The 60,948-nt window shown below is 48.6% G+C and overlaps 1 protein-coding gene across 1 annotated transcript; it reads right to left on the bottom strand.

The window, feature by feature from the left end:
• Positions 1-9,204: 9,204 nt before the first annotated feature.
• On the bottom strand, positions 9,205-13,575 carry LOC137380880 (uncharacterized). The gene is made up of 4 exons (XM_068053288.1): positions 12,679-13,575; positions 12,106-12,401; positions 10,792-11,570; positions 9,205-9,911 (listed from the first exon to the last, which is right to left on the bottom strand). Exons 1-4 carry the CDS (start codon positions 13,573-13,575, stop codon positions 9,205-9,207), a joined length of 2,679 nt encoding a protein of 892 aa, XP_067909389.1.
• Positions 13,576-60,948: the final 47,373 nt, after the last annotated feature.

Here is a 60,948-nt window from a genome sequence, read left to right as displayed (position 1 = left end):
CTCCACTGACACTGCCAGATTATTTTGTTGAACAGGCGGCCGTCCCATTCACGATCTGAAAAGCTGGCACTCTGCATTTCGGAAGGGAGGAGGGAGGGGGGATACACAGGGGTCTAACTCTGCATTCTGGAAGGGAGGAGGGAGGGGGGATACACAGGGGTCTAACTCTGCATTCTGGAAGGGAGGAGGGAGGGGGGTATATACAGGGGTCTCACTCTGCATTCTGGAAGGGAGGAGGGAGGGGGGATACACAGGGGTCTCACTCTGCATTCTGGAAGGGAGGAGGGAGGGGGGATACACAGGGGTCTCACTCTGCATTCTGGAAGGGAGGGGGTCTGGGATTACTGGAGGGAAAGCTGTGCTGGAATGAAGGGAAGTACCATGTATCATCCCTCTGTTAACAGTGTACACTCTGTGTTTGTGAGGGGGCAATGGCACACTAGGCACCCTGTGTGTGGGGAGGGTGCCAGAAAAGGTAGGAGCATTAAGGTTATATGGATGGTGGGGGCAATCGATTCAGCTGGTAGGATCTTGATGTGGTCATGCTGTGCCACTCTGAGTGTTGGCCAAGATGGGCAATGCCATGGCATGTCACATAGTTGATCCAGGAAAGCAGCTGATCTACCCATCAACACCAATACATGCCCTGTTAGGAACCTTTGAATACATGAAGAGTTCAACTTTATCGCATGGAATTAGATATGGCTAATCCTACATTGTGTGATCCTCTGCACGTGAGGATCCGTATGCGCCAGAGGCAATACCAACAGGCAGGTGTGATCCACGTAGAGGCCCCCGGTCGTGAGCAGCAGCCCCCAAAGGGAGCTCGCCATTACAGTTGCCGTGCATCTACAGGCCCCACAGGACATGCCATCGAACGTCACAGCACCAGTGTCAGAGGAGATAGTGCATATAGAAAGGGTGGTGACACGTCTCTGTGCCCTGCTCAAGGATGACCTGCAGCCCATGGGCTCCAGTGGACATCTCATGCCTTTGTTCCTCATAGTGGCAGCGGTTCTCAAGCCTGACGCCTCTGCAGCCTTTTAGGGGCCCAACAGAGATCTTTGTGGGGTCACACAGTCAGCAGTGCACCGTTGCATCAGGGAGCTCACCGATGCCCAGCACCGGAGGGCCAGTTAGTTTGTCCGCTTCGGGACAGACTCTCACAGCCAGGTCCAGAGGGCCATTGGTTCTGGCACCATTGCCGGAGAATCATAGGGTTTAATATTCATCGACTGCACTCATGTGGCCATCAGACCTACTGCCAGGCTATCACCTGCAGACGTCACCATTAAATGAGCCCTCTCAATCTAGGTGAAGCTGGTATGTGATCACAGCAGATGCTTGCTGCGAATGTGTGACCGCTTCTCAGGCAGCTGCCATAACACCTGGGTCTTGTGCCAGTCCCGGCTGCCACCGCTGTTCACTGAAGTGGCTCAGATGGAGGGGTGGCTTCTTGGAGATAAGGGCTATCCTTTGCAGACATGGCTCCCGACACTGGTAAGAGACTCCACCACTGCTGCAGAGGAGAGATACAACGCCAGCCACTGAGCTACATGAGCCACTAATGAGCAGGAGATCAGCATGCTGAAAGGGCGCTTCCAATGCCTGGATGGATAGGGTGATGCCCTGTACTACCGGCCGAAAAGGCCAGCTCCTTTCTTTGCTGCTCTGCACAACTACGCACCCAATAGGGGCCAGGCCTGGCATGATGAGGAGAGACATCAACAGGATTCCTCCTCGGATTAGAAGGACACTGAGGACCTACAACATGAAAGACGCAAGGGAAGACAGATGGCACCCAGGCTCTGCACGCAGGACTAACAGTAAGGTAGGGATGCACGGGAGTGGTTTATCAGACAAAGGCTCTCTTCTCCATAGGAACCGACATGAGCTCTGCAAGCCACACATCACCCTCGCTCACCTGCTGTGCACCAGTCCACATCTGCAGCATCCCTGTGTAAACCATTAGCGGCAGCAGCTGACTGAGCCAATGTCCATGTCACTGCATCCGTGGAGATGCTCATGAGTAATGGTGGCAGGGCAATGATGTTATTGCATATGTTGGCTCTTCTGAAGGGCCAACGGTGCAAAGGGATGTGACATTGGCGTCACATGCTGGCACACATCATTCACACAGAGAAAAGGACACACACGTTGGTGAGGAACATTTAGTGAAAGACGTATTTACATTTCTGTCACACCCGTGCATTCCCATTTGTGTCAGTGTGTTCTCTATAAACCTCCGTAATACCTTATATGGTCTATTTAAGTCTCATGTCCTGGAATGTGCAAATTTAAGATTATTCATCCAGGTGCAGCATGCCTTCAAGAAGGAATGTTACACTTGAGTGGGAGAACAGGAACACAACTTCACAGGACACTGGGACACAGCAGGGTAAGTATCTGGCAGCAAAGCAGAAAGTGCTGGGGTAACTCAGCAGGTCAGGCAGCATCTGTGGAGAGAGAAGCAGAGTTTGCTTCTGCAGCACTTTCTGCTTTGCTGCCAGATTGACAGCAGCCCCACTCTTCAGTCGTCAGATAAGTATTCTTTGAGAGCTGTTAGGAAGCAGGTGCTGGGGCACTTAAAATAGGGTCCCAGCACCTGCTGCACAACTGTCAAAGGGTTCCTCACTGTGTCGAATGTTCCGCCTCTCCCCACGTAATATCGGGGGGAAGGCTTGGCACAGTGACGCTAATGAGCTCCCGCACGTAATATTGTAGGGGCTCTGCGGGGCGGCCGCTAAATGCGGCCGCCGCGCTGAGCTGAAAGGGCGTCGCCACGCCTAATTCAGCCCAATAAGTGAAAACAAAGCACTATAAATGCATCCTAACTTTTCATGATGCTGAAAGACAGCCTTGAACTTCCAGGACATGAATTTGAAACAAACCTGGATTCACTCTCTTGTGTTACAAAAGTGCAGAGAGATCATTTTCTGATTTGCACTCATAGAGTGAAGGTCCCACCAGTGCATACTTTGGAAAATTATCTCCTGTATGTAGACACAAAAAGAAAGATTATGAATGTTCTAAATAAGCCGGGTCTGGCAGCTATGTCTTTCAGGATTCAGCCACCTCAATCAGTGGTGGTACCACTCAGCCACTTTTGGTGATCAACATTGAAGTTCCACACCCAGAATATGGTCTTGCCTTTGCTACCCTCAGAGCTTCCTCTAAGTGGTGTGCAACATGGAAGAGTACTGATTCATCAGCTGAAAGAGAAGTACCAATTTAATGGCTGCTATTTTCTTGTTCATGTTTGACTTGAACCCATGAGGCTTCATGAGATATTATAGTACAAACAGAAAATGCTAGAAATACTCAGCAGGTCAGGCAGCATCTGTGTAGAGAGAGGTTGCCTGGCCTACTGAGTATTTCCAGCATTTTCTGTTTATTTTTCAGATATTTAGCTTCTGCAGTATTTTGCCCTATGGGATAGTATAATAACTTTTATAGATGTTTTCCTTTCTCTAGCTTTATTCAAAGAAAATGCCTGCTTAGAAGCTCTTAAACTCATCAGTTGCTCCTTTATAATAGTAGTTTAGTATTTCTGTACTTATGACCTTCATTTGATTTTCTCCCTTTCTCTTTTTGTTTTGGTACCTGAATGAATAATCTCTCATTGCCCTACATTATGCATCATCTGCTGCCTTCTTGCCCACTTACTTAACCTATCTATTTCCCTTTGCAGACTCTTTAGGCATGAAATTCGAATCCATGGTGCCGCTGGAGATGGCGCCTCTTCCTTCAATTTGATATTATTCTTACCCTCTTTAGTTGGCCACGGATGGATCACTTTTCCCATGGGTTTATTTTTCAATGGAATTTATAATCATTGAGAATTATGAAGTATTTCTTTAAATGCCCACCATTGCTTTTCTAATGTCATACCTTTTAATCTGATTTCCCAATCTGCCTTACCCAACTCATCCCTCATACCTATGAAATAGGCTTTTATTTATGTTTAAGATTCTAGTTTTGGACTTAAGTAATCACTCTCAAACTCAATTGTGAAATTCTACCATATTATGATCACTCTTCCCAGAATAACTCTTACTATAAAATTACTAATTAATCATGTTCCATTATATAAGACAAGATCTAAAATGACCTTTTCCCTGGTTGCTTCCTTATGTATTATTCTAATAAATTGTCTCATATGCATTCCATGAACTCATTCTCGAAATTGCTATTGCCAATTTGATTTTTCTCAACTAAAGAAGATTAAAGATCATCTCAATTATTGCATTGTTACAAGCTCCTCTTAATTTCTTGACTAATACTCTGTCCAGCAGTATAGCTACTATTAAGGGACCTATAAACTACACCCGCCTACTCTGTCCCTTGTTATTTCTTATCTCCACCCATGCTGATTCTACTTCCATATCTTCCGAGCTAAGCTCCTTTCTTACTACTGTCCTTATGTCATTCTTTGTTATCAGGGCTAAACCTCCTCCATTTTAGCTATCATTTCGAAATATCAAGTACCCTGGAATATTTGGTTCCCAACTTTTGTCACCATCCAACAGTGCCTCCGTAATGGCTAATAGATCAAACCCCTTTTTCTCTATTTGTGCTACTAATTTGTCTATCTATGCTCTCTCCCTCTCCGCTGTTCTCCTAGGCCTCTGCTGCTCTCACCTTCTCCACTGCTCTTGCCGTGCTCTCTCCCTCTCCACTGCTCTCACAGGCCTCTACCACTCTCACTGTATTCTCACACCTTTGCTGCTCTCGCTGTTCCTTTCATTTAGCTTTTAGGCCTCTGGTGCTCTCACTGTGCCCTCTCTCTGTCCCTCACCACTGTTCTTATTGTGCTCTATCCCTCCATTGCTCTCACTGTGCCCTCTCTCCACTGCTCTCTCCGTGCTTATTTATTTAGAGATACAGCACTGAAACAGGCCCTTTGGCCCACCGAGTCTGTGCTGACCATCAACCACCCATTTATACTAATCCTACACTCCTACCACATCCCCACCTGTTCCTATATTCCCCTACCTACACTAGGAGCAATTTATAATGGCCAATTTACCTATCAACCTGCAAGTCTTTGGCTGTGGAAGGAAACCAGAGCACCTGGTGAAAACCCACACAGACACAGGGAGAACTTGCAAACTCTATACAGGCAGTACCCAGAATTGAACCCGGGTCGCTGGAGCTGTGAGGCTGCGGTGCTAACCACTGCGCCACTGTGCCGCCCTGTGCTCTCAGGTCTCTGCTATTCTCACTGCAATTTTAAATTACCGAAAATGACTTTTAAGACAAATGCAAAACTATTTGCTAGTTCTACTGAGGTAGAGTAATCAATTTCTTAGTAAATAAAAAGAAAATTCAGAATCTTTTAGAATAAGCCTTGTAAGGTCCATGAACCCAAAAGAGCCTCAAAGGCCTGAAAAGGAGTGTAATTAGTGTAAACTCCCTATGATGATTTGTCCTGGGGCACATGACTAGTTTTGTCGGCAGGGCTAGGTTCAACCAGATGTTTTAAACTAGCGCAAAAATAGTGGAAACTCAAGGTAACTTTCACTTAAAATCCGTGATATTTCGTGCTGTTATTGCCAATTGCACTGAAGAAAACAGCACAACTAAGTGGAAACTCCAGGCCACGAAATATAAATTAATTTTTTCTTTATCAGATGCCAACTGATGTACTATGCACTTGCTATTTTTGTTCTGTTGTATTCATGAAAGCCTTGTGTTGTTTATTCACTTATTTGTTTTTGGATATTGGCAAGGCCACATTTATTTCCTTTTCCTAGTTGCACTAAGAAGGTAGTTATGGGCCTTCCCCTTGAACTACTGCAGTCGTTGTGATCATGGTGCTCCCACAATGGTAAGTAGGCCAATAATAGTAACCTATCAAATCCCAACTCCTTAGAGCAGATGCCTCTCGGACAAATAATTTTGTTATTATTCAGTAACTTGCTGGACAAAAATAAAACAAAGTGTTAACACTCAACTTTAATTTGCTTTGTGAATAATCTTGCTGTCTCACATATTCTCATGCAATTCCTCATCCTTTTAATATCTGTAAATGCTATTAGGAGCTATAGTTTGATAGATTTGTGGTTTACTAGTGCTCTGTTTTTGCCCATTGCACTAATCTGGTGTCTTAAGTGAAATTTAGTGTCTTCAAATGCAGCTTTATGCAGTGCTTTTAAGTCTGATGAGCTGTTTTATTTGGTCACAGGCTCCAAGGCTAAGTGACCAGCACACCAGTGAGTTTATGTATCAGCTAACATTTAGCAGATGCCAAAGCCTATTAAAACAGCTATGCCCCATTGCTTCCAACAATTCTACCACCTCTGCCTCAGCACAATATACTCACACAACGCTTTTCATTTCTACTCGAGCCTGTTTGTTAAAGAATTCCTTAGGTAAAATAATCTAGTAAGAAATTATTTATAGCTGTAATAAACCTTAGGCTGAATGAAGTCACCTTGTTGAATACTCCCATAAGGACATAAGAACATAAGAAACAGGAGTAGACCATTCAGCCCATCAAGCCTGCTCTGCCATTCAATGTGATCATGGCTGATCTTCTGTCTCAACTCCACTTTCCTGCCTGCATTCCTATATCCACTGTTTCCCTGAAAGACCAAAATGCTCTTTATCTCAGACTTAAATATACTCGATGATGGAGCACCCACAACCACAAGGGGAGGCAGTGGCATAGTGGTAATGTCACTAAACCAGTAATCCTAGGCTAATGCTCTGGGGACATGGGTTTGAATCCCACCATAGCAGATGGTGAGAACTGAATTAATATCTGGAATTAAAAGCTAGTCTAATGGTGACTATGAAACCAATATTGATTGTTGTAAAAATCCATCTGATTCACTAATGCCCTTCAGGGAAGGAAATCTGCTGCCCTTACCAGGTCTGGCCTACATATGACTCCAAACCCACAGCAATGTGGTTGACTCTTAAAATGTTCTCGGAAATGACCTAACAAGCCACACAGTTCAAGGGCAATTAGGGATGCTAGCTTAGCCAGCAGCACCCACATACAAACTTTTAAAAAATCCTCAGTGTTACAGAATTCCAAAGATCCACAACCTTGGAGTGAAAAACATTCTCCTCATTTCAGCCTTAAATGTTCCACCTCTTATCCTGAGATTGTGGCCCTGTGTTCTCCATTCAGCAGTCAGGGGAAACAGGTCTATCCTGCCAAGCCCCTTCAGAATACTCTATGTTCCAATGAGATCACCTCACATTTTTCTAAACTACAGAAAGTATAGGCCCAATTTACTCAGCCTCTCATCCCAGGTACCAATCCAGTGAACCATTGCTGTATATCACCTCCAATACAGTATATCCTTCCTTAAATATGGAGGCCAAAACTGCACACAATACTCCAATTCTGGTCTCATCAACACCCTGTACAATTGTAGCAAGACTTCCTTCTTCTTGTACTCCAATCCCCTTGTAATAAAAGACAACATGCCATTTGCCTTGCTAATTGCTTGCTGTACCTACATGCTACCTTTCTGCATTCATTGTACCAGTTCACCCAAGTCTCTCTGAACATCAACATTTAGAAATTTCATGCCTTTTAAAAATATTCTGCTTTTCTGTTCTCATTACCAAGGTGATTAGCTTCAAACATCCCCACAATATACTCCATCTGCCACCTTGTTACCCATTCATTTAACCTGTCTATATGTCTTTGCAACCTCGTTATGTCCTCCTCACAGCTTACATTCCCACCTAGCAGCACCAGAAGCAGATACTCTTTCCATTTTTGAATTAGGTAGCCGGAAGCAAGCAATGCTGCAACAGCTAGAGTATTAACCAGTGTGCAGCACAAGGGGTCATGCAATTAAGCAGCACAAAAAGCAGGGGCGGTCCAATCCGAGGCAGCAATGCAGGTGGTGAATTCAGTATCTGTTCACGCTCTGCAACTATTGCTGCATATTGTATGGTGTCCCCGTGCAACTGCTGTCTGCTGTTATCCTGTTGCTGCTGCCTGGTGTTCTCCTGTTGCTGCTGCCACATGGTGTTCTCCTGTTGCCACATTGTGTTCCCCTGTTGCTGCTACCTGGTGTTCTCCTGTTGCTGTCGCCTGGTGTTCTCCTGTTACTGCTGCCTGGTGTACTCCTGTTGCCACATGGTGTTCTCCTGTTGCTGCTGCCTGGAGTTCTCCTGTTGCTGCCACCTGGTGTTCTCCTGTTGCTGCATGGAGTTCTCCTGTTACTGCTGCCTGGTGTTCTCCTGTTGCCACTTGGTGTTCTCCTGTTGCTGCTGCCTGGAGTTCTCCTGTTGCTGCCACCTGGTGTTCTCCTGTTGCTGTCGCCTGGTGTTCTCCTGTTGCCACATGGTGTTCTCCTGTTGCTGCTGCCTGGAGTTCTCCTGTTGCTGCTACCTGGTGTTCTCCTGTTGCTGCTGTCTGGTGTTCTCCTGTTGCTGTCGCCTGGTGTTCTCCTGTTACTGCTGCCTGGTGTTCTCCTGTTGCCACATGGTGTTCTCCTGTTGCTGCTGCCTGGTGTTCTCCTGTTGCTGCATGGAGTTCTCCTGTTGCTGCCGCCTGCTTTTCTCTTGTTGCTGCCACCTGGTATTCTCCTGTGGCTGCCTAATGTTCTCTTTCTGCAGCTACCTGGTGTTCTCCTGCGGCCGTCGCCAGGTGTTCTCCTGTTGCTGCCTGGTGTTCTCCTTTTGCTGCTGCCTGGTGTTCTCCTGTCGCTGCCACCTGGTGTTCTCCTGTGGTTGCTGCCTGGTGTTCTCTGTTGCTGCCGCCTGGTGTTCGCCTGTCGCTGCCGCCTGGTGTTCTCCTGTTGCTGCTGCCTGGTGTTCTCCTGTTGCCACATGGAGTTCTCCTGTTACTGCTGCCTGGTGTTCTCCTGTTGCCACATGGTGTTCTCCTGTTGCTGCTGCCTGGTGTTAGTTTAGTTTAGAGATACAGCACTGAAACAGGCCCTTCGGCCCACCGAGTCTGTGCCGACCATCAACCACCCATTTATACTAATCCTACACTAATCCCATATTCCTATCACATCCCCACCTGTCCCTATATATTTCCCTACCACCTACCTATACTAGGGGCAATTTATAATGGCCAATTAACCTATCAACCTGCAAGTCTTTGGCATGTGGGAGGAAACCGGAGCACCCGGAGGAAACCCACGCAGACACAGGGAGAACTTGCAAACTCCGCACAGGCAGTACCCAGAATCGAACCCGGGTCCCTGGAGCTGTGAGGCTGCGGTGCTAACCACTGCGCCACTGTGCCACCCCTGTTCTCCTGTTGCTGCATGGAGTTCTCCTGTTGCTGCCGCCTGCTTTTCTCTTGTTGCTGCCACCTGGTATTCTCCTGTTGCTGCCTAATGTTCTCTTTCTGCAGCTACCTGGTGTTCTCCTGCGGCCGTCGCCAGGTGTTCTCCTGTTGCTGCCTGGTGTTCTCCTTTTGCTGCTGCCTGGTGTTCTCCTGTCACTGCCACCTGGTGTTCTCCTGTGGTTGCTGCCTGGTGTTCTCTGTTGCTGCCGCCTGGTGTTCGCCTGTCGCTGCCGCCTGGTGTTCTCCTGTTGCTGCTGCCTGGTGTTCTCCTGTTGCTGCCACCTGGTGTTCTCCTGTTGCTGCATGGAGTTCTCCAGTTGCTGCTGCCTGGTGTTCTCCTGTTGCTGCCGCCTGCTTTTCTCTTGTTGCTGCCACCTGGTGTTCTCCTGTTGCTTCCAAGTGTTCTCCTGTTGCTGCTCCCTGGTATTCTCCTGCTGCTGCCCAGTGTTCTCTTTCTGCTGCTGCCCGGTGTTCTCTTTCTGCGGCTGCCTGGTGTTCTCCTGCGGCCGTCGCCAGGTGTTCTCCAGTTGCTGCCTGGTGTTCTGTTTCTGCGGCTGCCTGGTGTTCTTCTGTTGCGGCCTAATGTTCTCTTGCTGCTGCCTGCTGCTCTCCTGCTCTCCTGTTACTGCCTGGTGTTCTCCTGTTGCCACATGGTGTTCTCCAGTTCTGGCTGCCAGGTGTTCTCCTGTTTCTGCTCCATGGTGTTCTCTTGTTGCTGCTGCCTAGTGTTCTCTTGTTGCTATCGCCTGGTGTGCTCCTGTTGCTGCCTAGTGTTCTCCTGTTGCTCCCTGGTGTTCCCCTTTTGCTGCCGCCTGCTGTTCTCCTGTTGCTGCCTGGTGTTCTCCTGTTGCTGCTACCTGGTGTTCTCCTGCTGCTGCTACCTGGTGTTCTCCTGCTGCTGCCTGGTGTTCTCCTGTTGCTGCCTAGTGTTCTCCTGTTGCCTGGTGTTCTCCTGTTGCTGCTGCCTGGTATTCTCCTGCTGCTGCCTGGTGTTCTCCTGTCGCTGCTGCCTGGTGTTCTCCTGTTGCTGCTGCCTGGTATTCTCCTACTGCTGCCTGGTGTTCTCCTGTTGCTGCCAAGTGTTCTCCTGTTGCTGCTGCCTGGTGTTCTCCTGTTGCTGCCTGGTGTTCTCCTGTCACTGCTGCCTGGTGTTCTCCTATCGCTGCTGCCTGGTGTTCTCCTGTCGCTGCTGCCTGGTGTTCTCCTGTCGCTGCTGCCTGGTATTCTCCTGCTGCTGCCTGATGTTCTCCTGTCGCTGCTGCCTGGTGTTCTCCTGTTGCTGCTGCCTGGTATTCTCCTGTTGCTGCTGCCTGGTGTTCTCCTGTTGCTGCCTAGTGTTCTCCTGCTGCTGCCTGGTGTTCTCCTGTTGCTGCTGCCTGGTGTTCTCCTGTTGCTGCTGCCTGGTGTTCTCTTGTTGCTGCTGCCTGGTGTTCTCCTGTTGCTGCTGCCTGGTGTTCTCCTGTTGCTGCTGCCTGGTGTTCTCTTGTTGCTGCTGCCTGGTGTTCTCCTGTTGCTGTTGCCTGGTGTTCTCTTGTTGTTGCTGCCTGGTGGTCTCTTGTTGTCGCTGCCTGGTGTTCTCCTCTTGCTGCCACCTGGTATTCTCCTGTTGCTCCCTGGTGTTCTCCTGTTGCTGCCACCTGGTGTTCTCCTGTTGTTGCTGCCTAGTGTTCTTCTGTTGCTGCCACCTAGTGTTCTCCTGCTGCCACCTGGTGTTCTCCTGTTGTTGCTGCCTCGTGTTCTTCTGTTGCTGCCACCTAGTGTTCTCCTGCTGCTGCCTGGTGTTCTCCTGTTGTTGCTGCCTCGTGTTCTTCTGTTGCTGCCACCTAGTGTTCTCCTGCTGCTGCCTGGTGTTCTCCTGTTGCTCCCCGGTGTTCTCCTGTTGCTGCCACCTGGTGTTCTCCTGTTGCTCCCTGGTGTTCTCCTGTTGCTGCCACCTGGTGTTCTCCTGTTGTTGCTGCCTAGTGTTCTTCTGTTGCTGCCACCTCGTGTTCTCCTGTTGCTGCCACCTGGTGTTCTCCTGATGTTGCTGCCTAGTGTTCTTCTGTTGCTGCCACCTAGTGTTCTCCTGCTGCGGCCTGGTGTTCTCCTGTTGCTCCCTGGTGTTCTCCTGTTCCTGCCACGTGGTGTTCTCCTGTTGCTGCTACCTGGTGTTCTCCTGTTGCTGCTGCCTAGTGTTCTCCTGCTGCTGCCTGGTGTTCTCTTGTTGGTGCTGCCTGGTGTCTTCCTGTTGCTGCTACCTGGTGTTCTCCTGTTGCTGCCTAGTGTTCTCCTGCTGCTGCCTGGTGTTCTCTTGTTGCTGCTGCCTGGTGTTCTCCTGTTGCTGATGCCTGGTGTTCTCTTGTTGCTGCTGCCTTGTGTTCTCCTGTTGCTGCTGCCTAGTGTTCTCCTGCTGCTGCCTGGTGTTCTCCTGCTGCTGCCTGGTGTTCTCCTGTTGCTGCCGCCTGGTGTTCTCTTGTTGCTGCTGCCTGGTGTTCTCCTGTTGCTGCTACCTGGTGTTCTCCTGTTGCTGCCTAGTGTTCTCCTGCTGCTGCCTGGTGTTCTCCTGTTGCTGCTGCCTGGTGTTCTCTTGTTGCTGCTGCCTGGTGTTCTCTTGTTGCTGCTGCCTGGTGTTCTCCTGTTGCTGCTGCCTGGTGTTCTCTTGTTGTTGCTGCTTGGTGGTCTCTTGTTGTCGCTGCCTGGTGTTCTCCTCTTGCTGCCACCTGGTATTCTCCTGTTGCTCCCTGGTGTTCTTCTGTTGCTGCCACCTGGTGTTCTCCTGTTGCTGACGCCTGCTGTTCTCCTGTTGTTGTTGCCTAGTGTTCTCCTGTTGTTGCTGCCCAGTGTTGTCCTGTTACCACCGCCTGGTGTTCTCCTCTTGCTGCCACCTGGTATTCTCCTGTTGCTCCCTGGTGTTCTCCTTTTGCTGCCACCTGGTATTCTCATGTTGTTGCTGCCTAGTGTTCTTCTGTTGCTGCCACCTAGTGTTCTCCTGCTGCTGCCTGGTGTTCTCCTGTTGCTCCCCGGTGTTCTCCTGTTGCTGCCACCTGGTGTTCTCCTGATGTTGCTGCCTAGTGTTCTTCTGTTGCTGCCACCTAGTGTTCTCCTGCTGCGGCCTGGTGTTCTCCTGTTGCTCCCTGGTGTTCTCCTGTTCCTGCCACGTGGTGTTCTCCTGTTGCTCCCTGGTGTTCTCCTGTTCCTGCCACGTGGTGTTCTCCTGTTGTTGCCTGGTGTTCTCCTGTTCCTGCCACGAGGTGTTCTCCTGTTGCTCCCTGGTGTTCTCCTGTTCCTGCCACGAGGTGTTCTCCTGTTGCTCCCTGGTGTTCTCCTGTTCCTGCCACAAGGTGTTCTCCTGTTGCTCCCTGGTGTTCTCCTGTTCCTGCCACGTGGTGTTCTCCTGTTGCTCCCTGGTGTTCTCCTGTTGCTGCCACCTGGTGTTCTCCTGTTGCTGCCTGGTGTTCTCCTGTTGCTGCTGCCTGGTGTTCTATGTTGCATCCTGGTGATCTCCTGTTGCCGCATGGCGTTCTCCCAATGTGGCTACCTGGTGTTCTCCTGTTGCTGCCGCCTGATGTTCTCCTGTTGCCGCTGCCTGGTGTTCTCCTGTTGCTGCCGCCTGGTGTTCTCTTGTTGCTGCCGCCTGGTGTTCCCTTGTTGCTGCCGCCTGGTGTTCTCCTGTCGCTGCCGCCTGGTGTTCTCTTGTCGCTGCTGCCTGGTGTTCTCCTGTTGCTGACGCCTGCTGTTCCCCTGTTGTGGCTGCCTAGTGTTGTCCTGTTACCGCCGCCTGGTGTTCTCCTCTTGCTGCCACCTGGTATTCTCCTGTTGCTCCCTGGTGTTCTTCTGTTGCTGCGACCTGGTATTCTCCTGTTGCTCCCTGGTGTTCTTCTGTTGCTGACGCCTGCTGTTCTCCTGTTGTTGCTGCCTCGTGTTCTCCTGTTGTTGCTGCCTCGTGTTCTCCTGTTGTTGCTGCCCAGTGTTGTCCTGTTACCGCCGCCTGGTGTTCTCCTCTTGCTGCCACCTGGTATTCTCCTGATGCTCCCTGGTGTTCTCCTTTTGCTGCCACCTGGAATTTTAATGTTGCTCCCTGGTGTTCTCCTGTTGCTGCCACCTGGTGTTCTCCTGTTGTTGCTGCCTAGTGTTCTTCTGTTGCTGCTGCCTAGTGTTCTCCTACTGCTGCCTGGTGTTCTCCTGTTGCTCCCTGGTGTTCTCCTGTTCCTGCCATGTGGTGTTCTTCTGTTGCTCCCTGGTGTTCTCCTGTTGCTCCCTGGTGTACTCCTGTTGATGCTGCCTGGTGTTCTATGTTGCACCCTGGTGATCTCCTGTTGCCACATGGTGTTCTCCCATTGCGGCTACCTGGTGTCCTCCTGTTGCTGCCGCCTGGTGTTCTCTTGTTGCTGCTGCCTGGTGTTCTCCTGTTGCCGCTGCCTGGTGTTCTCCTGTTGCCGGCGTCTGGTGATCTCCTGTTGCCGCATGGTGTTCTCCCATTGCTGCTGCCTGGTGTTCTCCTGTTGCCGCTGCCTGGTGTTCTCCTGTTGCCGGCGTCTGGTGGTCTCCTGTTGCTGCCGCCAGGTCTCCTGTTGCTGCCGCCTGGTGTTCTCCTGTTGCTGCTGCCTGGTGTTCTCCTGTTGCCGCTGCCTGGTGTTCTCCTGTTGCCGGCGTCTGGTGGTCTCCTGTTGCTGCCTCGTGTTCTCCTGCTGCTGCCTGGTGTTCTCTTGTTGCTGCTGCCTGGTATTCTCCTGTTGCTGCTGCCTATTGTTCCCTTGTTGTTGGTGCCTGGTGTTCCCTTGTTGTTGGTGCCTGGTGGTCTCTTGTTGTTGCTGCCTGGTGTTCTCCTGTTCCTGCCCAGTGTTCTCCTGTTGCTGCCACCAAATGTTCTCCTGTTGCTGCCTGGTGTTCTCTTGTCGCTGCTGCCTGGTGTTCTCATGTTGCTGACGCCTGGTGTTCTCCTGTTGTTGCTGCCTAGTGTTGTCCTGATACCGCCGCCCGGTGTTCTCCTCTTGCTGCTACCTGGTATTCTCCTGTTGCTCCCTGGTGTTCTTCTGTTGCTGCCACCTGGTGTTCCCCTGTTGCTGACGCCTGCTGTTCTCCTGTTGTTGCTGCCTAGTGTTCTCCTTTTGTTGCTGCCTCGTGTTCTCCTGTTACCGCCGCCTGGTGTTCTCCTCTTGCTGCCACCTGGTATTCTCCTGTTGCTCCCTGGTGTTTTCCTTTTGCTGCCACCTGGTATTCTCCTGTTGTTGCTGCCTAGTGTTCTTCTGTTGCTGCCACCTCGTGTTCTCCTGCTGCTGCTTGGTGTTCTCCTGTTGCTCCCTGGTGTTCTCCTGTTCCTGCCACGTGGTGTTCTCCTGTTGCTCCCTGGCGTTCTCCTGTTGCTGCCACCTGGTGTTCTCCTGTTGCTGCTGCCTGGTGTTCTATGTTGCACCCTGGTGATCTCCTGTTGCCGCCTGGTGTTCTCTTGTTGCTGCTGCCTAGTGTTGTCCTGTTGTTGCTGCCTAGTGTTCTCCTGTAGCTGCCGCCTGGTGTTCTCTTGTTGCTGCCGCCTGGTGTTCTTCTGTTGTCGCTGCCATGTGTTCTCCTGTTGCTGCCACCGGGTGTTCTCCTGCTGCTGCCTAGTGTTCTCTTGTCGCTGCTGCCTGATGTTCTCCTGTTGCTGCCTGATGCTCTCCTGTTGCCGCATGGTGTTCTCCTCTTGCCGCCTGGTGTTCTCCTGTTGCTGCCTGGTGCACTCCTGTTGCTGCCCGGTGTTCTCCTGTTGCTTCTTCCTGGTGTTCTCCTGTTGTTGCCTGGTGTTCTCCTGTTGCTGCCGCCTGGTCTTCTCCTGTTGCTGCCGCCTGGTCTTCTCCTGTTGCTGCTGCCTGGCGTTCTCCTGTTGCTGCTGCCTGGCGTTCTCCTGTTTGCTGCTGCCTGGTGTTCTCTTGTTGCTGCCTAGTGTTCTCTTGTTGTTGCTGCCTGCTTTCTCTTGTTGTTGCCTGGTGTTCTCTTGTTGTTACCTGGTGTTCTCTTGTTTTTGCCTGGTGTTCTCTTGTTTTTGCTGCCTGGCTTTCTCCTGTTGCTACTGCCTGGTGGTTCTCCTGCAGTTGCTGCCTGATGCTCTCCTGTGCTGCCTGGCGTTCTCCTGTTGTTGCTGCCTGGTGTGCTCCTGTTGCTACTGCCTGGTGGTTCCCCTGCAGCTACCGCCTGGTGTTCTCCTGTTGCTGCCGTAACAAAAATATGAATGAGAGTTTCAGCAGCAGATGAGGTGAGCAGGGGTGCAGTCAGACAATGTTACAGAGGTGGAAATGCAGGTTTTAGTGATAGTGTGGTCGGAAGCTCATCTTGGGATCAAATATGACATCAATGTTGTGAACAGTCTGGTTTAGTCTCAGACTGTTGCCACAAAGAGGGACGGAGTCGGCATCTAGGGAACGGAGTATGGAGCAGGAATTGAAGGCAATGGCTTCAGTCTTCCCAATATTTAATTGGAGCAAATTTCTGCTCATCCAGTACTGGATGTTGGAAAATTTAGTGGAGGAGGTAAGAGGTGGTGGTGAGGTAGAGCTGGGTGTCGTCAGTGTACATGTAAAAACTAAAGCAGTGCTTTAGGATGGTGTGGCCAAGGGGTAGCATGTAGATGAAAAATCAGAGGGGGTCAAGGGGAGCACCAGAGGTAACGTGCAGGAGCGGGAAGAGAAGCCATTGCAAGTGATACTCTGGCTACAATTAGAGAGATAAGAATGGAACCCGGCTAGTGCAGTCCCCACCCAGCTGGATGACAGTGGAGAGAAGTTAGAGGAGGATAGTGTCATCTGCACTGAGTGCTGCTGGAGGGCACAGAGTGGGAAGAAGGGAGTTTGGTAAGTGAGGGATATTGGTAAGGGGGAAACTATAAATTAATTAAGGAACAGTAAATTTGACTGCACTCAATTGGAGCAGCGCGAATCAGCGAGATCAGCAGGACTATAAATAGCATGAATCAGCAAAACCAGCGGGGCTATAAACAGCGTGAATCAGCGGGGCCCGCTATCGCCTGTCACCAGTCGGAGCCTGCATTCGGAAAGAGAAAAAACAGGTGTGACATCACAGGAAAGCAGGTAGGTGATTGGCTGGTGAGTATTGCGGCTTAGGGACTGCGTCTCAACAACTGGCAGATTAAAATCAAGAACAAAATTAAGTATTAATAATAAGTAACAAGTGAGTAGCTGGTAAGTTTTTTTTTGAGTATGATTTATTTTAACTAGTGAACTATATTGATTAGTAGTCGGATTTATCAGTAGTAGTAAGGTTTCATTAAAAGTTCGAAGGCGTTTTAGTATTGGAAGCATTTTTTTTTAGCAGTTACAAAAGGGCAATGAACAAATAAAGGCATGTCAGGGTTGCTTCAACCTCGAGAGTACACCTCCTATACTATGTGGGAGCTCCAGGATGCTTCCCGTATCCTGGATAACCATTTGAGCAGGAAGTGTCGTCAATTGAAGCAGCTTGAGCTCCAGATTTTGGAACTTGAGCGGCAGCTGGTGACACTGCGGTGCATTCATGAGGATAAGAGCTACGTGGATAGCACATTTATAAATGTGGTCACCCCACAGTTTAAGATTATGCAGGGAGAGAGGGAATGGGTGACTGCCAGGCAGTCAAAAAGAAACATGCAGGTAGTGCAGGAGATCCCTGATTGCATCTCACTCTCCAACAGGTAATCAGTTCTGAATACTAATCAGAGTGATGGTTTGTCTGGGGAGTGCATCCAGAGCCACGTCCATGGCACCACGGGTGGCTCAGCTGCACAGCGGAGTACAGGGAAGAATGGAAGTGCCATAGTGATAGATGATTCAATAGTCAGGGGAGCAGACAGATGTTTCTGTGGCCGCAGACGTGAATCCAGAATGGTGTGTTGCCTCCCTGGTGTCAGGGGCATGGATGTCACTGAGCGGCTGCCGAACATCCTGAAGGGGGAGGGTGAACAGCCAGCAGCTGTGGTCCACATCGGAACCAACGACATAGGCAGAAAGAGGGATGTGATCCTGCAGTCAGAATTTAGGGAGCTAGGTAAGAAATTAGCAAGCAGGACCTCAAAAGTAGTAATCTCCAGATTACTCCTTGTGCCACAGGCAAGTGAGTACAAGATTAGAAGGATAAGACAGATGAATGTGTGGCTGGAAAGATGGTGCAGGAGGGAGGGCTTTAGATTCTTGGAACATTGGGACCAGCTCTGGGGGAAATGGGACTTGTAGAGGCCGGACGGGTTGCACCTGAACAGAGCCTGGACTGAGTTCTTTGCAGGACGTTTTGCTAGTGCTGTTGGGGAGGGTTTAAACAAGTTTGGCAGGGGCATGGGGACCTGAGGGTAGACTCAGTTGGGACAAAATCAGAAATGAAAATGGAAGACAGAAAACTAATGGATGAGTGTGGAAGACAGAGGAAACAAAGGTTAGAAAATAAGAAAAATTATTTGGCAGTGCTCAAGGGTATCTATTTCAATGCAAGGGGTATAGCAAATAAAGCAGATGATCTGAGGGCACAGATGGTGTGATATCTTGGCTACTACAGAAACATGGCTTAAGGAGGGACAGGAATGGCAGCTCAATGTTCCTGGTTACAGGGTTTTCAGACGTGATAGGGAGGGGGATAAGAAAGGACGGGGAGTGGCAATTTTGGTCAAAGAATCTATTAGAGTTGTGAGAAGGGATGATATGTTGGAAGGTTCATCAAATGAGGCCATATGGGTCGGGCTAAGGAACAAAAAAGGGGCAATCACACTGCTGGGAGTGTAGTTTAGACCCCCAAATAGTCAGAGGGAGATAGAAGAGCAGATATGTGGGCAAAACCCTGAGAAGTGCAAGAACAATAGGGGAGTAATAGTAGGGGATTTTCACAACCACAATATTAACTGGAATAGTTTTAGTGTGAAAGGAATTGAGGGAGCAGAATTCTTGAGGTGCATTCAGGAGAACCTTTTTGGCCAGTATGTATCAAGTCCAACAAGAGAGAGTGCAGTTTTAAACTTAGTTTTAGGAAATGAAGATGGGCAGGTGGAAGGAGTGGCAGTGGGAGAGCATTTTGGTGGTAATGATCATAATTCGGTCAGTTTTAACATAATTATGGAAAAGGATAAGGATAGAGCAGGAGTTAGAGTTCTCAATTGGGGCAAGGCCAATTTTACCAAGCTGAGGAGTGATTTTGCGAAAGTGGACTGGAAACAGCTACTTGAAGGTAAATCAGTGTCAGAGCAGTGGGAGGCATTCAAAGGGGATTTTCAAGGGGTTCAGAGTAAACATGTTCCCACAAAGAAAAAGGGTGGGATGGCCAAATCTAGAGCCCCATGGATATCAAGGAGCTTACCGGGTAAGATAAGACAGAAAAGGAAAGCTTATGCCCGACACAAAGAACTCAATACTACAGAAAGCCAAGAGGAGTACAGAAAGGGGAGGGGTGAAATCAAAAAGGAAATTAGGAAAGCAAAGAAAAGGCATGAAAGAATATTGGCAAGCAAAATCAAGGTGAACCCAAAGATGTTTTATCAATACATTAAGAGTAAGAGGATAACTAAGGAAAAAGTAGGGCCCATAAAAGACCAAAAAAGTAAGCTATCTGTAGGGGCGGAAGATGATGTTCTTAATGAATACCTTGCGTCTGTCTTCACAAAAGAGGGGGATGATGCAGATATTGCAGTTAAGGAGGAAGAGTGTAAAATATTAGATGTGATAAACGTAGGGAGAGAGGAAGTATTAATGGGATTAGCATCCTTGAAAGTTGATAAATCACCAGGGCTGGATGAAATATATCCTCAGCTGTTAAAAGAAGCAACTGCGGAAATAGCAGAAGGTCTGACCATCATTTTTCAGTCCTCACTGGATACAGGTGTGGTGCCGGAGGATTGGAGAACTGCTAACGTTGAACTTCTGTTTAAAAAGGGAGCGAGGGATAGTCCGAATAATTAAGGCCAGTCAGTCTAACCTCAGCAGTGGGCAAGTTACTGGAATCTGTTCTGAGAGACATGATAAACTGTCACTTAGAAAGGCACAGATTAATCAAGGATAGTCAGTATGGATTTGTTAAAGGAAGATCTTGTTTGACCAACTTGATCGAATTTTTTGAAGAAGTAACAAGGAAGATCGATGAGGGTAGTGCAGTTGATGTGGTCTACATGGATTTTGGCAAGGCTTTTGACAAGGTCTCACATGGCAGTCTGGTTAAAAAAATAAATCCCATGGGATCCAGAGAAATGCAGCAAGGTGGATACAAAATTGGCTCAACGGCAGGAAACAAAGGTTAATTGTTGATGGGTGTTTTTGCAACTGGAAGGCTGTTTCCAGCGGCATTCCACATGGCTCAGTATTGGGTCCCCCGCTTTTTGTGGTATATATTAATGATTTGGATGTAAATGTAGGGTGTATGATCAAGAAGTTTGTAGATGACACAAGATTGGCCGTGTGGTAGATAGCAAGGAGGATAGCTGTAGGCTGCAGGAAGATATTGATGGTCTGGTCAGATGGGCAGAAATGTGGCAAATGGAATTCAACCTGGAGAAGTGTGAGGTGATGCATTTGGGGAGGTCAAACAAGGCAAAGGAATGCAAAGGATCCAGGGTGAGCTAGAAAATTGGATACAAAATTGGTTTGGTGATAGGAGGCAGAGGGTGGTAGTGGAGGGTTGTTTTTCAGATTGGAGGCCGGTGGCCAGTGACCATTGGTGTGCCGCAGGGATCGGTGCTGGGCCCTCTGTTGTTTGTCATATCTATTAATGACTTGGATATGAATGTAGGGGGCATGATTAGTAAGTTTGCAGATGACACCAAAATTGGTGGTATAATGGACAGTGAAGAAGGTTGTCTAAGGTTATAACAGGATATAGATCAACTGGGAAAGTGGGCAAGGGATTGGCAAATGGAATTTAACGCAGACAAGTGAGAAGTGATGCATTTCAGGAAGTTAAACCAGGGCAGGACATATACAGTGATGAGCAGGGCCCTGGGGAGTGTTCTTGAGCAGAGAGACCTTGGGGTGCAAGTACATAGTTCCCTGAAAGTGGCAACACAGGGTGGTGAAGAAGGCGTATGGCATGCTTGCCTTCATCGGCCGAGGCATTGAGTACAAGAGTTGGGATGTCATGTTACAGTTGTACATAACGTTGGTTAGGCCGCATTTGGAGTACTGTGTGCAGTTCTGGTCGCTGCACTACAGGAAAGATGTGATTACGTTAGAGAGGGTGCAGAAAAGATTCACAAGGATGTTGCCTGGTTTGGAGAGCTTCAGTTATAAAGAGAGATTGGATAGGCTGGGTCTGTTTTCCCTGGAGCGAAGGAGGCTGAGAGGGGACATGATAGAGGTATATAAAATTATGAGAGGCATAGATAGGGTAGATAGCCAGAGTCTGTTTTCCATGGTAGGGGTGACTAAAACTAGAGGACATAGATATAAGGTGAGAGGGAGGAGGTTTAAAGGGGATCAAAGGGGTAAATTTTTCACACAAAAAGTAGTGGGTATCTGGAATGAGCTGCCAGAGGAGGTGGTGGAGGCAGGAACAGTAGCAACATTTAAGAGGCATCTGGACAGGTACTTGAATGAGCAAGGCCTAGAGGGATATGGAATTAATGCAGGCAGGTGGGATTAGTACAGATAGGCATTATGGTCGGCATGGACGCAGTGGTCCGAAGGGCCTGTTTCTATGCTGTACGACTCTATTACTCTAAGATTAATGGGAAAATACTGAGATGTGTAGAGGAAGTGTGGGACCTTGGAGTGAATGTCCACTGATCCCTGAAGGTAGCAGGACTGGTCGATAAGGGGTTAAGAAGGCATGTGGCTGGCACAGACACGATGGGCCAAGTGGCCTCTTTCTGTGTCGTAAACGTTCTATGATTCAACTGTACAAAGGCTGCAGGCAGGTCGAGAAGAATGAGGAGAGATTGTTTACCTTTGTCATCGTCACACAGGATGTCATTTGTGACTTTAATAAGAGTTGTTTCAGTCCTGTAGCAGGGGTAGAAACTTGATTGGAGGGATTCAAACATGGAGTTCCTGGAAAGATAGGCACAGATTTGGGAGACAACATGTTCAAGGACTTTGGAGAGGAAAGGGAAGTTGGAGATGGGACGATAGTTTGCAACGGTGGTGGGGTCAAAGGGTGTTTTTTTGAGGATGGGGTAATGATGGCAGATTTAGAGGAGAGAGGGACAGCACCTGAAGAGGGAGAGCCGTTAACAACTTCAGCTAACATGGGGACCAGGTGAGGAAGTTTGGTAATCAGTAATCTAGTGGAAATAGGGTTGAGGGAACAGGAGGTGGATCTCATCGATAAGATGAGCTCGGAGAGGACATGAGGGGAGATGGAAGAGAAACTAGAGAAACTTGCGAGATCAGGGCTAGGGCAGGGGGGTCATTTTAAAGAAAGTTTGGTCCAATGAGCTAGTGTAAAGAAGGGACTCAGCACAGGCAGCTGATTGGATGGTCTCAATCTTAGTGATAAAGACAACCATGAGCTCCTCACACTTATTGTTGGAGGTGAGGGTGGAGGAGACAGAGTGGTGGAGAAGTGTCTTCTTCTTCTTCTTTGGCCTCCTTGTCTCGGGAGACAATGGGTAAGCGCCTGGAGGTGGTCAGTGGTTTGTGGAGCAGCGCCTGGAGTGGCTATAAAGGCCAATACTAGAGTGACAGACTCTTCCACAGGTGCTGCAGAAAAATTGGTTGTCGGGGCTGTTACACAGTTGGCTCTCCCCTTGCGCTTCTGTCTTTTTTCCTGCCAACTGCTAAGTCTCTTCGACTCACCACACTTTAGCCCCACCTTTATGGCTGCCCGCCAGTTCTGGCGATCGCTGGCAACTGACTCCCACGACTTGTGATCAATGTTACAGGACTTCATGTCGCGTTTGCAGACGTCTTTAAAGCAGAGACCTGGATGGCCTGTAGGTCTGAAACCAGTGGCGAGCTTGCTGTACAATGTGTCCTTGGGGATCCTGCCATCTTCCATGCGGCTCACATGGCCAAGCCATCTCAAGCGCCGCTGACTCAGTAGTGTGTATAAGCTGGAGAAGTGTACACAGCATATAAGTGCTCAAAGCAATATTAGCATATATACAAATGGGAAAATGCTTACCTAATCACAAAGAAAAAGTAGAGATGTTTGTAATAAATTTACCTACATTTACTTCTACCCGACGAAAATCAAATGTAGTAATGAATTGGCTTAAAAGAAACATTTGACTGCTACGTGCAAAATTCTTTTGTACTGATATCAAAATGCGTTAGCCCCATGGCATTACACAAGGGGAGTAAAGATCAAATGTTGCCTTTTCAGATAAAAGGTGATTAGGGGTTAAGTAGACTCGGGTATGCAAACATAAGGCAATCCCATTTTAAAGTCATACATCCTTCTCTTGTTTCAAAGTATCTGTCAATATTTACGGCAATTTGAGAACTAGAATAAGCTCCAGCATAAATATTCCCACCTCAGTATAGACTGAGCCATCCAGTTTAATCACACTTTCTTACTTATTTCCCATAACTTTCATCATTCATCTTTTTCAAGCAGCTATCCTACTTACCTTCAATGTAACTCATGGCCTGTGCTTCAATAATAGCCTATGGCAGAGCAATCAAAATTGCAACCACCATCGGTGTTTTATTTTTCTCTTTCTGCCCTCTCAGTATGGATCATTTTATATCTATGCAACATTACATCTATCAACATTACCACAGCTCAGGTGACTGAGATTAGCAAATTCATATAACAGCCTGCCTAAATCTTGAACCCATGAACTTCTGGATGGAACTCAAGCAATCAGTTTCTCTATATGCTTTCCTTTCATGCACTTCAACAAATTACCTTTATAAAACTTGAACTGCACATATAGTTTGAGCAAATGGAACATAGGAACATGGTTGGCACAGACTCGGTGGGCTGAAGGGCCTGTTTCAGTGCTGTATCACTCTATAAAGGACTTAGGAGCAGGAGTAGGCCATTCAGCCCTTCGAGCCTGCTCTGCCATTCGATAAGATCATGGCTGACCTGGTTGTGGTCTCAACTCCACTTTCCTGTCTGCCCCTCATAACCCTTGATTCCCTGCTCCATCAAAAGTCTATCTGATAGATGACTATTGCATTTTTTAATTTATCTCTTAAAGAGATCCTCCAAGGTAAATTGCCAAGCTGGATAGCCAAGATATATTTTCAACTCAGCAGTCCAATCCTCCTGTTGCAATGACATGCTGCATTTTTAAAAATTTGCATGTACAGCTTAACAGTTAACTTTTCCGTTTGTTTAAATTAGCTGGACCTTCTCCTTTGCTGTGATGTTCTTCAATCGGTAAGTGCAAATTAAAAAGTGCAGCATTAACAAAAAAGATACATTGGCATTGCAACAGGGTGACTTCTGAATAGAACATGTGTAGGCTACCATTTAGCAACATTTTTGTAAAGAACAGTATACAATTTCAGCAAATATTTGGGTTGTGTATTACTAAATTGTAGCCTTCAGAAGAAAGGGGAAAAATATATTTCTCTAGATTTTTTTCCATGTTTCAGTTACCGAAAAACTTTTTTTCAAGTACCCCAACCTAACCTGCTATGCAAGTTGTAACATTCCACTGTTAGCTTAGCACAAACAGCATTGTGCTGTCTGCCTTATCATTGAAATGCATTGAATGGTGTGAAGTTGCTGTGTTTGCATGATAGCTAAGAACTAAACTTGCTAAAGAAAGTTAAGGCTTGTCATTTCAAGCACAAGCGTCCTTTTAACACAATACTAACACTGATCTGGCACTAAAATTTAACAATAACCAGTTCAGAGTCTAGTTCCATTAGGTATTAATTAATGTTGGTGCTGAAGTTGGAGGTTTCAAAAATGTCAAATTAATAATTTTTTTATTTTTCCTTTCAGTCTCTTTTTTCTCTCTCAATCCATTTTTCCTCTCATTCTGTGGCTGATTTGATATTGAATTTGCTCACTCTAATTTACACTTCCTTCTTAGTCCCTGTGCTAGTCATTTCACAATCCTTCAATCTGATTGGTTAAGGAGATACAAAGTTGCTTGTCCTGTTCACTTAGGTCTCAGATGCCCTGTTTTGATTGCTATGCCATTATCAATGCGCACTTTCATCAACTTGTCAGCAGAAAAATGTGAAAACCTAAATGTGCAAGAGCAAGTCTAATTAACAGCAATTAGATGCCCTGTTAAAGTAAATTATGGCCCATTATCTAAATGCAGGACTTCTCTTATTGATTTCCTCTTCTTACTTGAATGATGGCCCAGTCCTTCCAGGATTTCTCCTTTAAGTTAACCTTTCTCTGCTATCCTTAATTCCATGCTCTTTTTCGACACATCATCACATGAATAAAAAAATTCAACCACTGTAACGATTCAGAATAAATTTACAAAATGAATAAGAACTTGTCATACCAGCACTTTTGAAGTTATGTTCCAGCATAATTAACTGCCTTCAGGGTGGAGGGAAGAAAGGGAAAAGAATGCTTCTCTGATCATGAACAATAGCAGGATCTCCATCATGTCCATTATTCATATTAATGGTTGCAACTGCAGGCAAACTAATTCTGGTGCAACATATATGTTAAAATTACCTCAATTGGACAAGATAAAAATGCAATTATTATGCTCACTTGCCACATTAATACACTATACATTTCAGAGTTCAATAGTTTAAACCAAATCTTTTCTAAAGTGTGTAACAAATCCTTGCAGAAGGTTATAATCCTCAGTAATAATATCAAAAAAACTATTGATAAACTAACAGAAATCAAATATTGCCTACCTGTGATATACCTAACTTCTTTTAGATCATTCCCTGTTGTAATTTCATAGCTTGGTAATACAATAATGAAATATTTAAGCAGTTATAAAATCATTGTTAGAAAGGACATTGCTGGGATGGAGGATACACGGCTTAAATCTATGCCTAACCATGATGTATATGACTAACAATGCTTGATGCTACCTTTGGGTACCTGAAATGGAAAGTGTTTCATTCCCCAGCAGCACTAACATACCTCACCTTGATGGACACAGTAATTCTTGCACACAAAAAACTCTTAAAAAGCACCGAGGTACTAGAGCTTTTCTGAGATTACAGGTTGAGGCACTGCCATCAGGTTTCGAAACCTTAAAATATATTTCTTCTAAACTCAGCATTAATTGGTAATCTATTTTAGTTTTCTTGTGTTGCTGCTTCCCCATTTCCATCGGTAAATAGATATTTCACATTATTTTCAGTGGGGGAGTAGAGTAATCCCAAATGCATAAATCCTATTCCTGTTAAGATGTTGACATAGGTACTGATTGGTGGTTCGAGAAGGCACTGCACCATGATGTAAGTTTTAAAACTACCCCACAGCTAGATTGTCGAGTAGATTTTCAGCTTGCTGCCTGGGTGTAAAACTGGCATTGAGGATTGGCTGCCAGTTACAGAAACCACCTGAGTTTCATTTTCATGGAAACCACTGGAAATGAAAATTGGACTGTTTCTATAATGAGTGGTCGATCAGCAATGCTAGTTTTATGTTTGGGGGTGGCAGGTTGAAAATCTACTCCATTATATTTAATTAGTATTTGCTGTCACTGATTATCATGACCACATAAATACAAACATACGACGCATGAGCAGGAGTTGGCCACTCAGCCCCTCGAGCCTGCTCTGCTATTCAACAAGATCATGGCTGATCTGATTGTAAGCTCAACTCCATATTCCCGCCTACCCCCCGATAACCTTTCACCCCCTTATCAGCAATCTATCTACCTCTGCCTTAAAAATATTCAAAGACTCTGTGCTGGATTTTACCAGCCCCGAACATTGGGGATCGTGGCGGGGGAGCCCGGAAAATACTTCCGGGAGAAGCCCACTACGGGCCTTGACACCGGGAAGGCCCCGCCCCATTTTAACAGCAGTGGAGAGGCTTCGTGGCAGCCTCCCTTGCCACTCAGCAACAGAAACTGAATTTAAATATTAAAATAAATGTTAATCACCTTTTCACGATAGCCGTCCCACGCCAATATTATGGCCAGTTGTCGGAAGTGCCGGGCTTTCGGATCTCCGTTCGGAACACCAGTGGGGAGAGGGGAGGAGTGAAGTTTTCAGGTCAGGGGAGGGGAAGTGGGGAAAATTCTTACCATTGAATGAGGGGATTGGGGGAAGGGGTTGAAGGGCAAAGTTAATAAAGTTCAGGGGGGGGAAGTTCAGGATGGAAAGACAAGTTTTTTTTGGGGGGGAGAGGGCAATAAACAAATTGCTTGGTCATTGGGAGGGGTGGGAGAGGGCCTTTGATCTTTCATTAAATTTTTTAATGTAACCGTTGTTCAATTGGCAGATATCAATCCACCAGAATCAGGAAGCAGGAGACAGTCTGGGATCCACAACTATTTTATTCTTAATCCACAGTTCAGTACAAATACCAGTTTCCACTCTTCCCTTCTGGACTAACCCCCTGTCCAGAAGTAATTCCCTGACTTGGGAAAAACCCAGCTCTTAACTATAGGCTGCAATGAGCATCACCTGCTCTCTATTAACGCTAAAGTAAGTCCTGGTTAATTAAAGGGACCAGAATTTTCAACATTGTCAACAGTAACATCCATTTCTGCTTTCTGTCTGTCTCCCTTTTTGAATAAAGGAGTTATTTTCACTATTTTCCAATCTAATGAAGCCTTCCCCAAATCTAGGGAATTTTGGAAAATTAAAACTAACACATCAACTATCTCACTAGCCACTTCTTTTAAGACCCTAGGATGAAGTCCATCAGGACCTGGGGATTTGCCAGCCCACAGCTCCAACAATTTGCACAGTACCACTTCCCTGGTGATTGCAATTTTCTTAAATTCCTCCCTCCTTTCCATTTCCTGACTTATAGCTATTTCTAGGATGTTACTTGTATCCTCTATAGTGAAGACCAATGCAAAATACCTGTTCAATTCATCTGCCATTTCCTTATTTTCCATTATTAATTGCCCAGACTCACTTTCTATAGAACCAACACTCACTTTGTTAACTTTTCTCTCTTTTGAATATCGATAGAAACTCTTACCAGCTGTTTTTATATTTCCAGCTAGCTTTCTCTCCTACTCTAATATTTCCCTCCTTATCAATCTTCTAATCATTCATTGCTGTTTTTTTATATTCTGTCCAATCTTCTGTACTGCCACCTACCTTTGCGCAATTTATATGATTTTTTTTAAAATTTTGATACTGTCTTTAACTTTTTTAGTTAACCATGGATAGTGGATCCTCTCCTTGGAACTTTTCTTTCTCGTTGGAATGTATCTATTCTGTGTATTTTTAAATATCTCTAAATGTCTGCCACTACATCTCTATTGACCTATCCCTTAACCTACTTTGCCAGTTCACTTTAGGTAGCTCTGCTTTCATGCCTTCACCTTATTTAGGTTTAAAATACTAGTCTTAGACTCGCTCTTCTCTCTCTCAAACTGAATGTAAAATTCAATCATATTATGATCACTGCTGCCTAGGGGCACCTTCACTATGAGGTCATTAATTAATCCTATCTTGTTGCACAATACCAGATGTAGTATAGCCTGCTGGTTGGTTGGCTCCAGAACATGCTGTTCTCAGAAACTATCCTGAAAACATTCTGTGTACTCCTCATCTAGAGCTGTCTTTTCCCATCTGATTTTTCCAGTCTATATGTAGATTAAAACCCCCCCATGATTATCGCTATATCTATCTGACAAGCTCCCATTATTTCTTCCTTTATACCCCGTGCTACTGTGTGGTTACTGTTAGGGGGCTTGTACCCCACTCCCACAAGTGACTTCTAGCCTTTATCATTTCTTATCTCTATCCAAATTTTTCCTACATCCAGGTTTCCTGAACTTAGGTCATCCCTCTCTATTGCGCTAATACCATCATTAATTAACAGAGCCACCCCTCCACCTTTTCCTAGCTTCCTGTCCTTCCTAAATGTCATGTACCCTTCAATATTCGGGTCCCAATCTATGTTGTCCTGCAGCCATGTAATGGCTATCAGATCGTACTTATTTATTTCTATTTGCACTATCAGTTCATCTGTTTTGTTTTGAATGCTATGTGCATTCAGATACAGAGCCATTAGTTTTGTCCTTTTATTATTTTTGTAACCTCTAGCCTTATCTGCTGATTTACTGTTAAACTTGTACTCTCTGTCCACTCCTGGCATGATCTGTTTATCATTTCCCATATTAATACCTTTTTCTCTTGTCTTGTCTCTACTCTGATTTACCGCATCTTCCCAAATTTGATCACTTGCCCCCACTATTCAGTTTAAAACCCTCTCTACTTCCCTAATTGTGCAGCTCCCTCGAACACTGGCCCCAGCACAGTTCAGGTGAAGACCGTCCCAACGGTACAACCCCCACTTTCCCCAGTACTGGGGCCAGTGCCCCACGAATCAGAACCCACTTCTACCACACCTGACTTTGAGTCACACATTCATTTCTCTAACCTTATTTGCCCTCTGCAAATTTGCACGTGGCTCAGGCAATAATCCAGAGATTATTACCTTTGAGATTCTGCTTCTTAATTTGGTGCCTAGCTCCTCATACTGACTCTCTCTCAATGTGCTCTGCTGTAAAGGCCTGCTACCCGACACGAACCAGAAGGGACCCGACGACATGCGTCCGGTTCGGATCAGGTTGGACCCCTCTTCCAGATCCAGCTTTCGGGCTCGAGTTGGGTGAGTCCAGGTCGGGTCGGGTTGGGTCAGATCGGACACACATGGTAAGTACTCTGTTGGTAAGTATTGAAATGAAAAAACTTCCCTGAGCTGGGAGTGCGGGACGAAACTGAGTCTGCGCAGAGAGCGAGTGACGTCACCAGGCATGCGCTGCAGCATCCTGGAGGTTCCGAGTCTGAAGGTAATTATAGGGATGCTCGGGTCAGGCTCTGGTCGTGTCGGGCTTGGATTCGCTGTGGTTGGGTCGGGTTCTTTTACCTGAACTGAACAGGCCTTTATTCTGCTGGTCCCGGAGTTCCCGCGCTGTTTTAAACTCTCTCTCTCATTGTGTTCTGTTGCTCCCAGAGTTCCCCCGCTGTTTTAAACGCTCTCTCTCTCTCTCATTATGCTCTGTGCTCCCGGAGTTCCCGCGCTGTATTAAACTCTCTCTCTCAATGTGCTCTGCTGCTCCCGGAGTTCCCACGCTGTTTTAAACTCTCTCTCTCTCTCTCTCTCATTATGCTCTGCTGTACCCGGAGTTCCGCACTGTTTTAAACTCTCTCTCTCATTATGCTCTGCCGCTCCTGGAGTTCCCGTGCTGTATTAAACTATCTCTCTCTCTCTCTCTCAATGTGCTCTGCTGCTCCCGGAGTTCCCGCACTGTTTTAAACTCTCTCTCTCTCTCATTATGCTTTGCTGCTTCCGGAGGTCCCGCACTGTTTTAAAATCTCTCTCTCTCTCTCTCTCTCATTATGCTCTGCTGCTCCCGGAGTTCCCGCGCAATTTTAAACTCTCTCTCTCTCTCTCATTATGCTCTGCTGTTCCCGGAGTTCCCGCGCTGTTTTATACTCTCTCTCTCTCATTATGCTCTGCTCCTCCCGGAGTTCCCGCGCTGTTTTAAAGTCTCTCTCTCTCATTATGCTCTGCCACTCCCGGAGTTCCCGTGCTGTTTTAAACTCTCTCTCTCTCTCTCTCTCTCTCATTATGCCCTGCTGCTCCCGGAGTTCCCACACTGTTTTAAAATCTCTCGCTCTCTCACTCTCATTATGCTCTGCCGCTCCCAGAGTTCCCGTGCTGCTTTAAACTCTCTCTCTCATTATGCTCTGCCGCTCGCGGAGTTCCCGCACTGTTTTAAACTCTCTCTCTCATTATGCTCTGCCGCTCCCGGAGTTCCCGCGCTGTTTTAAACTCTCTCTCTCTCTCTCTCTCATTATGCTCTGCTGCTCCCGGAGTTCCCACGCTGTTTTAAACTCTCTCTCTCTCTCTCATTACGCTCTGCTGCTCCCGGAGTTCCCGTGCTGTTTTAAACTCTCTCTCTCTCTCTCTCATTATGCTCTTCCGCTCCCGGAGTTCCCGCGCTGTTTTAAACTCTCTCTCTCTCTCTCATTATGCTCTTCCGCTCCCGGAGTTCCCGCGCTGTTTTAAACACTCTCTCTCTCATTATGCTCTGCCGCTCCCGGAGTTCCCGTGCTGTTTTAAACTCTCTCTCTCACTCTCATTATGCTCTGCCGCTCCCGGAGTTGCCACACCGTTTTAAACTCTCTCGCTCACTCTCATTATGCTCTGCCGCACCTGGGGTTCTCGCGCTATTTTAAACTCTCTCTCTCTCTCTCTCTCATTATGCTCTGCTGCTCCCGGAGTTCCCGCGCTGTTTTAAACTCTCTCTCTCTCATTATGCCCTGCCGCTCCCGGAGTTTCCGTGCTATTTTAAACTCTCTCTCTCTCATTGTGTTCTGCCGCTCCCGGAGTTCCTGCGCTGTTTTAAACTCTCTCTCTCTCTCTCTTTCATTATGTTCTGCTGCTCCCGGAGTTCCTGTGCTGTTTTAAACTCTCTCTCTCTCTCTCTCATTATGCTCTTCCGCTCCCGGAGATCCCGCGCTATTATAAACTCTCTCTCTCTGATTACGCTCTGCTGCTCCCGGAGTTCCCACGCTGTTTTAAACTCTCTCTCTCTCTCTCATTATGCTCTGCCGCTCCTGGGGTTCCCGCGCTATTTTAAACTCTCTCTCTCTCTCTCTCATTATGCTCTGCCGCTCCCGGAGTTCCCGTGCTGTTTTAAACTCTCTCTCTCTCTCATTATGCTCTGTTGCTCCCGGAGTTCCCACACTGTTTTAAACTCTCTCGCTCTCTATCTCTCATTATGCTCTGCCCCTCCCAGAGTTCCCGCGCTGTTTTAAACTCTCTCTCTCATTATGCTCTGCCACTCCCGGAGTTCCAGCACTGTTTTAAACTCTCTCTCTCATTATGCTCTGCCGCTCCTGGAGTTCCCGCGTTGTTTTAAACTCTCTCTCTCTCTCTCCCTCATTATGCTCTGCTACTCCCGGAGTTCCCGTGCTGTTTTAAACTCTCTCTCTCACTCTCATTATGCTCTGCCGCTCCCGGAGTTCCCACACCGTTTTAAACTCTCTCACTCACTCTCATTATGCTCTGCCGCACCTGGGGTTCTCGCGCTATTTTAAACTCTCTCTCTCTCTCTCTCTCATTATGCTCTGCTGCTCCCGGAGTTCCCGCGCTGTTTTAAACTCTCTCTCTCTCATTATGCCCTGCCGCTCCCGGAGTTCCCGTGCTATTTTAAACTCTCTCTCTCTCATTGTGTTCTGCCGCTCCCGGAGTTCCTGCGCTGTTTTAAACTCTCTCTCTTTCTCTCTCTCTCATTATGTTCTGCTGCTCCCGGAGTTCCCGTGCTGTTTTAAACTCTCTCTCTCTCTCTCTCATTATGCTCTTCCGCTCCCGGAGTTCCCGCGCTATTTTAAACTCTCTCTCTCTGATTACGCTCTGCTGCTCCCGGAGTTCCCGCGCTGTTTTAAACTCTCTCTCTCTCTCTCATTATGCTCTGCCGCTCCTGGGGTTCCCGCGCTATTTTAAACTCTCTCTCTCTCTCTCATTATGCTCTGCCGCTCCCGGAGTTCCCGTGCTGTTTTAAACTCTCTCTCTCTCTCATTATGCTCTGTTGCTCCCGGAGTTCCCACACTGTTTTAAACTCTCTCGCTCTCTATCTCTCATTATGCTCTGCCCCTCCCAGAGTTCCCGCGCTGTTTTAAACTCTCTCTCTCATTATGCTCTGCCACTCCCGGAGTTCCAGCACTGTTTTAAACTCTCTCTCTCATTATGCTCTGCCGCTCCTGGAGTTCCCGCGTTGTTTTAAACTCTCTCTCTCTCTCTCCCTCATTATGCTCTGCTGCTCCCGGAGTTCCCACGCTGTTTTAAAATCTCTCTCTCATTGTGCTCTGCCACTCCCGGAGTTCCCACGCTGTTTTAAACTCACTCTCTCTCATTATGCTCTGCTGCTCCCGGAGTTCCCGCGCAGTTTTAAACTCTCTCTCTCTCTCTCATTATGCTCTTTCCGCTCCTGGAGTTCCTGCGCTGTTTTAAACTCTCTCTCTCTCTCTCATTATGCTCTGCTGCTCCCGGAGTTCCCGTGCTGTTTTAAACTCTCTCTCTCTCTCTCATTATGCTCTTCCGCTCCCGGAGATCCCGCGCTGTTTTAAACTCTCTCTCTCTCTCTCATTATGCTCTGCCACTCCTGGGGTTCCCGCGCTGTTTTAAACTCTCTCTCTCTCATTATGCTCTGCTGCTTCCGGAGTTCCCGCGCTGTTTTAAACTCTCTCTCTCTCATTATGCTCTGCCGCTCCCGGAGTTCCCGTGCTGTTTTAAACTCTCTCTCTCACTCTCATTATGCTCTGTTGCTCCCGGAGTTCCCACACCGTTTTAAACTCTCTCGCTCACTCTCATTATGCTCTGCTGCTCCTGGGTTTCCCGCGCTATTTTAAATTCTCTCTCTATCTCTCTCTCTCATTATGCTCTGCTGCTCCCTGAGTTCCTGTGCTGTTTTAAACTCTCTCTCTCTCTCTCTGTCTCATTATGCTCTGCTGCTCCCGGAGTTCCCGTGCTGTTTTAAACTCAGTCTCTCTCTCTCATTATGCTCTTCCGCTCCCGGAGTTCCCGCGCTATTTTAAACTCTCTCTCTCTGATTACGCTCTGCTGCTCCCGGAGTTCCCACGCTGTTTTAAACTCTCTCTCTCTCATTACGCTCTGCTGCTCCCAGAGTTCCCGCGCTGTTTTAAACTCTCTCTCTCTCTCTCTCATAATGCTCTGCCGCTCCCGGAGTTCCTGCGCTATTTTAAACTCCCTCTCTCTCTCTCATTATGCTCTGCCGCTCCCGGAGTTGCCGCCCTGTTTTAAACTCTCTCTCTCTCTCTCTCTCATTATGCTCTGCCGCTCCCAGAGTTCCCGCACTGTTTTAAACTCTCTCTCTCTCTCTCATTATGCTCTGCCGCTCCCAGAGTTCCCGCCCTATTTTAAACTCTCTCTCTGTCTCTCTCTCTCATTATGCTCTGCTGCTCCCGGAGTTCCCGTGCTGTTTTAAACTCTCTCTCTCTCTCTCTCTCTCATTATGCTCTGCTGCTCCAGGAGTTCCCACACAGTTTTAAACTCTCTCTCTCTCTCATTATGCTCTGCCGCTCCCGGAGTTCCCGCACTGTTTTAAACTCTCTCTCTCTCTCTCTCATTATGCTCTGCTGCTCCCGGAGTTCCCACGCTGTTTTAAACTCCCTCTCTCATTATGCTCTGCCACTCCCGTAGTTCCCGCTCTATTTTAAACTCTCTCTCTCTCATTGCGCTCTGCTGCTCCCAGAGTTCCCGCGCTGTTTTAAACTCTCTCTCTCTCTCACATTATGCTCTTTGAGCTCCCGGAGTTCCTGCACTGTTTTAAACTCTCTCTCTCTCTCTCATTATGCTCTGCCACTCCCGGAGTTCCCGCGCTGTTTTAAACTCTCTCTCTCTCATTGCGCTCTGCTGCTCCCAGAGTTCCCGCGCTGTTTTAAACTCTCTCTCTCTCTCACATTATGCTCTTTCCGCTCCCGGAGTTCCTGCACTGTTTTAAACTCTCTCTCTCTCTCTCATTATGCTCTGCTGCTCCCAGAGTTCCCGCGCTGTTTTAAACACACTCTCTCTCTCTCATTATGCTCTGCCGCTCCCAGAGTTCCCGCGCTGTTTTAAACTCTCTCTCACTCTCTCATTATGCTCTGCCGCTCCTGGGTTTCCCGCGCTATTTTAAACTCTCTCTCTCTCTCTCTCTCTCATTATGCTCTGCTGCTCCAGGAGTTCCCACACTGTTTTAAACTCTCTCTCTCTCTCATTATGCTCTGCCGCTCCCGGAGTTCCCACACTGGTTTAAACTCTCTCTCTCTGAGTACGCTCTGCTGCTCCCGGAGTTCCCACGCTGTTTTAAACTCTCTCTCCCTCTCTCATTATGCTCTGCCGCTCCTGGGGTTCCCGCGCTGTTTTAAACTCTCTCTCTTTCTCATTATGCTCTGTTGCTCCCGGAGTTCCCACACTGTTTTAACTCTCTCGCTCTCTCTCTCTCATTATGCTCTGCCCCTCCCAGAGTTCCCGCGCTGTTTTAAACTCTCTCTCTCATTATGCTCTGCCGCTCCCGGAGTTCCAGCACTGTTTTAAACTCTCTCTCTCATTATGCTCTGCTGCTCCCGGAGTTCCCACGTTGTTTTAAACTCTCTCTCTCTCTCTCTCTCATTATGCTCTGCTGCTCCCGCAGTTCCCACGCTGTTTTAAACTCTCTCTCTCATTATGCTCTGCCACTCCCGGAGTTCCCACGCTGTTTTAAACTCTCTCTCTCTCATTACGCTCTGCTGCTCCCGGAGTTCCCGCGCTGTTTTAAACTCTCTCTCTCTCTCTCTCATTATTCTCTGCCGCTCCTGGGGTTCCCGCGCTGTTTTAAACTCTCTCTCTCTCATTATGCTCTGCTGCTCCCGGAGTTCCCGCGCTGTTTTAAACTCTCTCTCTCTCATTATGCTCTGCCGCTCCCGGAGTTCCCGTGCTGTTTTAAACTCTCTCTCTCACTCTCATTATGCTCTGCCGATCCTGGAGTTCCCACACCGTTTTAAACTCTCTCGCTCACTCTCATTATGCTCTGCTGCTCCTGGGTTTCCCGCGCTATTTTAAGTTCTCTCTCTATCTCTCTGTCTCATTATGCTCTGCTGCTCCCTGAGTTCCCGTGCTGTTTTAAACTCTCTCTCTCACTCATTATGCTCTGCTGCTCCCGGAGTTCCCGTGCTGTTTTATACTCAGTCTCTCTCTCTCATTATGCTCTGCTGCTCCCGGAGTTCCCGTGCTGTTTTAAACTCTCTCTCTCTCTCTCTCTGATTACGCTCTGCTGCTCCCGGAGTTCCCACGCTGTTTTAAACTCTCTCTCTCTCATTACGCTCTGCTGCTCCCGGAATTCCCGCGCTGTTTTAAACTCTCTCTCTCTCTCTCTCATAGTGCTCTGCTGCTCCCGGAGTTCCTGCGCTATTTTAAACTCCCTCTCTCTCTCTCATTATGCTCTGCCGCTCCCGGAGTTGCCGCCCTGTTTTAAACTCTCCCTCTCTCTCTCTCTCATTATGCTCTGCCGCTCCCAGAGTTCCCGCACTGTTTTAAACTCTCTCTCTCTCTCTCATTATGCTCTGCCGTTCCCAGAGTTCCCGCACTATTTTAAACTCTCTCTCTATCTCTCTTTCTCATTATGCTCTGCTGCTCCCGGAGTTCCCGTGCTGTTTTAAACTCTCTCTCTCTCTCTCTCTCATTATGCTCTGCTGCTCCAGGAGTTCCAGCACTGTTTTAAACTCTCTCTCTCTCTCATTATGCTCTGCCGCTCCCGGAGTTCCCGCACTGTTTTAAACTCTCTCTCTCTCTCTCATTATGCTCTGCTGCTCCCGGAGTTCCCACGCTGTTTTAAACTCTCTCTCTCATTATGCTCTGCCACTCCCAGAGTTCCCGCTCTGTTTTAAACTCTCTCTCTCTCATTGCGCTCTGCTGCTCCCAGAGTTCCCGCGCTATTTTAAACTCTCTCTCTCTCTCACATTATGCTCTTTGAGCTCCCGGAGTTCCTGCGCTGTTTTAAACTCTCTCTCTCTCTCTCATTATGCTCTGCCACTCCCGAAGTTCCCGCGCTGTTTTAAACTCTCTCTCTCTCATTGCGCTCTGCTGCTCACAGAGTTCCCGCGCTGTTTTAAACTCTCTCTCTCTCTCACATTATGCTCTTTCCGCTCCCGGAGTTCCTGCACTGTTTTAAACTCTCTCTCTCTCTCTCTCATTATGCTCTGCCGCCCCCAGAGTTCCCGCACTGTTTTAAACTCTCTCTCTCTCTCTCATTATGCTCTGCCGCTCCCAGAGTTCCCGCGCTGTTTCAAACTCTCTCTCACTCTCTCATTATGCTCTGCCGCTCCTGGGTTTCCCGCGCTATTTTAAACTCTCTCTCATTATGCTCTGCTGCTCCCGGAGTTCCCGTGCTGTTTTAAACTCTGTCTCTCTCTCTCTCTCATTATGCTCTGCTGCTCCAGGAGTTCCCACACTGTTTTAAACTCTCTCTCTCTCTCATTATGCTCTGCCGCTCCCGGAGTTCCCGCACTGTTTTAAACTCTCTCTCTCTGAGTACGCTCTGCTGCTCCCGGAGTTCCCGCGCTGTTTTAAACTCTCTCTCTCTCTCTCATTATGCTCTGCCGCACCTGGGGTTCCCGCGCAATTTTAAACGCTCTCTCTCTCTCTCATTATGCTCTGCCGCTCCCGGAGTTCCCGTGCTGTTTTAAACTCTCTCTCTTTCTCATTATGCTCTGTTGCTCCCGGAGTTCCCACACTGTTTTAACTCTCTCGCTCTCTCTCTCTCATTATGCTCTGCCCCTCCCAGAGTTCCCGCGCTGTTTTAAACTCTCTCTCTCATTATGCTCTGCCGCTCCCGGAGTTCCAGCACTGTTTTAAACTCTCTCTCTCATTATGCTCTGCTGCTCCCGGAGTTCCCGCATTGTTTTATACTCTCTCTCTCTCATTATGCTCTGCTGCTCCCGGAGTTCCCACGCTGTTTTAAACTCTCTCTCTCATTATGCTCTGCCACTCCCAGAGTTCCCACGCTGTTTTAAACTCTCTCTCTCTCATTACGCTCTGCTGCTCCCGGAGTTCCCGCGCTGTTTTAAACTCTCTCCCTCTCTCTCATTATGCTCTTTCCGCTCCCGGAGTTCCTGCGCTGTTTTAAACTCTCTCTCTCTCTCTCATTATGCTCTGCTGCTCCCGGAGTTCCCGTGCTGTTTTAAAGTCTCTCTCTCTCTCTCTCTCATTATGCTCTTCCGCTCCCGGAGTTCCCGCGCTGTTTTAAACTCTCTCTCTTTCTCATTATGCTCTGTTGCTCCCGGAGTTCCCACACTGTTTTAACTCTCTCGCTCTCTCTCTCTCATTATGCTCTGCCCCTCCCAGAGTTCCCGCACTGTTTTAAACTCTCTCTCTCATTATGCTCTGCCGCTCCCGGAGTTCCAGCACTGTTTTAAACTCTCTCTCTCATTATGCTCTGCTGCTCCCGGAGTTCCCGCGTTGTTTTAAACTCTCTCTCTCTCTCTCTCTCATTATGCTCTGCTGCTCCCGGAGTTCCCACGCTGTTTTAAACTCTCTCTCTCTCATTACGCTCTGCTGCTCCCGGAGTTCCCGCGCTGTTTTAAACTCTCTCTCTCTCATTATGCTCTGCCGCTCCCGGAGTTCCCGTGCTGTTTTAAACTCTCTATCTCACTCTCATTATGCTCTGCCGCTCCCGGAGTTCCCACACCGTTTTAAACTCTCTCGCTCACTCACATTATGCTCTGCCGCACCTGGGGTTCTCGCGCTATTTTAAACTCTCTCTCTCTCTCTCTCTCTCTCTCATTATGCTCTGCTGCTCCCGGAGTTCCCGCGCTGTTTTAAACTCTCTCTCTCTCATTATGCCCTGCCGCTCCCGGAGTTCCCGTGCTATTTTAAACTCTCTCTCTCTCATTGTGTTCTGCCGCTCCCGGAGTTCCCACCCTGTTTTAAACTCTCTCTCTCATTATGCTCTGTTGCTCCCAGAGTTCCTGCGCTGTTTTAAACTCTCTCTCTCTCTCATTATGTTCTGCTGCTCCCGGAGTTCCCGTGCTGTTTTAAACTCTCTCTCTCTCTCTCTCATTATGCTCTTCCGCTCCCGGAGTTCCCGCGCTATTTTAAACTCTCTCTCTCTGATTACGCTCTGCTGCTCCCGGAGTTCCCGCGCTGTTTTAAACTCTCTCTCTCTCTCTCATTATGCTCTGCCGCTCCTGGGGTTCCCGCGCTATTTTAAACTCTCTCTCTCTCATTATGCTCTGCCGCTCCCGGAGTTCCCGTGCTGTTTTAAACTCTCTCTCTCTCTCATTATGCTCTGTTGCTCCCGGAGTTCCCACACTGTTTTAAACTCTCTCGCTCTCTATCTCTCATTATGCTCTGCCCCTCCCAGAGTTCCCGCGCTGTTTTAAACTCTCTCTCTCATTATGCTCTGCCACTCCCGGAGTTCCAGAACTGTTTTAAACTCTCTCTCTCATTATGCTCTGCCGCTCCTGGAGTTCCCGCGTTGTTTTAAACTCTCTCTCTCCCTCATTATGCTCTGCTGCTCCCGGAGTTCCCACGCTGTTTTAAAATCTCTCTCTCATTATGCTCTGCCACTCCCGGAGTTCCCACGCTGTTTTAAACTCACTCTCTCTCATTATGCTCTGCTGCTCCCGGAGTTCCCGCACAGTTTTAAACTCTCTCTCTCTCTCTCATTATGCTCTTTCCGCTCCTGGAGTTCCTGCGCTGTTTTAAACTCTCTCTCTCTCTCTCATTATGCTCTGCTGCTCCCGGAGTTCCCGTGCTGTTTTAAACTCTCTCTCTCTCTCTCATTATGCTCTTCCGCTCCCGGAGATCCCGCGCTGTTTTAAACTCTCTCTCTCTCTCTCATTATGCTCTGCCACTCCTGGGGTTCCCACGCTGTTTTAAACTCTCTCTCTCTCATTATGCTCTGCTGCTCCCGGAGTTCCCGCGCTGTTTTAAACTCTCTCTCTCTCATTATGCTCTGCCGCTCCCGGAGTTCCCGTGCTGTTTTAAACTCTCTCTCTCACTCTCATTATGCTCTGCTGCTCCCGGAGTTCCCACTCCGTTTTAAACTCTCTCGCTCACTCTCATTATGCTCTGCTGCTCCTGGGTTTCCCGCGCTATTTTAAATTCTCTCTCTATCTCTCTCTCTCATTATGCTCTGCTGCTCCCTGAGTTCCTGTGCTGTTTTAAACTCTCTCTCTCTCTCTGTCTCATTATGCTCTGCTGCTCCCGGAGTTCCCGTGCTGTTTTAAACTCAGTCTCTCTCTCTCATTATGCTCTTCCGCTCCCGGAGTTCCCGCGCTATTTTAAACTCTCTCTCTCTGATTATGCTCTGCTGCTCCCGGAGTTCCCACGCTGTTTTAAACTCTCTCTCTCTCATTACGCTCTGCTGCTCCCAGAGTTCCCGCTCTGTTTTAAACTCTCTCTCTCTCTCTCTCATTACGCTCTGCCGCTCCCGGAGTTCCTGCGCTATTTTAAACTCCCTCTCTCTCTCTCATTATGCTCTGCCGCTCTCGGAGTTGCCGCCCTGTTTTAAACTCTCTCTCTCTCTCTCTCATTATGCTCTGCCGCTCCCAGAGTTCCCGCACTGTTTTAAACTCTCTCTCTCTCTCTCATTATGCTCTGCCGCTCCCAGAGTTCCCGCACTATTTTAAACTCTCTCTCTGTCTCTCTCTCTCATTATGCTCTGCTGCTCCCGGAGTTCCCGTGCTGTTTTAAACTCTCTCTCTCTCTCATTATGCTCTGCTGCTCCAGGAGTTCCCACACTGTTTTAAACTCTCTCTCTCTCTCATTATGCTCTGCCGCTCCCGGAGTTCCCGCACTGTTTTAAACTCTCTCTCTCTCGCTCTCATTATGCTCTGCTGCTCCCGGAGTTCCCACGCTGTTTTAAACTCTCTCTCTCTCATTACGCTCTGCTGCTCCCAGAGTTCCCGCTCTGTTTTAAACTCTCTCTCTCTCTCTCTCATAATGCTCTGCCGCTCCCGGAGTTCCTGCGCTATTTTAAACTCCCTCTCTCTCTCTCATTATGCTCTGCCGCTCCCGGAGTTGCCGCCCTGTTTTAAACTCTCTCTCTCTCTCTCTCTCATTATGCTCTGCCGCTCCCAGAGTTCCCGCACTGTTTTAAACTCTCTCTCTCTCTCTCATTATGCTCTGCCGCTCCCAGAGTTCCCGCACTATTTTAAACTCTCTCTCTGTCTCTCTCTCTCATTATGCTCTGCTGCTCCCGGAGTTCCCGCGTTGTTTTAAACTCTCTCTCTCTCTCTCTCTCTCATTATGCTCTGCTGCTCCAGGAGTTCCCACACAGTTTTAAACTCTCTCTCTCTCTCATTATGCTCTGCCGCTCCCGGAGTTCCCGCACTGTTTTAAACTCTCTCTCTCTCTCTCTCATTATGCTCTGCTGCTCCCGGAGTTCCCACGCTGTTTTAAACTCCCTCTCTCATTATGCTCTGCCACTCCCGTAGTTCCCGCTCTATTTTAAACTCTCTCTCTCTCATTGCGCTCTGCTGCTCCCAGAGTTCCCGCGCTGTTTTAAACTCTCTCTCTCTCTCACATTATGCTCTTTGAGCTCCCGGAGTTCCTGCACTGTTTTAAACTCTCTCTCTCTCTCTCTCATTATGCTCTGCCACTCCCGGAGTTCCCGCGCTGTTTTAAACTCTCTCTCTCTCATTGCGCTCTGCTGCTCCCAGAGTTCCCGCGCTGTTTTAAACTCTCTCTCTCTCTCACATTATGCTCTTTCCGCTCCCAGAGTTCCTGCACTGTTTTAAACTCTCTCTCTCTCTCTCATTATGCTCTGCTGCTCCCAGAGTTCCCGCGCTGTTTTAAACACACTCTCTCTCTCTCATTATGCTCTGCCGCTCCCAGAGTTCCCGCGCTGTTTTAAACTCTCTCTCACTCTCTCATTATGCTCTGCCGCTCCTGGGTTTCCCGCGCTATTTTAAACTCTCTCTCTCTCTCTCTCTCTCATTATGCTCTGCTGCTCCAGGAGTTCCCACACTGTTTTAAACTCTCTCTCTCTCTCATTATGCTCTGCCGCTCCCGGAGTTCCCACACTGGTTTAAACTCTCTCTCTCTGAGTACGCTCTGCTGCTCCCGGAGTTCCCACGCTGTTTTAAACTCTCTCTCCCTCTCTCATTATGCTCTGCCGCTCCTGGGGTTCCCGCGCTGTTTTAAACTCTCTCTCTTTCTCATTATGCTCTGTTGCTCCCGGAGTTCCCACACTGTTTTAACTCTCTCGCTCTCTCTCTCTCATTATGCTCTGCCCCTCCCAGAGTTCCCGCGCTGTTTTAAACTCTCTCTCTCATTATGCTCTGCCGCTCCCGGAGTTCCAGCACTGTTTTAAACTCTCTCTCTCATTATGCTCTGCTGCTCCCGGAGTTCCCACGTTGTTTTAAACTCTCTCTCTCTCTCTCTCTCATAATGCTCTGCTGCTCCCGCAGTTCCCACGCTGTTTTAAACTCTCTCTCTCATTATGCTCTGCCACTCCCGGAGTTCCCACGCTGTTTTAAACTCTCTCTCTCTCATTACGCTCTGCTGCTCCCGGAGTTCCCGCGCTGTTTTAAACTCTCTCTCTCTCTCTCTCATTATTCTCTGCCGCTCCTGGGGTTCCCGCGCTGTTTTAAACTCTCTCTCTCTCATTATGCTCTGCTGCTCCCGCAGTTCCCGCGCTGTTTTAAGCTCTCTCTCTCTCATTATGCTCTGCCGCTCCCGGAGTTCCCGTGCTGTTTTAAACTCTCTCTCTCACTCTCATTATGCTCTGCCGATCCTGGAGTTCCCACACCGTTTTAAACTCTCTCGCTCACTCTCATTCTGCTCTGCTGCTCCTGGGTTTCCCGCGCTATTTTAAGTTCTCTCTCTATCTCTCTCTCTCATTATGCTCTGCTGCTCCCTGAGTTCCCGTGCTGTTTTAAACTCTCTCTCTCTCTCATTATGCTCTGCTGCTCCCGGAGTTCCCGTGCTGTTTTATACTCAGTCTCTCTCTCTCATTATGCTCTGCTGCTCCCGGAGTTCCCGTGCTGTTTTAAACTCTCTCTCTCTCTCTCTCTGATTACGCTCTGCTGCTCCCGGAGTTCCCACGCTGTTTTAAACTCTCTCTCTCTCATTACGCTCTGCTGCTCCCGGAATTCCCGCGCTGTTTTAAACTCTCTCTCTCTCTCTCTCATAATGCTCTGCTGCTCCCGGAGTTCCTGCGCTATTTTAAACTCCCTCTCTCTCTCTCATTATGCTCTGCCGCTCCCGGAGTTGCCGCCCTGTTTTAAACTCTCTCTCTCTCTCATTATGCTCTGCCGCTCCCAGAGTTCCCGCACTGTTTTAAACTCTCTCTCTCTCTCTCATTATGCTCTGCCGTTCCCAGAGTTCCCGCACTATTTTAAACTCTCTCTCTATCTCTCTTTCTCATTATGCTCTGCTGCTCCCGGAGTTCCCGTGCTGTTTTAAACTCTCTCTCTCTCTCTCTCATTATGCTCTGCTGCTCCAGGAGTTCCAGCACTGTTTTAAACTCTCTCTCTCTCTCATTATGCTCTGCCGCTCCCGGAGTTCCCGCACTGTTTTAAACTCTCTCTCTCTCTCTCATTATGCTCTGCTGCTCCCGGAGTTCCCACGCTGTTTTAAACTCTCTCTCTCATTATGCTCTGCCACTCCCAGAGTTCCCGCTCTGTTTTAAACTCTCTCTCTCTCATTGCGCTCTGCTGCTCCCAGAGTTCCCGCGCTATTTTAAACTCTCTCTCTCTCTCACATTATGCTCTTTGAGCTCCCGGAGTTCCTGCGCTGTTTTAAACTCTCTCTCTCTCTCTCATTATGCTCTGCCACTCCCGGAGTTCCCGCGCTGTTTTAAACTCTCTCTCTCTCATTGCGCTCTGCTGCTCACAGAGTTCCCGCGCTGTTTTAAGCTCTCTCTCTCTCTCACATTATGCTCTTTCCGCTCCCGGAGTTCCTGCACTGTTTTAAACTCTCTCTCTCTCTCTCATTATGCTCTGCCGCTCCCAGAGTTCCCGCACTGTTTTAAACTCTCTCTCTCTCTCTCATTATGCTCTGCCGCTCCCAGAGTTCCCACGCTGTTTTAAACTCTCTCTCACTCTCTCATTATGCTCTGCCGCTCCTGGGTTTCCCGCGCTATTTTAAACTCTCTCTCATTATGCTCTGCTGCTCCCGGAGTTCCCGTGCTGTTTTAAACTCTGTCTCTCTCTCTCTCTCATTATGCTCTGCTGCTCCAGGAGTTCCCACACTGTTTTAAACTCTCTCTCTCTCTCATTATGCTCTGCCGCTCCCGGAGTTCCCGCACTGTTTTAAACTCTCTCTCTCTGAGTACGCTCTGCTGCTCCCGGAGTTCCCGTGCTGTTTTAAACTCTCTCTCTCTCTCTCATTATGCTCTGCCGCTCCTGGGGTTCCCGCGCAATTTTAAACGCTCTCTCCCTCTCTCATTATGCTCTGCCGCTCCCGGAGTTCCCGTGCTGTTTTAAACTCTCTCTCTTTCTCATTATGCTCTGTTGCTCCCGGAGTTCCCACACTGTTTTAACTCTCTCGCTCTCTCTCTCTCATTATGCTCTGCCCCTCCCAGAGTTCCCGCGCTGTTTTAAACTCTCTCTCTCATTATGCTCTGCCGCTCCCGGAGTTCCAGCACTGTTTTAAACTCTCTCTCTCATTATGCTCTGCTGCTCCCGGAGTTCCCGCATTGTTTTATACTCTCTCTCTCTCATTATGCTCTGCTGCTCCCGGAGTTCCCACGCTGTTTTAAACTCTCTCTCTCATTATGCTCTGCCACTCCCAGAGTTCCCACGCTGTTTTAAACTCTCTCTCTCTCATTACGCTCTGCTGCTCCCGGAGTTCCCGCGCTGTTTTAAACTCTCTCCCTCTCTCTCATTATGCTCTTTCGACTCCCGGAGTTCCTGCGCTGTATTAAACTCTCTCTCTCTCTCTCTCATTATGCTCTGCTGCTCCCGGAGTTCCCGTGCTGTTTTAAAGTCTCTCTCTCTCTCTCTCTCATTATGCTCTTCCGCTCCCGGAGTTCCCGCGCTGTTTTAAACTCTCTCTCTTTCTCATTATGCTCTGTTGCTCCCGGAGTTCCCACACTGTTTTAACTCTCTCGCTCTCTCTCTCTCATTATGCTCTGCCCCTCCCAGAGTTCCCGCGCTGTTTTAAACTCTCTCTCTCATTATGCTCTGCCGCTCCCGGAGTTCCAGCACTGTTTTAAACTCTCTCTCTCATTATGCTCTGCTGCTCCCGGAGTTCCCGCGTTGTTTTAAACTCTCTCTCTCTCTCTCTCTCATTATGCTCTGCTGCTCCCGGAGTTCCCACGCTGTTTTAAACTCTCTCTCTCTCATTACGCTCTGCTGCTCCCGGAGTTCCCGCGCTGTTTTAAACTCTCTCTCTCTCATTATGCTCTGCCGCTCCCGGAGTTCCCGTGCTGTTTTAAACTCTCTATCTCACTCTCATTATGCTCTGCCGCTCCCGGAGTTCCCACACCGTTTTAAACTCTCTCGCTCACTCACATTATGCTCTGCCGCACCTGGGGTTCTCGCGCTATTTTAAACTCTCTCTCTCTCTCTCTCTCTCTCATTATGCTCTGCTGCTCCCGGAGTTCCCGCGCTGTTTTAAACTCTCTCTCTCTCATTATGCCCTGCCACTCCCGGAGTTCCCGTGCTATTTTAAACTCTCTCTCTCTCATTGTGTTCTGCCGCTCCCGGAGTTCCCACCCTGTTTTAAACTCTCTCTCTCATTATGCTCTGTTGCTCCCAGAGTTCCTGCGCTGTTTTAAACTCTCTCTCTCTCTCATTATGTTCTGCTGCTCCCGGAGTTCCCGTGCTGTTTTAAACTCTCTCTCTCTCTCTCTCATTATGCTCTTCCGCTCCCGGAGTTCCCGCGCTATTTTAAACTCTCTCTCTCTGATTACGCTCTGCTGCTCCCGGAGTTCCCGCGCTGTTTTAAACTCTCTCTCTCTCTCACATTATGCTCTGCCGCTCCTGGGGTTCCCGCGCTATTTTAAACTCTGTCTCTCTCTCTCATTATGCTCTGCCGCTCCCGGAGTTCCCGTGCTGTTTTAAACTCTCTCTCTCTCTCATTATGCTCTGTTGCTCCCGGAGTTCCCACACTGTTTTAAACTCTCTCGCTCTCTATCTCTCATTATGCTCTGCCCCTCCCAGAGTTCCCGCGCTGTTTTAAACTCTCTCTCTCATTATGCTCTGCCGCTCCCGGAGTTCCCGTGCTGTTTTAAACTCTCTCTCTCACTCTCATTATGCTCTGCCGATCCTGGAGTTCCCACACCGTTTTAAACTCTCTCGCTCACTCTCATTATGCTCTGCTGCTCCTGGGTTTCCCGCGCTATTTTAAGTTCCCTCTCTATCTCTCTCTCTCATTATGCTCTGCTGCTCCCTGAGTTCCCGTGCTGTTTTAAACTCTCTCTCTCTCTCATTATGCTCTGCTGCTCCCGGAGTTCCCGTGCTGTTTTATACTCAGTCTCTCTCTCTCATTATGCTCTGCTGCTCCCGGAGTTCCCGTGCTGTTTTAAACTCTCTCTCTCTCTCTCTCTGATTACGCTCTGCTGCTCCCGGAGTTCCCACGCTGTTTTAAACTCTCTCTCTCTCATTACGCTCTGCTGCTCCCGGAATTCCCGCGCTGTTTTAAACTCTCTCTCTCTCTCTCTCATAATGCTCTGCTGCTCCCGGAGTTCCTGCGCTATTTTAAACTCCCTCTCTCTCTCTCATTATGCTCTGCCGCTCCCGGAGTTGCCGCCCTGTTTTAAACTCTCTCTCTCTCTCATTATGCTCTGCCGCTCCCAGAGTTCCCGCACTGTTTTAAACTCTCTCTCTCTCTCTCATTATGCTCTGCCGTTCCCAGAGTTCCCGCACTATTTTAAACTCTCTCTCTATCTCTCTTTCTCATTATGCTCTGCTGCTCCCGGAGTTCCCGTGCTGTTTTAAACTCTCTCTCTCTCTCTCTCATTATGCTCTGCTGCTCCAGGAGTTCCAGCACTGTTTTAAACTCTCTCTCTCTCTCATTATGCTCTGCCGCTCCCGGAGTTCCCGCACTGTTTTAAACTCTCTCTCTCTCTCTCATTATGCTCTGCTGCTCCCGGAGTTCCCACGCTGTTTTAAACTCTCTCTCTCATTATGCTCTGCCACTCCCAGAGTTCCCGCTCTGTTTTAAACTCTCTCTCTCTCATTGCGCTCTGCTGCTCCCAGAGTTTCCGCGCTATTTTAAACTCTCTCTCTCTCTCACATTATGCTCTTTGAGCTCCCGGAGTTCCTGCGCTGTTTTAAACTCTCTCTCTCTCTCTCATTATGCTCTGCCACTCCCGGAGTTCCCGCGCTGTTTTAAACTCTCTCTCTCTCATTGCGCTCTGCTGCTCACAGAGTTCCCGCGCTGTTTTAAACTCTCTCTCTCTCTCACATTATGCTCTTTCCGCTCCCGGAGTTCCTGCACTGTTTTAAACTCTCTCTCTCTCTCTCATTATGCTCTGCCGCTCCCAGAGTTCCCGCACTGTTTTAAACTCTCTCTCTCTCTCTCATTATGCTCTGCCGCTCCCAGAGTTCCCGCGCTGTTTTAAACTCTCTCTCACTCTCTCATTATGCTCTGCCGCTCCTGGGTTTCCCGCGCTATTTTAAACTCTCTCTCATTATGCTCTGCTGCTCCCGGAGTTCCCGTGCTGTTTTAAACTCTGTCTCTCTCTCTCTCTCATTATGCTCTGCTGCTCCAGGAGTTCCCACACTGTTTTAAACTCTCTCTCTCTCTCATTATGCTCTGCCGCTCCCGGAGTTCCCGCACTGTTTTAAACTCTCTCTCTCTCGCTCTCATTATGCTCTGCTGCTCCCGGAGTTCCCGCGCTGTTTTAAACTCTCTCTCTCTCTCTCATTATGCTCTGCCGCTCCTGGGGTTCCCGCGCAATTTTAAACGCTCTCTCTCTCTCTCATTATGCTCTGCCGCTCCCGGAGTTCCCGTGCTGTTTTAAACTCTCTCTCTTTCTCATTATGCTCTGTTGCTCCCGGAGTTCCCACACTGTTTTAACTCTCTCGCTCTCTCTCTCTCATTATGCTCTGCCCCTCCCAGAGTTCCCGCGCTGTTTTAAACTCTCTCTCTCATTATGCTCTGCCGCTCCCGGAGTTCCAGCACTGTTTTAAACTCTCTCTCTCATTATGCTCTGCTGCTCCCGGAGTTCCCGCATTGTTTTATACTCTCTCTCTCTCATTATGCTCTGCTGCTCCCGGAGTTCCCACACTGTTTTAAACTCTCTCTCTCATTATGCTCTGCCACTCCCAGAGTTCCCACGCTGTTTTAAACTCTCTCTCTCTCATTACGCTCTGCTGCTCCCGGAGTTCCCGCGCTGTTTTAAACTCTCTCCCTCTCTCTCATTATGCTCTTTCCGCTCCCGGAGTTCCTGCGCTGTATTAAACTCTCTCTCTCTCTCTCTCATTATGCTCTGCTGCTCCCGGAGTTCCCGTGCTGTTTTAAAGTCTCTCTCTCTCTCTCTCTCATTATGCTCTTCCGCTCCCGGAGTTCCCGCGCTGTTTTAAACTCTCTCTCTTTCTCATTATGCTCTGTTGCTCCCGGAGTTCCCACACTGTTTTAACTCTCTCGCTCTCTCTCTCTCATTATGCTCTGCCCCTCCCAGAGTTCCCGCGCTGTTTTAAACTCTCTCTCTCATTATGCTCTGCCGCTCCCGGAGTTCCAGCACTGTTTTAAACTCTCTCTCTCATTATGCTCTGCTGCTCCCGGAGTTCCCGCGTTGTTTTAAACTCTCTCTCTCTCTCTCTCTCATTATGCTCTGCTGTTCCCGGAGTTCCCACGCTGTTTTAAACTCTCTCTCTCTCATTACGCTCTGCTGCTCCCGGAGTTCCCGCGCTGTTTTAAACTCTCTCTCTCTCATTATGCTCTGCCGCTCCCGGAGTTCCCGTGCTGTTTTAAACTCTCTATCTCACTCTCATTATGCTCTGCCGCTCCCGGAGTTCCCACACCGTTTTAAACTCTCTCGCTCACTCACATTATGCTCTGCCGCACCTGGGGTTCTCGCGCTATTTTAAACTCTCTCTCTCTCTCTCTCTCTCTCATTATGCTCTGCTGCTCCCGGAGTTCCCGCGCTGTTTTAAACTCTCTCTCTCTCATTATGCCCTGCCACTCCCGGAGTTCCCGTGCTATTTTAAACTCTCTCTCTCTCATTGTGTTCTGCCGCTCCCGGAGTTCCCACCCTGTTTTAAACTCTCTCTCTCATTATGCTCTGTTGCTCCCAGAGTTCCTGCGCTGTTTTAAACTCTCTCTCTCTCTCATTATGTTCTGCTGCTCCCGGAGTTCCCGTGCTGTTTTAAACTCTCTCTCTCTCTCTCTCATTATGCTCTTCCGCTCCCGGAGTTCCCGCGCTATTTTAAACTCTCTCTCTCTGATTACGCTCTGCTGCTCCCGGAGTTCCCGCGCTGTTTTAAACTCTCTCTCTCTCTCTCATTATGCTCTGCCGCTCCTGGGGTTCCCGCGCTATTTTAAACTCTCTCTCTCTCTCTCATTATGCTCTGCCGCTCCCGGAGTTCCCGTGCTGTTTTAAACTCTCTCTCTCTCTCATTATGCTCTGTTGCTCCCGGAGTTCCCACACTGTTTTAAACTCTCTCGCTCTCTATCTCTCATTATGCTCTGCCCCTCCCAGAGTTCCCGCGCTGTTTTAAACTCTCTCTCTCATTATGCTCTGCCACTCCCGGAGTTCCAGAACTGTTTTAAACTCTCTCTCTCATTATGCTCTGCCGCTCCTGGAGTTCCCGCGTTGTTTTAAACTCTCTCTCTCTCTCTCCCTCATTATGCTCTGCTGCTCCCGGAGTTCCCACGCTGTTTTAAAATCTCTCTCTCATTATGCTCTGCCACTCCCGGAGTTCCCACGCTGTTTTAAACTCACTCTCTCTCATTATGCTCTGCTGCTCCCGGAGTTCCCGCACAGTTTTAAACTCTCTCTCTCTCTCTCATTATGCTCTTTCCGCTCCTGGAGTTCCTGCGCTGTTTTAAACTCTCTCTCTCTCTCTCATTATGCTCTGCTGCTCCCGGAGTTCCCGTGCTGTTTTAAACTCTCTCTCTCTCTCTCATTATGCTCTTCCGCTCCCGGAGATCCCGCGCTGTTTTAAACTCTCTCTCTCTCTCTCATTATGCTCTGCCACTCCTGGGGTTCCCACGCTGTTTTAAACTCTCTCTCTCTCATTATGCTCTGCTGCTCCCGGAGTTCCCGCGCTGTTTTAAACTCTCTCTCTCTCATTATGCTCTGCCGCTCCCGGAGTTCCCGTGCTGTTTTAAACTCTCTCTCTCACTCTCATTATGCTCTGTTGCTCCCGGAGTTCCCACACCGTTTTAAACTCTCTCGCTCACTCTCATTATGCTCTGCTGCTCCTGGGTTTCCCGCGCTATTTTAAATTCTCTCTCTATCTCTCTCTCTCATTATGCTCTGCTGCTCCCTGAGTTCCTGTGCTGTTTTAAACTCTCTCTCTCTCTCTGTCTCATTATGCTCTGCTGCTCCCGGAGTTCCCGTGCTGTTTTAAACTCAGTCTCTCTCTCTCATTATGCTCTTCCGCTCCCGGAGTTCCCGCGCTATTTTAAACTCTCTCTCTCTGATTATGCTCTGCTGCTCCCGGAGTTCCCACGCTGTTTTAAACTCTCTCTCTCTCATTACGCTCTGCTGCTCCCAGAGTTCCCGCTCTGTTTTAAACTCTCTCTCTCTCTCTCCCATAATGCTCTGCCGCTCCCGGAGTTCCTGCGCTATTTTAAACTCCCTCTCTCTCTCTCATTATGCTCTGCCGCTCTCGGAGTTGCCGCCCTGTTTTAAACTCTCTCTCTCTCTCTCTCATTATGCTCTGCCGCTCTCAGAGTTCCCGCACTGTTTTAAACTCTCTCTCTCTCTCTCATTATGCTCTGCCGCTCCCAGAGTTCCCGCACTATTTTAAACTCTCTCTCTGTCTCTCTCTCTCATTATGCTCTGCTGCTCCCGGAGTTCCCGTGCTGTTTTAAACTCTCTCTCTCTCTCATTATACTCTGCTGCTCCAGGAGTTCCCACACTGTTTTAAACTCTCTCTCTCTCTCATTATGCTCTGCCGCTCCCGGAGTTCCCGCACTGTTTTAAACTCTCTCTCTCTCGCTCTCATTATGCTCTGCTGCTCCCGGAGTTACCACGCTGTTTTAAAATCTCTCTCTCATTATGCTCTGCCACTCCCGGAGTTCCCACGCTGTTTTAAACTCACTCTCTCTCATTATGCTCTGCTGCTCCCGGAGTTCCCGCACAGTTTTAAACTCTCTCTCTCTCTCTCATTATGCTCTTTCCGCTCCTGGAGTTCCTGCGCTGTTTTAAACTCTCTCTCTCTCTCTCATTATGCTCTGCTGCTCCCGGAGTTCCCGTGCTGTTTTAAACTCTCTCTCTCTCTCTCTCTCATTATGCTCTTCCGCTCCCGGAGATCCCGTGCTGTTTTAAACTCTCTCTCTCTCTCTCATTATGCTCTGCCACTCCTGGGGTTCCCACGCTGTTTTAAACTCTCTCTCTCTCATTATGCTCTGCTGCTCCCGGAGTTCCCGCGCTGTTTTAAACTCTCTCTCTCTCATTATGCTCTGCCGCTCCCGGAGTTCCCGTGCTGTTTTAAACTCTCTCTCTCACTCTCATTATGCTCTGCTGCTCCCGGAGTTCCCACACCGTTTTAAACTCTCTCGCTCACTCTCATTATGCTCTGCTGCTCCTGGGTTTCCCGCGCTATTTTAAATTCTCTCTCTATCTCTCTCTCTCATTATGCTCTGCTGCTCCCTGAGTTCCTGTGCTGTTTTAAACTCTCTCTCTCTCTCTGTCTCATTATGCTCTGCTGCTCCCGGAGTTCCCGTGCTGTTTTAAACTCACTCTCTCTCTCTCATTATGCTCTTCCGCTCCCGGAGTTCCCGCGCTATTTTAAACTCTCTCTCTCTGATTACGCTCTGCTGCTCCCGGAGTTCCCACGCTGTTTTAAACTCTCTCTCTCTCATTACGCTCTGCTGCTCCCAGAGTTCCCGCGCTGTTTTAAACTCTCTCTCTCTCTCTCTCATAATGCTCTGCCGCTCCCGGAGTTCCTGCGCTATTTTAAACTCCCTCTCTCTCTCTCATTATGCTCTGCCGCTCCCGGAGTTGCCGCCCTGTTTTAAACTCTCTCTCTCTCTCTCTCATTATGCTCTGCCGCTCCCAGAGTTCCCGCACTGTTTTAAACTCTCTCTCTCTCTCTCATTATGCTCTGCCGCTCCCAGAGTTCCCGCACTATTTTAAACTCTCTCTCTATCTCTCTCTCTCATTATGCTCTGCTGCTCCAGGAGTTCCCACGCTGTTTTAAACTCTCTCTCTCTCTCTCATTATGCTCTGCCACTCCCGGAGTTCCCGCTCTATTTTAAACTCTCTCTCTCTCATTGCGCTCTGCTGCTCCCAGAGTTCCCGTGCTGTTTTAAACTCTCTCTCTCTCTCACATTAAGCTCTTTGAGCTCCCGGAGTTCCTGCACTGTTTTAAACTCTCTCTCTCTCTCTCATTATGCTCTGCCACTCCCGGAGTTCCCGCGCTGTTTTAAACTCTCTCTCTCTCATTGCGCTCTGCTGCTCCCAGAGTTCCCGCGCTGTTTTAAACTCTCTCTCTCTCTCACATTATGCTCTTTCCGCTCCCGGAGTTCCTGCACTGTTTTAAACTCTCTCTCTCTCTCTCATTATGCTCTGCTGCTCCCGGAGTTCCCATGCTGTTTTAAACTCTGTCTCTCTCTCTCTCTCTCATTATGCTCTGCTGCTCCAGGAGTTCCCACACTGTTTTAAACTCTCTCTCTCTCTTATTATGCTCTGCCGCTCCCGGAGTTCCCGCACTGGTTTAAACTCTCTCTCTCTGAGTACGCTCTGCTGCTCCCGGAGTTCCCACGCTGTTTTAAACTCTCTCTCTCTCTCTCATTATGCTCTGCCGCTCCTGGGGTTCCCGCGCTGTTTTAAACTCTCTCTCTTTCTCATTATGCTCTGTTGCTCCCGGAGTTCCCACACTGTTTTAACTCTCTCGCTCTCTCTCTCTCATTATGCTCTGCCCCTCCCAGAGTTCCCGCGCTGTTTTAAACTCTCTCTCTCATTATGCTCTGCCGCTTCCGGAGTTCCAGCACTGTTTTAAACTCTCTCTCTCATTATGCTCTGCTGCTCCCGGAGTTCCCGCGTTGTTTTAAACTCTCTCTCTCTCTCTCTCTCATTATGCTCTGCTGCTCCCGGAGTTCCCACGCTGTTTTAAACTCTCTCTCTCATTATGCTCTGCCACTCCCGGATTTCCCACGCTGTTTTAAACTCTCTCTCTCTCATTACGCTCTGCTGCTCCCAGAGTTCCCGCGCTGTTTTAAACTCTCTCTCTCTCTCTCATTATGCTCTTTCCGCTCCCGGAGTTCCTGCGCTGTTTTAAACTCTCTCTCTCTCATTATGCTCTGCTGCTCCCGGAGTTCCCGTGCTGTTTTAAACTCTCTCTCTCTCTCTCTCATTATGCTCTTCCGCTCCCGGAGTTCCCGCGCTGTTTTAAACTCTCTTTCTCTCTCTCTCATTATTCTCTGCCGCTCCTGGGGTTCCCTCGCTGTTTTAAACTCTCTCTCTCTCATTATGCTCTGCTGCTCCCGGAGTTCCCGCGCTGTTTTAAACTCTCTCTCTCTCATTATGCTCTGCCGCTCCCAGAGTTCCCGCACTGTTTTAAACTCTCTCTCTCTCTCTCTCATTATGCGCTGCCGCTCCCAGAGTTCCCGCACTATTTTAAACTCTCTCTCTGTCTCTCTCTCTCATTATGCGCTGCTGCTCCCGGAGTTCCCGTGCTGTTTTAAACTCTCTCTCTCTCTCTCTCTCATTATGCTCTGCTGATCCAGGAGTTCCCACACTGTTTTAAACTCTCTCTCTCTCTCATTATGCTCTGCCGCTCCCGGAGTTCCCGCACTGTTTTAAACTCTCTCTCTCTCTCTCTCATTATGCTCTGCTGCTCCCGGAGTTCCCACGCTGTTTTAAACTCTCTCTCTCATTATGCTCTGCCACTCCCGGAGTTCCCGCTCTATTTTAAACTCTCTCTCTCTCATTGCGCTCTGCTGCTCCCAGAGTTCCCGCGCTGTTTTAAACTCTCTCTCTCTCTCACATTATGCTCTTTGAGCTCCCGGAGTTCCTGCACTGTTTTAAACTCTCTCTCTCTCTCTCATTATGCTCTGCCACTCCCGGAGTTCCCGCGCTGTTTTAAACTCTCTCTCTCTCATTGCGCTCTGCTGCTCCCAGAGTTCCCGCGCTGTTTTAAACTCTCTCTCTCTCTCACATTATGCTCTTTCCGCTCCCGGAGTTCCTGCACTGTTTTAAACTCTCTCTCTCTCTCTCATTATGCTCTGCCGCTCCCAGAGTTCCCGCGCTGTTTTAAACACTCTCTCTCTCTCTCATTATGCTCTGCCGCTCCCAGAGTTCCCGCGCTGTTTTAAACTCTCTCTCACTCTCTCATTATGCTCTGCCGCTCCTGGGTTTCCCGCGCTATTTTAAACTCTCTCTCTATCTCTCTCTCTCATTATGCTCTGCTGCTCCCGGAGTTCCCGTGCTGTTTTAAACTCTGTCTCTCTCTCTCTCTCTCATTATGCTCTGCTGCTCCAGGAGTTCCCACACTGTTTTAAACTCTCTCTCTCTCTCATTATGCTCTGCCGCTCCCGGAGTTCCCGCACTGGTTTAAACTCTCTCTCTCTGAGTACGCTCTGCTGCTCCCGGAGTTCCCACGCTGTGTTAAACTCTCTCTCTCTCTCTCATTATGCTCTGCCGCTCCTGGGGTTCCCGCGCTGTTTTAAACTCTCTCTCTTTCTCATTATGCTCTGTTGCTCCCGGAGTTCCCACACTGTTTTAACTCTCTCGCTCTCTCTCTCTCATTATGCTCTGCCCCTCCCAGAGTTCCCGCGCTGTTTTAAACTCTCTCTCTCATTATGCTCTGCCGCTTCCGGAGTTCCAGCACTGTTTTAAACTCTCTCTCTCATTATGCTCTGCTGCTCCCGGAGTTCCCGCGTTGTTTTAAACTCTCTCTCTCTCTCTCTCTCATTATGCTCTGCTGCTCCCGGAGTTCCCACGCTGTTTTAAACTCTCTCTCTCATTATGCTCTGCCACTCCCGGAGTTCCCACGCTGTTTTAAACTCTCTCTCTCTCATTACGCTCTGCTGCTCCCGGAGTTCCCGCGCTGTTTTAAACTCTCTCTCTCTCTCTCATTATGCTCTTTCCGCTCCCGGAGTTCCTGCGCTGTTTTAAACTCTCTCTCTCTCATTATGCTCTGCTGCTCCCGGAGTTCCCGTGCTGTTTTAAACTCTCTCTCTCTCTCTCTCATTATGCTCTTCCGCTCCCGGAGTTCCCACGCTGTTTTAAACTCTCTCTCTCTCATTATGCTCTGCCGCTCCCGGAGTTCCCGTGCTGTTTTAAACTCTCTCTCTCACTCTCATTATGCTCTGCCGCTCCTGGAGTTCCCACACCGTTTTAAACTCTCTCGCTCACTCTCATTATGCTCTGCTGCTCCTGGGTTTCCCGCGCTATTTTAAATTCTCTCTCTATCTCTCTCTCTCATTATGCTCTGCTGCTCCCTGAGTTCCCGTGCTGTTTTAAACTCAGTCTCTCTCTCTCATTATGCTCTGCTGCTCCCGGAGTTCCCGTGCTGTTTTAAACTCTCTCTCTCTCTCTCTCTGATTACGCTCTGCTGCTCCCGGAGTTCCCACGCTGTTTTAAACTCTGTCTCTCTCATTACGCTCTGCTGCTCCCGGAATTCCCGCGCTGTTTTAAACTCTCTCTCTCTCTCTCTCATAATGCTCTGCCGCTCCCGGAGTTCCTGCGCTATTTTAAACTCCCTCTCTCTCTCTCATTATGCTCTGCCGCTCCCGGAGTTGCCGCCCTGTTTTAAACTCTCTCTCTCTCTCTCTCATTATGCTCTGCCGCTCCCAGAGTTCCCGCACTGTTTTAAACTCTCTCTCTCTCTCTCATTATGCTCTGCTGCTCCCAGAGTTCCCGCACTGTTTTATACTCTCTCTCTATCTCTCTCTCTCATTATGCTCTGCTGCTCCCGGAGTTCCCGTGCTGTTTTAAACTCTCTCTCTCTCTCTCTCTCATTATGCTCTGCCGCTCCCGGAATTCCCGCACTGTTTTAAACTCTCTCTCTCTCTCTCATTATGCTCTGCTGCTCCCGGAGTTCCCACGCTGTTTTAAACTCTCTCTCTCATTATGCTCTGCCACTCCCTGAGTTCCCGCTCTGTTTTAAACTCTCTCTCTCTCATTGCGCTCTGCTGCTCCCAGAGTTCCCGCACTGTTTTAAACTCTCTCTCTCTCTCACATTATGCTCTTTGAGCTCCCGGAGTTCCTGCGCTGTTTTAAACTCTCTCTCTCTCTCTCATTATGCTCTGCCACTCCCGGAGTTCCCGCGCTGTTTTAAACTCTCTCTCTCTCATTGCGCTCTGCTGCTCACAGAGTTCCCGCGCTGTTTTAAACTCTCTCTCTCTCTCACATTATGCTCTTTCCGCTCCCGGAGTTCCTGCACTGTTTTAAACTCTCTCTCTCTCTCTCATTATGCTCTGCCGCTCCCAGAGTTCCCGCGCTGTTTTAAACTCTCTCTCTCTCTCACATTATGCTCTTTCCGCTCCCGGAGTTCCTGCACTGTTTTAAACTCTCTCTCTCTCTCTCATTATGCTCTGCCGCTCCCAGAGTTCCCGCGCTGTTTTAAACTCTCTCTCACTCTCTCATTATGCTCTGCCGCTCCTGGGTTTCCCGCGCTATTTTAAACTCTCTCTCTATCTCTCTCTCTCATTATGCTCTGCTGCTCCCGGAGTTCCCGTGCTGTTTTAAACTCTGTCTCTCTCTCTCTCTCATTATGCTCTGCTGCTCCAGGAGTTCCCACACTGTTTTAAACTCTCTCTCTCTCTCATTTTGCTCTGCCGCTCCCGGAGTTCCCGCACTGTTTTAAACTCTCTCTCTCTGAGTACGCTCTGCTGCTCCCGGAGTTCCCGCTCTGTTTTAAACTCTCTCTCTCTCTCTCATTATGCTCTGCCGCTCCTCGGGTTCCCGCGCAATTTTCAACGCTCTCTCTCTCTCTCATTATGCTCTGCCGCTCCCGGAGTTCCCGTGCTGTTTTAAACTCTCTCTCTTTCTCATTGTGCTCTGTTGCTCCCGGAGTTCCCACACTGTTTTAACTCTCTCGCTCTCTCTCTCTCATTATGCTCTGCCCCTCCCAGAGTTCCCGCGCTGTTTTAAACTCTCTCTCTCATTATGCTCTGCCGCTCCCGGAGTTCCAGCACTGTTTTAAACTCTCTCTCTCATTATGCTCTGCTGCTACCGGAGTTCCCGCGTTGTTTTAAACTCTCTCTCTCTCTCTCTCTCATTATGCTCAGCTGCTCCCGGAGTTCCCACGCTGTTTTAAACTCTCTCTCTCATTATGCTCTGCCACTCCCAGAGTTCCCACGCTGTTTTAAACTCTCTCTCTCTCATTACGCTCTGCTGCTCCCGGAGTTCCCGCGCTGTTTTAAACTCTCTCCCTCTCTCTCATTATGCTCTTTCCGCTCCCGGAGTTCCTGCGCTGTTTTAAACTCTCTCTCTCTCTCTCATTATGCTCTGCTGCTCCCGGAGTTCCCGTGCTGTTTTAAAGTCTCTCTCTCTCTCTCTCATTATGCTCTTCCGCTCCCGGAGTTCCCGCGCTGTTTTAAACTCTCTCTCTTTCTCATTATGCTCTGTTGCTCCCGGAGTTCCCACACTGTTTTAACTCTCTCGCTCTCTCTCTCTCATTATGCTCTGCCCCTCCCAGAGTTCCCGCGCTGTTTTAAACTCTCTCTCTCATTATGCTCTGCCGCTCCCGGAGTTCCAGCACTGTTTTAAACTCTCTCTCTCATTATGCTCTGCTGCTCCCAGAGTTCCCGCGTTGTTTTAAACTCTCTCTCTCTCTCTCTCTCATTATGCTCTGCTGCTCCCGGAGTTCCCATGCTGTTTTAAACTCTCTCTCTCATTATGCTCTGCCACTCCCGGAGTTCCCACGCTGTTTTAAACGCTCTCTCTCTCATTACGCTCTGCTGCTCCCGGAGTTCCCGCACTGTTTTAAACTCTCTTTCTCTCTCTCATTATGCTCTTTCCGCTCCCGGAGTTCCTGCGCTGTTTTAAACTCTCTCTCTCTCTCACATTATGCTCTGCTGCTCCCGGAGTTCCCGTGCTGTTTTAAACTCTCTCTCTCTCTCTCTCATTATGCTCTTCCGCTCCCGGCGTTCCCGCGCTGTTTTAAACTCTCTCTCTCTCTCTCATTATTCTCTGCCGCTCCTGGGGTTCCCGCGCTGTTTTAAACTCTCTCTCTCTCATTATGCTCTGCTGCTCCCGGAGTTCCCGTGCTGTTTTAAACTCTCTCTCTCTTATTATGCTCTGCCGCTCCCGGAGTTGCCGCCCTGTTTTAAACTCTCTCTCTCTCTCTCTCATTATGCTCTGCCGCTCCCAGAGTTCCCGCACTGTTTTAAACTCTCTCTCTCTCTCTCATTATGCTCTGCTGCTCCCAGAGTTCCCGCACTATTTTAAATTCTCTCTCTATCTCTCTCTCTCATTATGCTCTGCTGCTCCCGGAGTTCCCGTGCTGTTTTAAACTCTCTCTCTCTCTCTCTCTCATTATGCTCTGCTGCTCCAGGAGTTCCAGCACTGTTTTAAACTCTCTCTCTCTCTCATTATGCTCTGCCACTCCCGGAGTTCCCGCACTGTTTTAAACTCTCTCTCTCTCTCTCATTATGCTCTGCTGCTCCCGGAGTTCCCACGCTGTTTTAAACTCTCTCTCTCATTATGCTCTGCCACTCCCAGAGTTCCCGCTCTGTTTTAAACTCTCTCTCTCTCTCATTGCGCTCTGCTGCTCCCAGAGTTCCCGCACTGTTTTAAACTCTCTCTCTCTCTCACATTATGCTCTTTGAGCTCCCGGAGTTCCTGCGCTGTTTTAAACTCTCTCTCTCTCTCTCATTATGCTCTGCCACTCCCGGAGTTCCCGCGCTGTTTTAAACTCTCTCTCTCTCATTGCGCTCTGCTGCTCACAGAGTTCCCGCGCTGTTTTAAACTCTCTCTCTCTCTCACATTATGCTCTTTCCGCTCCCGGAGTTCCTGCACTGTTTTAAACTCTCTCTCTCTCTCTCATTATGCTCTGCCGCTCCCAGAGTTCCCGCGCTGTTTTAAACTCTCTCTCTCTCACACATTATGCTCTTTCCGCTCCCGGAGTTCCTGCACTGTTTTAAACTCTCGCTCTCTCTCTCATTATGCTCTGCCGCTCCCAGAGTTCCCACGCTGTTTTAAACTCTCTCTCACTCTCTCATTATGCTCTGCCGCTCCTGGGTTTCCCGCGCTATTTTAAACTCTCTCTCTATCTCTCTCTCTCATTATGCTCTGCTGCTCCCGGAGTTCCCGTGCTGTTTTAAACTCTGTCTCTCTCTCTCTCTCATTATGCTCTGCTGCTCCCGGAGTTCCCGCACTGTTTTAAACTCTCTCTCTCTGAGTACGCTCTGCTGCTCCCGGAGTTCCCGCTCTGTTTTAAACTCTCTCTCTCTCTCTCATTATGCTCTGCCGCTCCTCGGGTTCCCGCGCAATTTTCAACGCTCTCTCTCTCTCTCATTATGCTCTGCCGCTCCCGGAGTTCCCGTGCTGTTTTAAACTCTCTCTCTTTCTCATTGTGCTCTGTTGCTCCCGGAGTTCCCACACTGTTTTAACTCTCTCGCTCTCTCTCTCTCATTATGCTCTGCCCCTCCCAGAGTTCCCGCGCTGTTTTAAACTCTCTCTCTCATTATGCTCTGCCGCTCCCGGAGTTCCAGCACTGTTTTAAACTCTCTCTCTCATTATGCTCTGCTGCTCCCGGAGTTCCCGCGTTGTTTTAAACTCTCTCTCTCTCTCTCTCTCATTATGCTCAGCTGCTCCCGGAGTTCCCACGCTGTTTTAAACTCTCTCTCTCATTATGCTCTGCCACTCCCAGAGTTCCCACGCTGTTTTAAACTCTCTCTCTCTCATTACGCTCTGCTGCTCCCGGAGTTCCCGCGCTGTTTTAAACTCTCTCCCTCTCTCTCATTATGCTCTTTCCGCTCCCGGAGTTCCTGCGCTGTTTTAAACTCTCTCTCTCTCTCTCATTATGCTCTGCTGCTCCCGGAGTTCCCGTGCTGTTTTAAAGTCTCTCTCTCTCTCTCTCATTATGCTCTTCCGCTCCCGGAGTTCCCGCGCTGTTTTAAACTCTCTCTCTTTCTCATTATGCTCTGTTGCTCCCGGAGTTCCCACACTGTTTTAACTCTCTCGCTCTCTCTCTCTCATTATGCTCTGCCCCTCCCAGAGTTCCCGCGCTGTTTTAAACTCTCTCTCTCATTATGCTCTGCCGCTCCCGGAGTTCCAGCACTGTTTTAAACTCTCTCTCTCATTATGCTCTGCTGCTCCCAGAGTTCCCGCGTTGTTTTAAACTCTCTCTCTCTCTCTCTCTCATTATGCTCTGCTGCTCCCGGAGTTCCCATGCTGTTTTAAACTCTCTCTCTCATTATGCTCTGCCACTCCCGGAGTTCCCACGCTGTTTTAAACGCTCTCTCTCTCATTACGCTCTGCTGCTCCCGGAGTTCCCGCACTGTTTTAAACTCTCTTTCTCTCTCTCATTATGCTCTTTCCGCTCCCGGAGTTCCTGCGCTGTTTTAAACTCTCTCTCTCTCTCACATTATGCTCTGCTGCTCCCGGAGTTCCCGTGCTGTTTTAAACACGCTCTCTCTCTCTCTCATTATGCTCTTCCGCTCCCGGCGTTCCCGCGCTGTTTTAAACTCTCTCTCTCTCTCTCATTATTCTCTGCCGCTCCTGGGGTTCCCGCGCTGTTTTAAACTCTCTCTCTCTCATTATGCTCTGCTGCTCCCGGAGTTCCCGCGCTGTTTTAAACTCTCTCTCTCTTATTATGCTCTGCCGCTCCCGGAGTTGCCGCCCTGTTTTAAACTCTCTCTCTCTCTCTCTCATTATGCTCTGCCGCTCCCAGAGTTCCCGCACTGTTTTAAACTCTCTCTCTCTCTCTCATTATGCTCTGCTGCTCCCAGAGTTCCCGCACTATTTTAAATTCTCTCTCTATCTCTCTCTCTCATTATGCTCTGCTGCTCCCGGAGTTCCCGTGCTGTTTTAAACTCTCTCTCTCTCTCTCTCTCATTATGCTCTGCTGCTCCAGGAGTTCCAGCACTGTTTTAAACTCTCTCTCTCTCTCATTATGCTCTGCCACTCCCGGAGTTCCCGCACTGTTTTAAACTCTCTCTCTCTCTCTCATTATGCTCTGCTGCTCCCGGAGTTCCCACGCTGTTTTAAACTCTCTCTCTCATTATGCTCTGCCACTCCCAGAGTTCCCGCTCTGTTTTAAACTCTCTCTCTCTCTCATTGCGCTCTGCTGCTCCCAGAGTTCCCGCACTGTTTTAAACTCTCTCTCTCTCTCACATTATGCTCTTTGAGCTCCCGGAGTTCCTGCGCTGTTTTAAACTCTCTCTCTCTCTCTCATTATGCTCTGCCACTCCCGGAGTTCCCGCGCTGTTTTAAACTCTCTCTCTCTCATTGCGCTCTGCTGCTCACAGAGTTCCCGCGCTGTTTTAAACTCTCTCTCTCTCTCACATTATGCTCTTTCCGCTCCCGGAGTTCCTGCACTGTTTTAAACTCTCTCTCTCTCTCTCATTATGCTCTGCCGCTCCCAGAGTTCCCGCGCTGTTTTAAACTCTCTCTCTCTCACACATTATGCTCTTTCCGCTCCCGGAGTTCCTGCACTGTTTTAAACTCTCGCTCTCTCTCTCATTATGCTCTGCCGCTCCCAGAGTTCCCACGCTGTTTTAAACTCTCTCTCACTCTCTCATTATGCTCTGCCGCTCCTGGGTTTCCCGCGCTATTTTAAACTCTCTCTCTATCTCTCTCTCTCATTATGCTCTGCTGCTCCCGGAGTTCCCGTGCTGTTTTAAACTCTGTCTCTCTCTCTCTCTCATTATGCTCTGCTGCTCCAGGAGTTCCCACACTGTTTTAAACTCTCTCTCTCTCTCATTATGCTCTGCCGCTCCCGGAGTTCCCGCACTGTTTTAAAGTCTCTCTCTCTGAGTACGCTCTGCTGCTCCCGGAGTTCCCGCGCTGTTTTAAACTCTCTCTCTCTCTCTCATTATGCTCTGCCGCTCCTGGGGTTCCCGCGCAATTTTAAACGCTCTCTCTCTCTCTCATTATGCTCTGCCGCTCCCGGAGTTCCCGTGCTGTTTTAAACTCTCTCTCTTTCTCATTGTGCTCTGTTGCTCCC

Source organism: Heterodontus francisci, chromosome 20 (genome assembly GCF_036365525.1).
Source record: "Heterodontus francisci isolate sHetFra1 chromosome 20, sHetFra1.hap1, whole genome shotgun sequence".
NCBI classification, from domain to species: Eukaryota; Metazoa; Chordata; class Chondrichthyes; order Heterodontiformes; family Heterodontidae; genus Heterodontus; species Heterodontus francisci.
This window is presented reverse-complemented; position numbering and strand designations above follow the sequence as displayed.

What these genes read in the sequence shown, in the direction of transcription:
- LOC137380880 (XM_068053288.1), bottom strand. Translation starts at nt 13,575, where the DNA reads ATGTGGCAACAGGAGATCACCAGGGTGCAACATAGAACACCAGGCAGC. An exon ending in GAGGAGAACACCAGGCGGTG is followed by an intron (nt 11,571 to 12,105) that starts GTAACAGGACAA and finishes AACACCAGGCAG; the next exon opens with CAGCAACAAGAGAACACCAG. An exon ending in CAACAACAAGAGAACACCAG is followed by an intron (nt 9,912 to 10,791) that starts GCAACAGCAACA and finishes ATGTGGCAACAG; the next exon opens with GAGAACACCAGGCAGTAACA.